General features: G+C 37.4%; 1 protein-coding gene and 2 non-coding genes across 3 annotated transcripts; 2 read left to right on the top strand and 1 right to left on the bottom strand.

The window, feature by feature from the left end:
* The first annotated feature begins 7933 nt into the window (after window positions 1-7933).
* LOC145600565 (uncharacterized) lies at window positions 7934-17338 on the top strand. Its single transcript, XM_081656447.1, has 4 exons — window positions 7934-8771; window positions 9144-9419; window positions 10497-10782; window positions 17329-17338. The coding sequence occupies exons 1-4, from the start codon at window positions 7934-7936 to the stop codon at window positions 17336-17338; spliced, it is 1410 nt and encodes a 469-aa protein (XP_081512573.1).
* Window positions 17339-44795: 27457 nt separating this feature from the next.
* LOC145603241 (small nucleolar RNA R71) lies at window positions 44796-44901 on the top strand. The gene has a single exon (XR_014104768.1). It is a non-coding gene; the product is annotated as a small nucleolar RNA R71 (small nucleolar RNA).
* Window positions 44902-63331: 18430 nt separating this feature from the next.
* Window positions 63332-63436, bottom strand: LOC145603237 (small nucleolar RNA R71). Its single transcript, XR_014104765.1, has one exon. It is a non-coding gene; the product is annotated as a small nucleolar RNA R71 (small nucleolar RNA).
* Between the last annotated feature and the right edge of the window lie 8653 nt (window positions 63437-72089).

Below are 72089 nucleotides of genomic sequence, written 5' to 3'. Positions count from 1 at the left end.
GATTCATGTCGAATATATGTATTTATAACTTCCTAACAAAATAAATCACAAAAACAAAGCAAGTTATAAGGTTTTAAGGTCTTGTAGAACCAAAATCAAGCAAATTCGGGCAAAATAGTAAGAAGCCTTTCCATTTTCTACATGCTCTTTCTAATGAACTTATAAATTCTTGAATCATATCAAATATATGTATTTATAATTTTCTAAGCATATAAATCACAAAAACAAAGCAAGTTATAAGGTTTTAAGGTGTTGTAGAACCAATATCAAGCAAATTCGGGCATAATGCACTAGTAGAAAAATTGAAATAGGCAACGCTCATTGGCCACCGGTTTTTGAAAACCGGTGGCTTAATAAATGGGCGGGATGAGGCAAAGGATTATTGCCACCGGTTCAACTTAACCCGTGGCAAAAATCACAAAGGCCACCAATTCTGAACCGGTGGCAATTACTGATTATATTTTAAAAAAAAAAAAACCGCGCCTTTCCCTTTTCTTCTCCTTCTCTTTCCTGTCTCTTTTTTTTTCCTGTTTCATTCGACCACCAGCCACGAAAATTCTCCCCTCATCAGTTCACGACCCTGCCAACCCTACCACTGCACCACAAACTCCACCACCGACGCCACAGCTACCGCTCCACCCTCCACCAGCTGCGCGCACCCCCTCCACCAGCAGCAGCAAGCAGCATCTCCGCACCTCCTAATTGCATTTTCTAGCAGCAGCATCTCTGCCTCCTAGCCGCCGCGCCGGTGAGCTCCCTCCACCACGGACCAACGTCCTTCTCTCTTCCCTTTCATCTCCACCTAGGGTTAGTTATAATTTATTTTGCATTTTGAATAATTTTTAGGCAAATTAAAATTAAGTTAGTTTTGAATATAATTAACCCTAATTTTTCTGAATTTTAGGTTGTTTTGTTAAGAATTTTGAACAATTTAGGTTGTTTTATTATTAGGTAGAGGTTAGGAAAAAAGTTATTTGAATTTTCATAAGTTTTAATGGGTAATTTTTATTAAATTAGAGATTATTAGTAACCTTGTTACTTAATTAGTTGAATTTTGGTAGTATGTTTTAATGTGTAATTATTAATTGGTATGTTTTAATGTGTAATTTTAGGTTGTTTAATAGTTCTTGAAAAAATTACTAACTTTTATGTTGTTTTATTTTGTTTATTTTTGTAGATTGATATGTAGTGAAGCACAAGTTTATTAGCTACTCAAGTGGGAAGTTCGTGACATTACTTCCATTGTACTTGCGATAGATATTGGTATGAACTATAAACTTTATGGAGCTATATTTCTTTCTATTTATCCATTTGATAAAAGTTTGTTCATGATATTGCAAGTTGTGTCTTGTTGAATGTTTGCATCATCATATGCCTAGATACCCGTTCAGGGGAAAGTCTTGAATAGTCCCCGGTTGGGACTATTCTTGAATGTTTACTCTCACTTAGGTGGTGAATGTATGTCTTTTTTTTCGATTTTAAGGAACATCTTGGCTTTCCATTTCCTCACCATGTTCTCTGGGTACATATGTGGGTAAGTAATTATCTACATCGTGTACTTGGAGAACTGGGGGGAAGTGCTGCCGGATTTTCCTTAAAATTGGAAAGTTGACATACATTCACTAGTGAGAGTAGACATTCAAGGATGGGTTAGGTTGGAGTGATAAGGACACTTTGGAAACATGCATTTTTTCACTATATGAATGGTTTATTCACGGTATGTACTTGAAGTTGATTTACGTAAAATATGTAGCAATTGTACATTATTCATAATATGTTGCTATATATGTTTAGAGACACTTTACTAAATGGAGAAGGATCGTGGTTAGATGTATGGTAGACGTGATATATTGGAATTTTGGAATGGGGTTCAAGAGGTTTTGCAAGACGACTTTATCTTATCAGCGCAAAATGGGTGCGGAAGACCTATACTGTCCTTGTGTTGATTGTAATTATGTGAAGGTGGTCAATAATGTTGAGATCATTAGAGATCATGTACTTTATCGTGGGTTTAGACTTAAATACCATGTGTGGATTTGGCATGGTAAAAGTGGAGAGTATAGTGGGGATCTTGATGGGAATGATGTGCATGACAGAAGCAATGAGATTCATGTTGGGTTAGAATGTGAGAATGATGAATATGTTTTTGAGGATGGTGAGGATGGAGCTGAGGATGATCCAGTAGATGAGGTCGAGGATGAAGACGTGGATGAGATGTTGCATAATGTCGAAGGTGATGTGTTTGAATTACTTTCGGAGGCTTCCAAAAAGCCTTTGTACCCTGGGTGCAAAAAATACTCCAAACTTTCTGCCGTGCTAACACTTTTTAACATTAAGTCGAAGCATGGGTGGACGGACGTCAGTTTTACTTCTTTGTTGACCGCATTAAGTGATATGTTGCCTGATGGGAATGAAATTCCTAAGTCTTACTATTATGCAAAGAAGCTGATGTGTCCATTTGGTTTGGAGTATAAGAAGATACATGCATATCCTAATGATTGTATTTTGTATTGTAATGAGTATGAACAATTGGAGGAGTGTCCACGATGCAAGCAGTCGCGCTACAAGCGCATGAGTTGCAATCCTGGTACGACGGGACCTCCTGCTAAGGTGTTGTGGTATCTTCCTAATATTCCAAGGTTTAAGCGTCTATTCTCAAGACCAAAAGACGCTAAAAACTTGAGGTGGCTTGCCGAGGGAAGAAAGAAAAACAGAATGCTGAAGCATCCGGCTGACTCCCCGCAATGGAAGAACATTGATTTGAAGTTTCCGGAGTTTGGTAATGAAGTCAGAAATTTAAGACTTGGGTTGTGCACAGACGGGATGAATCCATTTGGCACTCTTAGTACCCAACACAGCACTTGGCCTGTTCTTTTGGTGATCTACAATTTGGCTCCTTGGTTATGTATGAAACGGAAGTATATAATGCTTTCATTGCTAATAACAGGGCCTAGGCAACCTGGAAATGACATAGATGTTTACCTTGCGCCACTAATTGACGATTTGAGGAAGATGTGGGACAAAGGGGTTTCTTGTTTTGATGCTCATAAGAACGAGATGTTTACATTGCGTGCAGCCCTTATGTGGACCATGAATGACTTTCCTGCATATGGCAACCTGTGTGGGTACAAGGTTAAAGGGAAAAAAGCATGCCCCATTTGTATTGATGACACATCAAGCATATACCTTAAGAATTCTCACAAAGATGTGTACTTAAGGACTCGAAAGTTCCTTAGGCGTGATCACCCGTACCGTAGGCAGAAAAAGGCTTTCGATGGGAAAGTGGAAGAGGAGATTGCGCCTAGGCCATTGACGGGTGTTGAGGTTTATGCTCGACTTAAGGGTATACGAACGGTGTTTGGAAAATATGAAAAAGCTCCGGTCTCTACAGCTCTTTTTAAAAAAGAATCAATCTTGTGGAAGCTTCCGTACTGGAAAGAACATGATGTTAGGCAATGCCTTGATGTGATGCATATAGAGAAGAATGTGTGTGATGCTCTTGTGGGAACTCTTTTTAATATTTCAGGCAAAATAAAGGATGGAAAGGGTGTACGGTTAGATTTGCAAGAAATGGGGATTCGTCCGAAATTGTGGCCTCAGGACAAGGTTAGAAAGGGGAAGGATAGAAAGGGAAAGGAACCGGAACAAGAAAATGTAAATGTTTCGAAAAAAGGAAAGGGGAAGAGCAAGGGAAAGGGAAAGGCCGCGGATGCTTCAAAGAGTAGGGATGAGGGTCAAGGCAAGGTTGAGAAGAAGTATTTACCACCGGCTTGCTACACATTGTCAAGGGTAGAAAAGCGGATGTTTTGTGCATGTCTTTACGACATTAAGGTTCCCTCTGGGTTGTAATCCCCCAAATTTTAATTTAATTATAATTTAATTATATGTTACTCTTATAATTATATTTATGGTAATTTTATTAAATAAATTATTTTATGGAAGTTTTTAAAATAAAGTAGTGTTTTTTTTATATTTATTATTAATAATCCTAGCCTATTTAGGAATACCAATCCTAATTTAATTAGGAGATTAAAAAGCCCAAAATAAAAACCCTTATACCTCTCCTCCCTCAAAACTCACGTAAAAAAAAAAAACACACACTCTCCTACTTCCTACTGCTCTTCACGAAGAGAAGAAGAAAAAAAAAAAAAAAAAAAAAAAAAAAACCTTACCTGCTGCTACAGTGCTGCCGCCAGCAGCACCACCGGCCTGCCGCCACTGCCGCCACCGCCTGCCTGCTGCCGACCACCAGCAGCCCAGCCAACAGTTGCCTTCCTCCCTTCTCCTTCCCTTATTTCTCCTTCTCTTATTTTTGTTTTATTTAATTAAAGTTTTGATCTTTATTAAATTTTGTTTATGAATTCTTATTATTATGGTTTGATAGTATGTTTAGATTATAAAAGATTATAAATTTATGGGTTTTGTATGTTTAAATTATTATATTAATTTTCAGATTTGGTTATGTATGAATTTAGGGTATTAAAGTGTTGATTTTTCATGTTTAAAGGCTTATTAACGTACTAAACAAGTTACTTAATTATTCTATGTTCAAAGTATGTCAAAGTATGATTATTTTGGTTGTATATAAATTTTCAGATTTATTAAAGTTTCAATTTTTATGAACAAGTAGTGTTAATTTCATGTTTTTATGCTTCTAAACCTATAAAATATTTATTGTGGGTATTTTGTGATTGAAAAAGCTTTGAACTTTATATTCTAACCTTAAAAATAATTTTCAGATTTTATGTTTTTTATTTTGAAGCCTCTAATTGCATTGAATTGATATATTCTTGGGTTTTTAACACACTAATTTGCTATATAATGACTATTTCAAATAATTATGCTTATGGGATTATTTTATATGCTTAAACCAAATTTTCAGATTTATTTTACCACTTTAAAGTTGCTGTAATTTATTATTAAACACTATATTTTCATGATTTTAACACCTAAACTTGTAGTTGGGATGTTGTACTATTAGTTTTGGCTAATTGGATTAATTTAAGGACTTTATCTTAATGGTTTGAGAGGTTTTTAAATACTTTGGTATTGCTGTAATTTTAATTGCTTTGGTATTGATTTATTCCTTATTAATTGGTTTAGGAGAGGACTTTGTAGAAGGCGATTTCTAGTCTTTAAAGTGGCCAATCGAATTGTTTACTCAAGGTACGTACAAGTTACAAAACCTTGCTTTTAGATGCATGTTTAAGGATGGATCGAGAACTTAGTACCATGTCTAGGGATGACTGGGTTAAATTGTATGGTTATACATTGTGAATTTCATTTGATGTGCATTATTTATTATTGCAATTATTGGTTATGTACTAATTATGCAAGGTATGCTTAGAGGCAAAGGTATGTGATTAGTGAAATGATTCAATTATTACTCATTCATGATTTAATGAAATAGGATGAGTAAAGGAATGGTTCATGTCTTATAAGACAAGGTTAAGAGTTTGGGGTGCCTTATGCACTCAAGGTGTTTATACACCGAGGTAGTAAAGGAATGAATAATAAATGTTGCTTGCCACTAATAAATCAAGAATTGAAATTGAAAAGTTGTTTTACTTGATTGAATTGATATTGGATTGATTGAATTGTTATGCATGTGAGTCATCACCAAGTCTAAACCTGTAAATCACGTAAAGTGCAAGATGGATGAGCAATAAAACTCTGGATTGGTGCACTTCTGGAGTAATGACAATCAGGGGTTGGGGTACATGGGGTATTAGCCGTGTACTTTTCTCGAGGCCGTCTGATCTACGAGTCTCTTATTTCAAATACTTTTTTTTATAAAACTAGGAGTTAGGTGAGATCTCATACTAACTACGGTCACGGAGTCGCGCCCGTGGTCGTTGGATGTTTATTGATGTTTCCGAAAGGAGGCATGGGGTTTTTCTTTATTGATGTTCCAAATGGGACATGGGTTGGACAACCTTGTCTATTGCTAAATCCAATGAATAAATTGAAATGAGTTAGCTACTATTAGCTAGTGGAGTCTTAATAAATTAAATAATCGAGTCGTGTGTTGAGTTTGTGATCTAATTATGCGTATGATTGATTATTAGTAGCATGTTAAGTATTTCCTTATTTTACTTTGCAGCTTGTATGTACTCAGTTTTGCTGATTGCGTGCTTTTGTGTGTGTGTCCTTCTTGGTCATGGCCTTCGCCTTCAAATGACCCTGTGACGATCCAATTTTTACACTTGTAATATTGGGGAGCAGAATAACCACAGGTTCTCTCACATGCAGCATTCATCAGGGTTGTGGGATCTTGAGTAGAGAGTTGGTTGCTTATTTTCGCGTTTCTTGCAAGTTTGATTTTATTTAACTCGTTTTCACTTGACACCATTTCTTTTGGTTTAAGTTTGTTTTAACACTGAATTTTAATTACTTACTTATGCTTTTGGGTTTTGAATAAGGGCCTTAAAGGTTCCAACTTGTAATACTTTGCTTTGAGGTTTATTCAAACTGTTTTGGTTTTCCGCTGCTAACTTCTGTAATAGCCTTAACGTTTGAACACGTGGCGGTAGCACTCCAGTAATTCTCTTGGATTTGTTCAGGTTATTTACAGGTTTCTCACAGGTTCTTAAGAGAGAATTATTGGGGTGTTACAAAGTGGTATCTGGGAGCTTAGGTTTAGATTTAATTACCACTAAAAGCCAATTAGCTTAACATGTCTTAGGCGCCTAACTAATTAACATTGAGGATTTAAGTTCAAAGGCTAAAGTGATTTTTCGAAACTTGGTATGTTTGAAATGTTTTATCTAAAATGATTTTGAAGTTTATTTTGTCTACTTGGTGAGCTTTGGGTAGACTTAAGAAGGGAATGCATGCATATTCCATACATATCTTTACATTTTATTGTCATTTGGAGTGTCATTTTTCTTATTTATCTAACATTTAGTAATTAATGTCTTAATTGATGTTTTTGTGATGTGCTTGTGTTATGCTTTTGTATGTTGGTTGCGTTGGGATGACGTAGAGAGGAGATGAGTGATTCAGTAAGCACGTCTGGAAGCACGAATAATGCTACTAGGAACAACCCTATTGTTGTGTCTGAGGATGAGAATGATGCGCGAAGTGAAGATACCTTAGAGAGGTACGAAAGGATTATGACGCCAGATAATCCTGATGAGGAAGACTACCAATATATACATGAGTTTAAAACTGCGAAGAATAAGAAGCATAAGATTAACACTTATAACAGAATGTTCAAGGACTATACCCTTATTGACTTTCCAGATGAGGATGACCTTGAATGGCTACAACCACCACTGGAAGATCCAAATGCGGGAAAAAGAGCTACTAGAAATCCTAATCCGCTTCACAAGTACATAACTATTGAAGATTCAGATGATGAAAAGGATCCCGACTTTGATGTCAATAACTATGATGAAAAGAAGGATAGGAACAACAATGTGATACCTTGAGATATTTTTTTTTTAAGAGTATAGTTAGCATGAATAAGGCAACTTGCCATCAATAATAGTTATTAGAACTTCATTATAGTATGCTTTAGATGATTAATTTGAATAAGTAGCTAAAGCTATAGAGTTATTGTTCTTTGGGATTCATACTTTTATTTAAGTTATAATAAAGTCATTATTTTATATTAGAAGTTTCATTTTACTAATATTTGTGAGCCAAAGAAAGTTAAAGTTAGTGAAATAAAGATTTTAAGATATTTCCTTTGGTTATTATCAAGCTAGTAAGAGTGACGTGGTATGGGGATTATTTTTCTTAACTTTACTTGAATTTGGGTGTGAATTGTGTTTATATTTGTATGATTCTACTTGGGACAAAGGGGTGCAAAGCAAGGTGCCCTTTTGAACCAATATATGTGATATTTATTATGAGGATTCTGTGAGTATATGCGTATGGTATTTGAACTAGAGTATGATGTCCCTATATTTTCAGGCGTAAAACTACAATGGCCAATAACGCCGCCCTTGCTGAAGCCATCCGAATGTTGGCAGAGAATCTGAACCAAAACCGAGGGGATCAACTTGACCCCCAGGCAGAAATGTTCAAGAAGCTAGCACAAGTGAGACCCCCAGTGTTCAAGGGAGGTGCTGACCCCACCTTCTTAGAGAACTGGATACGTGAGTTTGACAAATTGTTTGTGGCACTGAACTTCCCTGATAATTTGAAGGTGGATCAAGCAGCCATGTATCTTAAGGATGAAGCTGACATTTGGTGGAGAGATAACTGTGAGCTAGTAAAAGCCAAACCTAACTTTGGGTGGGAGGTATTCAAAACCGCTTTGAGAGACAAATTCTACCCTCCTTTCCTAAAGAAACAAAAAGCCCAAGAGTTCATAAACCTGGAAATGGGGCAGATGACAATCTCTGAGTATTATAACAAGTTTATGGCACTTGCTAGGTTTGCCCCAGAAGTAGTACCCACTGAAGAGCTGAAGGCTCAGAGGTTTGAGCAAGGGTTAACTAACCAACTGCAAAAAGACCTAGCGGGGAAGGTATTTAAAACCCTAGACAAGGTATATGAAAGAGCTGCCCACATGTACCACCTAAATTCTAAGAGTGTGGGAGAGACTGCCAAGGCCGGGGAAAAGAGGAAGGACTTTGGGAGACCAGAGCACCAAAGTAGCTATAAGAGGCCTAGGAATGGGAACTCATTTGATAGAGGTGACCAAACTGCTAGCAACTCTTCTACTGTTAGCAATGGAGAGAGAACCTACCATTGTAAGAGGTGTAGGAGAAACCACCCTGGGAGAGATTGTGATGGGAATTTAGTGACTTGTCGGTTCTGTAACAAGAAGGGGCATAGGGAATATGAGTGTTACACCAAACAGAAACAACAGGGAAATGGTGGGAATGGTGGGAACACTCAACAGAGGCCTAACAACTTCAACAACCAGGGGAACAGGGGAAACGGTCAGAATGGGAAGTTTGGAAATGGTCAGAATGGGAAGTTCGGCAATGGAAGCAACAACAACAACAGATCTGGCAACAACAGCAACAACTCAGGCAACAACAACAATGGTTACCAGACAAGAAACAACACTCCCGGACGCTTGACTGTGATGAGCAAGGGAGAAGCTGAGAGGTCCTCAGATGTAGTTACTGGTACTTTTTCTATTCATTCTGCCTCTGTCAACACCTTGTTTGACTCTGGAGCAGCTTACTCTTTCATTTCTACTTCTGTTGTGCGCAAATTAAACTTAACTGAGTCCAGTCATGCTGATGTGTCGGTTAGTCTGCCTACTGGCAAACTTGTCCATTGTAATAGAATATTCAAAGGCTTGCCTTTGAAAATAGGAGAAGCTATCTTCCCTTCGAACCTTATTGAGTTTAATCTAGGGGATTTGGATGTAATTTTGGGGATGGATTGGCTGAGTTCATACAAGGCCAAGATAGACTGTGAGATGCAGAGGGTGCAGTTGAGAGATCCTTTGGGTAAGACGGTGTCATATAGACGTTTAGGGAAGCCTAAGGGTTTTGGGATAATTTCTGCTTTGAAGGTCAAGAAGCTAGTGAGTAAGGGATGTCCATTGTACTTTTGCTGTGTCCAAGATTTGAGTATGAGTGAGAGTAGGCGGATGGAGGATGTACCCATTGTGAATGAGTTTTTAGATGTTTTTCCAGAAGGGATTTCAGGAATGCCACCTAAGAGGGAACTTGAGTTTACCATTGATTTAGTCCCAGGAGCTGCACCTATCTCAAAAGCACCTTATAGGATGGCACCAGCTGAGATGAGTGAGCTAAAGGCTCAATTACAGGAGTTGTTAGACAAGGGGTTCATTAGGCCTAGTGCATCACCTTGGGGAGCACCTGTGTTATTTGTGAAAAAGAAGGATGGAAGCTTGAGGCTATGTATTGATTACAGAGAGCTGAATAATGTGACTGTGAAGAATAAGTACCCTTTACCTAGGATAGATGACTTGTTTGACCAGCTAAAGGGGGCAAGTGTGTTTTCGAAGATTGATTTGAGGTCGGGGTATCATCAGTTGAAGGTTGCAGATAAAGACATTCCCAAAACAGCCTTTAGAACTCGATATGGGCATTATGAGTTTACTGTCATGCCTTTTGGGTTAACCAATGCACCAGCCATATTCATGGACTTGATGAACCGAGTGTTTCATGAGTATTTGGATAAGTTTGTGGTTGTATTCATTGATGACATTTTGGTGTATTCGAAGAATGAGGAAGAACATGCTGAGCACTTGAGAACTACCCTTGAAACCCTTAGAAAGAACAAGTTGTATGCTAAGTTTTCTAAGTGTGATTTTTGGTTGGAGAAGGTTGCATTTTTGGGGCATTACATTTCGAAAGAGGGTGTATCTGTGGATCCTGCGAAGATTAAGGCAGTAAGTGAGTGGCCAACACCTAAGAATGTGACTGATGTTCGTAGTTTCTTGGGATTAGCTGGGTATTATAGAAGGTTTGTTAAGGATTTTTCGAAGATAGCTAGACCCATGACTACCCTTATGAAGAAGCAGAGTAAGTTTGAGTGGAATGAGAGTTGTGAGTCAGCTTTTCAAACCCTCAAAGAGCGATTGACTACTGCACCAGTGCTAGTATTACCTGATGGGAGAGAAGGATTCGAAGTGTATAGTGATGCTTCAAAGCATGGTTTGGGATGTGTATTACAGCAGAATGGAAAGGTGATCGCATATGCATCGAGACAACTGAAGAAACATGAGGTCAATTACCCTACCCATTACTTGGAGCTTGCAGCTGTTGTGTTTGCCTTGAAGATTTGGAGGCACTACCTTTATGGTGTTTCTTGCAAGATCTTCACAGACCATAAGAGCCTAAAGTACATCTTCACCCAAGATCACTTGAATATGCGGCAACGTAGATGGCTAGAGTACCTCACAGACTACCATGTCCACATTCAGTATCATGAGGGAAAGGCAAATGTAGTTGCTGATGCCCTTAGCAGAAAGTCGAGTCATAATGTCAATGCTTTAATTGTGGCTAATGAGTTGTGTGAAGATATGAGGAGACTGAACCTTGAGGTTATCAATCAAGGAGAGTTAGAGGGATTACTGAGTGCTTTAACCATCCAACCTACCATATTTGAGGAGATTAGGGAAAAGCAACTGGAGGATGAGTCGTTTCAGAAGATTAGGGATCGGGTGACTAGTGGTGCGGAGACTGAATTCAAGATTCATGAGGATGGGAGTCTGAGATATAAAGAGAGATGGTGTATACCACAGAAGTGCGAGGAGATTAAAAGAAAAATCATGGAGGAGTGCCATAATACACCTTATTCAGTTCACCCCGGGGGAGATAAGTTGTATAAGGACTTGAAAGAGTTCTATTGGTGGCCGAATATGAAGAGAGAGGTAGCTGAGTTTGTATCCAAGTGTCTGACGTGCCAGAAGGTGAAGATAGATCACAAGAGACCCATGGGAAAAGTACAACCCTTGGAGATACCGGAATGGAAGTGGGATTCTATATCCATGGACTTTGTGACAGGCCTACCCAAGACTCGTTCTGGGAATGACACGATTTGGGTGATTGTGGACAGACTTACTAAGTCAGCGATGTTCATTCCTATCAAAGAGACCTGGAAAAAGAAGCAGCTAGCAAGTGTCTATGTGAAGAATGTAGTTCGCTTGCATGGAGTTCCTAAGGACATAGTGTCAGATAGAGATTCGAGGTTTCTATCAAAGTTTTGGCAAAAAGTGCAGGAGAACCTTGGGACAACATTGAAGATGAGTACTGCTTTTCACCCTGCAACAGATGGTCAGACTGAGAGAACAAACCAAACTATGGAGGATATGTTACGAGCTTGTGCTTTAGATTTCCAAGGAAATTGGGAGGATCACCTACCTTTGATAGAATTCTCCTACAATAACAGTTACCATGCAAGCATCAAGATGGCACCTTTTGAAGCACTATATGGAAGGAAGTGCAGAAGTCCAGTTTGCTGGAATGACTACAGTGAACGGGTTACTTTGGGTACAGATTTCATTGAGGATATGGTGGGCAAGGTGAGACTAATCCAGTCGCGTATCAAGGCAGCACAAGATAGACAGAAAAATTATGCTGACTTAAAGAGAAGAGATGATGAGTTTAATGTTGGGGACAAGGTCTTTCTGAAAGTTTCTCCAACAAAAGGTGTGATGCGATTTGGCAAGAAAGGGAAACTTAGTGCTAAGTATGTGGGGCCATATGAAATCCTACAACGTGTGGGAAAGGTGGCTTACAGATTGGCTTTGCCAATGGAGTTTGAGAAAATGCATGATGTGTTCCACATTTCCCAGCTAAAGAAGTATGTGCCTAGTGAAACTCATGTTTTGCAACCAGAGACTATTCAATTAGATGAGTCTCTAACTTATGAAGAAAGACCAGTAAAGATACTAGATCACAAAGTGCGCAGTACTAGAAACAAAGATGTGAAGATAGTGAAGGTCCTTTGGTCTAATCAGGAATATGAAGAAGCCACTTGGGAGGCCGAGGAAGAAATGAAAAACAAGTATCCCGAGTTATTTGACGAGGTGAGTTACGAGGGCGTAACTCTTTTCTTTTGAGGGGGGAAGAATGCGATGTAATTTCGCGCTTTTACCTTAATTATACCATTTATTGCTTGATTTTGCACGTTTTTGCATGTTTTTGGTTATCATTATGCATTATTATTGCGTTTACATACAATAAAAGTTTGTACACTTAAGCCAAATATGAGTTCGTTGAGTACAAAGTCCGATTTGTTAAGCATGTTTGTTAAGAAGCAAGCAATTTACAGCAATACAAAACACAAAAGTTTGAGCTATTTTGAAAAATTATGGTTTTTGGGTTAAGTTTCGAGGGCGAAACTTCTTTTAAGAGGGGTAGATTGTAATCCCCCAAATTTTAATTTAATTATAATTTAATTATATGTTACTCTTATAATTATATTTATGGTAATTTTATTAAATAAATTATTTTATGGAAGTTTTTAAAATAAAGTAGTGTTTTTTTTATATTTATTATTAATAATCCTAGCCTATTTAGGAATACCAATCCTAATTTAATTAGGAGATTAAAAAGCCCAAAATAAAAACCCTTATACCTCTCCTCCCTCAAAACTCACGTAAAAAAAAAAAACACACTCTCCTACTTCCTACTGCTCTTCACGAAGAGAAGAAGAAAAAAAAAAAAAAAAAAAAAAAAAAAAACCTTACCTGCTGCTACAGTGCTGCCGCCAGCAGCACCACCGGCCTGCCGCCACTGCCGCCACCGCCTGCCTGCTGCCGACCACCAGCAGCCCAGCCAACAGTTGCCTTCCTCCCTTCTCCTTCCCTTATTTCTCCTTCTCTTATTTTTGTTTTATTTAATTAAAGTTTTGATCTTTATTAAATTTTGTTTATGAATTCTTATTATTATGGTTTGATAGTATGTTTAGATTATAAAAGATTATAAATTTATGGGTTTTGTATGTTTAAATTATTATATTAATTTTCAGATTTGGTTATGTATGAATTTAGGGTATTAAAGTGTTGATTTTTCATGTTTAAAGGCTTATTAACGTACTAAACAAGTTACTTAATTATTCTATGTTCAAAGTATGTCAAAGTATGATTATTTTGGTTGTATATAAATTTTCAGATTTATTAAAGTTTCAATTTTTATGAACAAGTAGTGTTAATTTCATGTTTTTATGCTTCTAAACCTATAAAATATTTATTGTGGGTATTTTGTGATTGAAAAAGCTTTGAACTTTATATTCTAACCTTAAAAATAATTTTCAGATTTTATGTTTTTTATTTTGAAGCCTCTAATTGCATTGAATTGATATATTCTTGGGTTTTTAACACACTAATTTGCTATATAATGACTATTTCAAATAATTATGCTTATGGGATTATTTTATATGCTTAAACCAAATTTTCAGATTTATTTTACCACTTTAAAGTTGCTGTAATTTATTATTAAACACTATATTTTCATGATTTTAACACCTAAACTTGTAGTTGGGATGTTGTACTATTAGTTTTGGCTAATTGGATTAATTTAAGGACTTTATCTTAATGGTTTGAGAGGTTTTTAAATACTTTGGTATTGCTGTAATTTTAATTGCTTTGGTATTGATTTATTCCTTATTAATTGGTTTAGGAGAGGACTTTGTAGAAGGCGATTTCTAGTCTTTAAAGTGGCCAATCGAATTGTTTACTCAAGGTACGTACAAGTTACAAAACCTTGCTTTTAGATGCATGTTTAAGGATGGATCGAGAACTTAGTACCATGTCTAGGGATGACTGGGTTAAATTGTATGGTTATACATTGTGAATTTCATTTGATGTGCATTATTTATTATTGCAATTATTGGTTATGTACTAATTATGCAAGGTATGCTTAGAGGCAAAGGTATGTGATTAGTGAAATGATTCAATTATTACTCATTCATGATTTAATGAAATAGGATGAGTAAAGGAATGGTTCATGTCTTATAAGACAAGGTTAAGAGTTTGGGGTGCCTTATGCACTCAAGGTGTTTATACACCGAGGTAGTAAAGGAATGAATAATAAATGTTGCTTGCCACTAATAAATCAAGAATTGAAATTGAAAAGTTGTTTTACTTGATTGAATTGATATTGGATTGATTGAATTGTTATGCATGTGAGTCATCACCAAGTCTAAACCTGTAAATCACGTAAAGTGCAAGATGGATGAGCAATAAAACTCTGGATTGGTGCACTTCTGGAGTAATGACAATCAGGGGTTGGGGTACATGGGGTATTAGCCGTGTACTTTTCTCGAGGCCGTCTGATCTACGAGTCTCTTATTTCAAATACTTTTTTTTATAAAACTAGGAGTTAGGTGAGATCTCATACTAACTACGGTCACGGAGTCGCGCCCGTGGTCGTTGGATGTTTATTGATGTTTCCGAAAGGAGGCATGGGGTTTTTCTTTATTGATGTTCCAAATGGGACATGGGTTGGACAACCTTGTCTATTGCTAAATCCAATGAATAAATTGAAATGAGTTAGCTACTATTAGCTAGTGGAGTCTTAATAAATTAAATAATCGAGTCGTGTGTTGAGTTTGTGATCTAATTATGCGTATGATTGATTATTAGTAGCATGTTAAGTATTTCCTTATTTTACTTTGCAGCTTGTATGTACTCAGTTTTGCTGATTGCGTGCTTTTGTGTGTGTGTCCTTCTTGGTCATGGCCTTCGCCTTCAAATGACCCTGTGACGATCCAATTTTTACACTTGTAATATTGGGGAGCAGAATAACCACAGGTTCTCTCACATGCAGCATTCATCAGGGTTGTGGGATCTTGAGTAGAGAGTTGGTTGCTTATTTTCGCGTTTCTTGCAAGTTTGATTTTATTTAACTCGTTTTCACTTGACACCATTTCTTTTGGTTTAAGTTTGTTTTAACACTGAATTTTAATTACTTACTTATGCTTTTGGGTTTTGAATAAGGGCCTTAAAGGTTCCAACTTGTAATACTTTGCTTTGAGGTTTATTCAAACTGTTTTGGTTTTCCGCTGCTAACTTCTGTAATAGCCTTAACGTTTGAACACGTGGCGGTAGCACTCCAGTAATTCTCTTGGATTTGTTCAGGTTATTTACAGGTTTCTCACAGGTTCTTAAGAGAGAATTATTGGGGTGTTACATGGGTACTCATCTAACATAAAAAGATTTGTATCCTTAAGTGGAGAAATGAAGCTGACAAGTATGAAATCCCATGATTGTCACATGTTGATGCAAGTATTTCTACCGATTGCAATTCGTGGTATTTTACCGAAGCACGTGAGGGAAGCTATTACAAGCCTATGTTCGTTTTTCAATACAGTATGCAGCAAAGTGCTTGATCCTTGTACACTTAATGCTTTGCAAACGGATGTGGTTGTGACTTTGTGCAAATTTGAGATGTATTTCCCACCCTCATTTTTTGACATAATGGTGCACCTCATTCTTCATTTGGTGCGTGAGATTAAGTTGTGCGGTCCAGTTTTCCTAAGGTGGTGCTATCCTTTTGAAAGACACATGGGCACATTGCAAGATAAAGTAAGGAATCCGGCTCATCCGGAAGGAAGCATGATTCAAGGGACCGTGAGTGAGGAGATTGGTAATTTTGTGGCCGACTATTTAGCCGTTGCTGAACCTATTGGTCTTCCTACTTCTCGACATGAAGAGAGACTGGATGGTCATGGCACAATTGGGTCGAAACGAATGTCACCTGATCGAGATCAGTTCTTACAAGCACACCTTTATGTGTTGCACCATGTTGCAGATGTTCACCCATATTTAGATGAACACATGGCTAGTTTGTGTGATGAATTTCCATCGAAAGGTGAAAGGGCACTAATGCAGTTGCATAATAAGAGGTTTGTGAGTTGGTTTAGTGAAAGAGTGATGAGTCGTTTGGATGATAGTGTCACCGATACAGTAAGGTGGCTTGCTTATGGTCCTAGGGACGATGTTCGCTCATTTGAGGGATATGACATCAATGGGTACACTTTTTGGACAGAGGGTCGGGATTTGAAATCTTCGTCGACCCAAAACAGTGGAGTAACGCTTGTGGCATCGTCAAGGGAGTTTTCAAGTGCAAAGGATAAATCACATGTCGATGCAAAATTGTCATACTACGGTCGAATTCAAGAAATATGGGAGCTTGATTATTGTAACTTCACGGTTGCACTTTTCAAGTGTATGTGGGTTGATAATATCAGGCGTAATGTCAATTATGATGACTTTACTCTTGTAGATCTTGGCCACTTGAATGATAGTGCGGAACCGTTCATCCTAGCATCTCAAGATAAGCAAGTGTTCTTTGTAACTGATCTAGTCGATTCAAAATGGACCATTGTGCTAGCTGGGAAAAGAAGAATCCTAGGCATTGGAGATGTTGAGGATGAGGAAGAATACGATGCGTTTGATGATTCAGCACCTTTCACTATTCCTAGACCTATTGCATCAAATGACATAGACGATTAAACAACTTATATGCGGTCAGACCACAACGAAGGAATGTTAGAATGAGGTACTACAACAGTTAATTTGATATTGTAAGAATTTAAAAGTATTATTTAATCATAAGTTAGGTTATTTTATTAATAGTTTTGGGAAAAATGAATGAAAGTGTTAACTTATATTAGTTGCTAAATTTTTACAAGTTCTTTTTAAGGAATGAAGTATATCTCAAAATATGTTAAATATGATAGAATTTAATACTTGAAGTGTCAACGGTACTAGAAAATAACAAGTTACGTAATTTATAGAGTCAATTTGATGAAAATAGAATAAAAACGATCTATATGTGAACTTACTTGCCTATTTTATATACTAACATGTAGTATGACCTATATGTCAACATTTTTATCTTTTATGGACCTAATATCGTTTTATGTTTGTAATGACAGGTTTTTATAACTCATGGAGGACGATCATGACCCACTAGTAGAGGATTTGGAGGATGATGACGATGGCTTTGATGGTGAGGATGAGGACAAGGACGAGCCATATGATGTCAACAAGGAGACTGATTTGGGTGAGCCAGAAGTTCAGGAACAAGATTCTTTTGAGCTCAGGCTTGAAGAATTTGAATTGTCAGCTGAACGTGCGCCTCCTATTGATTCTACAATTGTTGAGGTCGTTGGTGAGAACACTACTCCTCAAACTGATAGCCAAAGACAGGAGCAATTGAACACAGGTGGTGGAGGGGGGGGGGGGGTTAAAGGCTCATGCTAAGAGAAAGGGTAGGGGTCCGACAACAAGTTTTAAGAAGCAAAACGGTCCTATGGTCCTAGAGTATGACAAAAGAGGACGACCTACTGGCAAATGGCTTTGGAATTATGCAAACCAAGTTGGCATGGGTGCTCGCAAAATCCCCATTACACTTGGTTGGCGGCAAGTACCTCCAGGCTTGATTCAAACATTTAGGGATGATACCAGGGCAAGTGTTTTGTTTAAATTCACATTTACACAATTACAAATACTTTCACTTAATAGTTGTTAGTGAATTTAAAATAATAATTGCTTGTATTTGTGATTGCAGAAGCTGTTTAATATTCCAAATGATCCCGAGAAGAGAGGGGTGTTTGATTCTTTAATAGCAGAGAGATTCAGAGGCTTCAAGACCTATTTGACCAATGGATGGATCTATAAGAAGAAGAAACACAAGAAGAAAGCTTCCAAGGGGAAGGGTGGTGAAGGTGGAAATGAGGAAGTTGTTGAGGAACAAGAACCACCGTGGAAAATATGGCCAAGCGTGACGGAGGACGAGTGGAAAGAATTTGTTATTCAAAAAAGTCGACCCAAATCAATTGTAAGAACTAGTAAATCTAATGAGAATTGTATAATATATTGACTCTTTTTGCAATAATGATGCTAACATTTGTATTTATGTAGGAACTTCGAGAGCAAAACATGGCAAATGCATTGCAGAAGGAGTACCTCCATCGTACGGGGGCCAAGACATTTGGTGAATTGAGGCCTACTTGGTTGAAGGAGGGTATATACCCTACTTTGCAGCCTGGGTCATCCAAAGAACCCTCCGACTCCACGATCACTACGTTGGTTGGTCGTGCTGGCGATTTTATTTGTTCTCTACATTCCTTTGATAAGGAAACCGGAAAATGGGTCATCAAGGAACCGGAAAAAAAAGTGGCTGATAAACTTGTAAGCTATTTGAAACTTTTGCATAACTTTACCATATAAAAACATTATATGTATTCATGTTGACATTTTTTCTTATGCTACAGCTTGAGTACACTACAGAATTTGTTGAAGGCAAGCTGGTCCCGACTATAGAGAAAGACCCGTTCACCTTGGCTTTGGGAAAGCCCTACCATCCAGGCCGGGTAGTAGGTATGGGAGGGACGTTGCTAGGATGGGAAAAAGTGATGGGTTCAGAATACGCAAAATTGGGAAGATCTCGGGCAAGTGTTAACTCACCGGAGGACTTGGATGCCAAGGTGGCATCCATCAAGGAACAAGTACGCAATGAGGTAGTAGGTGAGTTCAATGCTTGGGCGAAGCAAATGAACTTACCCTTGCCGTTCCCCTCGACTACACCGGTCGACTCAAGTAGCCACCCAAAAGGACAAGGAGAAGATGATAAAGATGGAGAAGATGAGATACATGAGGTAGTTTTCAATCTATTAGTTTTGGCATAGTGAGTTATGTGAGATCTAATGTGACATTTTTGAATAACTATTGCAGGTTGTTACTCCCACACATGCGGACTCGAGGGAGCTTGATAATCCAACACCCCATGAATTTCGAGATTTAGAGGTGAATTTAGGATAATCTATTACTTTTAACATAGTGACTTTCGTTACATGATCAATTGTGTAGGAAAAGACCATTTTTTTTTATAAAATCTCCTTTTACAAGTGAATTTCGTTAATGATGTAGGTAGAAACCGAGTGTACACTTCTAGCCCCGGGGTTATCAAATAGTGAAGAGTTGCAGTTGGTGGCGCATGGTAGTGCACAAGCGACGACCGGTACAGTCCATTTCCAATCGCTTAGGCCACAACATTACGCGGTCGGGATCAATTCTTACGTTGCTGGGTTCGAAAACATCCCACTACCGGTGCCTATAGTGGATGATGGGATTACTCTTCTTTGGCAAGCAAAAGGTAGCTATGTGCAATGGCCTCGGCATATGGTGCATTTTTCTATTTTTTTTTTTAAAAAAAAGAACGTTCTCCCTGGGCTGCAGCAGCCTCGGCAGTTGCTGCCTGGGCCGCAGCAGCCACGGCAGGTGCTGCCTGGGCCGCTGCAGCCACGGCAGGTGCTGCCTGGGTGGCCTGCTGCAGCCTCGGCAGGTTCTGCCTGGGCCACTAGTGCAGCCTCGGCAGCTGCTGCGTACGTATAGCTTAACCCCCGGCCTAGAATTTTTGATCCTCAATTTACTTTGTTTGATTAGATTTCGAAAAAAAGCCAAACTTCAAAGAGAAGGAAGGTTGAGAAGCCCAAAAGCGTTGATTAACCTACAAAGAAGATGAGTGAACAAGGGTCGAAGAGTGAACAAGTGTCGAAAAAGAATTCTTCGAAAGGTTCAGCCATGCAACCTACCCCACTTGTTGGAGACAATGTCCTTCAATCGCTCACTAAGGATTTAACTTTTCTACTTAATCGTGTTAGTCATTTGCCTAGTGACGATCCCATTGAATTTCCACTACCAAAGGCAATGTTCCACTATGATGAGGATGCAAGTGCATGGTTAAACAAACAAGATGTGAAGGAATTTTTAAGAGGTTCAAGCCTTAACATTTCTCTCATTCAAATATTCATGAGGTACGGGCACATGCCACTAAAATTAAATATGTTAATTCATATTAGTGTTGTTTATCCTTGATATGTTAATCAATTTTTCATTGTCCATGCACGCAGAGCACTACGGGAGCACTTAAGTGACACTAATTCCCCTGGTAAAGTTGGGTGGTTATGCCCCGAACAGACATCCGAGACTAGAATCTTACACAAATCCCCTGAGGTGATGTACTATGTTAATCATAGTATTAGGGAATCAATGTGTGCGGGAGACGAGTTCATATTCGCCTCATGTTATCAGGAGTACGTTTAACCATGTGTAATTCAATTCTTTCTACATTTGAAATATATTTTGTACCCTAATTATTGATTTGTTTGTGTATTGTGAATTAATGTCGGTTTCATTGGTTCCTCATGGTGATTTGTCCTGCTAATAACACAATCTTTCACCTTGATTCAGCTTGATCAACAAAGAAGTACCTCGTGGCCTCTGTACTAAAAAAGTAAATATAGCTACCTAGTGGTGATTATCTTAAGCTAACTCATATAGTAGTCAAACTAATCAAATTTGAATTTACTTTCCTATAGTATTATGAACAAAATACATGGTCGTGCTCCAGAGGGTCCTACATGGAAATCACCTACGGTAATACCACATCATATTGCGATTATCTTAATAAACATTGCTAAAACAATTGTGGATTTTATATGATGTTTGATTCATTTGATTTGTTCCTATGCTAGTGCCCACAACAAGATAATGGAGTTGATTGTGGATTATACGTGATGAGATTCATGCTTGACATAGCGACTCATTGTACCAACACCATACATCTTGATGAGGTACGACCTTAAACCTAGTAAAATATGCTTTTTTATGTAATTTCAAGGCTTAGCCATCAAAATCTAAGAATAATTGACATGTTACGAGAAAGAACTAGATCATTAGTTAACAAATGTAGAAAATGGGCAAGGTAGAAGTCATTCAGGCCTTATTTAGGCCATTTAGGATGAAAATGTGTCCTTAAACTTAGTAAGTTGCTCTTTTTATGTGATTTCAAAGCTTAGACACCTAAAACTAAGTATAATTGACATGTTATGAGAAACAACTAGCTCATTAGTTAAAAATTGTAGAAAATGGGCAAGGTAGAAGTCATTTAGGCCTTATTTAGGCCATTTAGTATGAAAATGCGTCCGAAAACTTTGTAAGTTGCTTTTTTATGTGATTTCAAATCTTAGACACCTAAAACTAAGTATAAATGACATGTTATGAGAAAAAACTAGCTCATTAGTTAAAAAATGTAGAAAATGGGCAAGGTAGAAGTCATTTAGGCCTTATTTAGGCCATTTAGTACCAAAATGCGTCCTAAAACTTAGTAAGTTGCTCTTTTTATGAGATTTCAAAGCTTAGCAACCTAAAACTAAGTATAATTGACATGTTATGAGAAAGAACTAGCTCATTAGTTAAAAATTGTAGAAAATGGGCAAGGTAGAAGTCATTTAGGCCTTATTTAGGCCATTTAGTATGAAAATGCGTCCGAAAACTTTGTAAGTTGCTTTTTTATGTGATTTCAAATCTTAGACACCTAAAACTAAGTATAAATGACATGTTATGAGAAAAAACTAGCTCATTAGTTAAAAAATGTAGAAAATGGGCAAGGTAGAAGTCATTTAGGCCTTATTTAGGCCATTTAGTACCAAAATGCGTCCTAAAACTTAGTAAGTTGCTCTTTTTATGAGATTTCAAAGCTTAGCAACCTAAAACTAAGTATAATTGACATGTTATGAGAAAGAACTAGCTCATTAGTTAAAAAAATGTAGAAAATGGGAAAGGTAGAAGTCATTTAGGCCTTATTTAGGCCATTTTGTACCAAAATGCGTCCTAAAACTTTGTAAGTTGCTTTTTATGTGATTTCAAAGCTTAGTCACCTAAAACTAAGTATAGTTGACATGTTATGAGAAATAACTAGCTCATTAGTTAAAAAATGTAGAAAATGGGCAAGGTAGAAGTCATTTAGGCCTTATTTAGGCCTTTTAGGATGAAAATGCGTCCTTAAACTTAGTAAGTTGCTTTTTTATGTGATTCCAAAGCTTAGACACCTAAAACTAAGTATAATTGACATGTTATGAGAAACAACTAGCTCATTAGTTAAAAATTGTAGAAAATGGGCAAGGTAGAAGTCATTTAGGCCTTATTTAGGCCATTTAGTATGAAAATGCGTCCGAAAACTTTGTAAGTTGCTTTTTTATGTGATTTCAAATCTTAGACACCTAAAACTAAGTATAAATGACATGTTATGAGAAAAAACTAGCTCATTAGTTAAAAAATGTAGAAAATGGGCAAGGTAGAAGTCATTTAGGCCTTATTTAGGCCATTTAGTACCAAAATGCGTCCTAAAACTTAGTAAGTTGCTCTTTTTATGAGATTTCAAAGCTTAGCAACCTAAAACTAAGTATAATTGACATGTTATGAGAAAGAACTAGCTCATTAGTTAAAAAAATGAAGAAAATGGGAAAGGTAGAAGTCATTTAGGCCTTATTTAGGCCATTTTGTACCAAAATGCGTCCTAAAACTTTGTAAGTTGCTTTTTATGTGATTTCAAAGCTTAGTCACCTAAAACTAAGTATAGTTGACATGTTATGAGAAATAACTAGCTCATTAGTTAAAAAATGTAGAAAATGGGCAAGGTAGAAGTCATTTAGGCCTTATTTAGGCCTTTTAGGATGAAAATGCGTCCTTAAACTTAGTAAGTTGCTTTTTTATGTGATTCCAAGGCTTAGCCACCTAAAATTAAATATAATTGACATGTTATAAGAAAGAACTAGCTCATTAGTTAAACAATGTAGAAAATGGGCAAGGTAGAAGTCATTTAGGCCTTATTTAGGCCATTTAGTACCAAAATGCGTCCTAAAACTTAGAAAGTTGCTGTTTTTATGTGATGTCAAAGCTTAGCCACTTAAAACTAAGTATGATTGACATGTATGACAAAGAACTAGCTTATTAGTTAAAAAATGTAGAAAATGGGCCAGGTAGAAGTCATTTAGGCCTTTTTTAGGCCATTTAGGATGATAATGTGTCCTTAAACATTGTAAGTTGCTTTTTTATGTGATTTCAAAGCTTAGCCACCTAAAACTAAGTATAATTGACATGATATGAGAAATAACTAGCTCATTAGTTAAAAAATGTAGAAACTGGGTAAGGTAGAAGTCATTTGGGCCCTATTTAGGCCATTTAGGATGAAAATGCGTCCTTAAACTTAGTAAGTTGCTCTTTTTATGTGATTTCAAGGCTTGGCCACCTAAATCTAAGTATAATTGACATGTTATGAAAAAGAACTAGCTCATTAGTTAAAAAATGTAGAAAATGGGCAAGGTAGAAGTCATTTAGGCCTTATTTAGGCCATTTAGGATGAAAATACGTCCTTAAACTTAGTAAGTTGCTTTTTTATGTGATTTCAAGGCTTAGCCACCTAAAAATATGTATAATTGATATGTTATGAGAAAGAACTAACTCATAAGTTAAAAAATGTAGAAAATGGGCAAGGTAGAAGTCATTTAGGTCTTATTTAGGCCATTTAGTACCAAAATGCGTCCTAAAACTCAGTAAGTTGCTCTTTTTATGTGATTTCAAAGCTTAGAAACCTAAAACTAAGTATAATTGACATGTTATGAGAAAGAACTAGCTCATTAGTTAAAAAATGTAGAAAATGGGCAAGGTAGAAGTCATTTAGGCCTTATTTAGGCCATTTAGTACCAAAATGCGTCCTAAAACTTAGTAAGTTGCTCTTTTTATGTGATTTCAAAGCTTATCCACCTAAAACTAAGTATAATTTACATGTTATGAGAAATAACTAGCTCATTAGTTAAAAAATGTAGAAAATGGGGAAGGTAGAAGTCATTTAGGCCTTAATTAGGCCATTTTGTACCAAAATGCGTCCTAAAACTTAGTAAGTTGCTCTTTTTATGTGATTTCAAAGCTTAGTCACCTAAATCTAAGTATAATTGACATGTTATGAGAAATAACTAGCTCATGAGTTAAAAAATGTAGAAAATGGGCAAGGTAGAAGTCATTTAGGCCTTATTTAGGCCATTTAGTACCAAAATGCGTCCTTAAACTTAGTAAGTTGCTTTTTTATGTGATTTCAAGGCTTAGCCACCTAAAACTAAATATAATTGACATGTTATGAGAAAGAACTAGCTAATTAGTTAAAAAATGTAGAAAATGGGCACGGTAGAAGTCATTTAGGCCTTATTTAGGCCATTTAGTACCAAAATGCGTCCTAAAAGTTAGTAAGTTGCTTTTTTTATGTGATTTCAAAGATTAGCCACCTAAAACTAAGTAAAATTGACATGTTATGAGAAATAACTAGTTCATTAGTTCACAAATGTAGAAAATGGGCTAGGTAGAAGTCATTTAGGCCATTTTGTACCAAAATGCGTCATAAAACTTAGTTAGTTGTTCTTTTTATGTGATTTCAAAGCTTAGACACCTAAAACTATGTATAATTGACATTTTATGAGAAAGAACTAGCTTATTAGTTCAATAATGTAGAAAATGGGAAAGTAGAAGTCATTTAGGCCTTATTTAGGCCATTTAGGATGAAAATGGGTCCTTAAACTTAGTTAGTTGCTCTTTTTAGTTGATTTCAAGGCTTAGCCACCTAAAAGTAAGTATAATTGACATGTTATGAGAAATAACTAGCTCATTAGTTAAAAAATGTAGAAAATGGGCAAAGTAGAAAACATGTTATGAAAAATGCGTCCTAAAGCTTAGTAAGTTGCTCTTTTTATGTGATTTAATTTTTTGCATATTTATTTAGACATTCTTAACTTAACTAATTTATTCTAACATACTGTATATATATTCCAAGTTTTGCAAGGTGCAAAAGGGAGATCCGTTAACAAGCAAGGACCTTAATGAAGTACGAGACATGTTGGCATCTTTCATCACTTTCCATTTGTAAATGTTACATCATTTTGAATTTAAAATTTGTTGATTAAACTTTAGACTACTTTATTTATTGTTTGTATAGTTAGTATGGTGCAAATTTGTACTTATGTATATGATACTTTATTTATTGTATTGCATTTGGTTTTTAATTATTAATGTCAAAATATATATTTATAAATCTTGTTATATATAATTATATTACAGCAGAAATTATCGCAGGAATAATTGCAGGAATTATAGCAGGAATTGCAGGAATTATTACAGGGAAAAAAAAATATACATATATATTTCCCTGTAATTGCCTGCCATCCCTCCAAAAAAAAAAAGCGCGCAGAGTAATTGCCACCGGTTAACTGGTGGCCAAAATAATTAATGCCACAGGTTAACCGGTGGCAATTAGCTGTTTTCCCACCGGTTTTGAACCGGTGGCCTTTCTTCTAGGATTTGCCACCCCCCAAATGACCATCGGTTCAAAACCGGTGGCATAGGGGGGTTTTTAACCGGTGGCCAACTTGTTTTTTCGCCTAGTGATGGGAAAAAGCGTACCCATTTTTAACATGTTCTTTCTATTGAACTTGAAAAGGCTTGATTCATGTCAAATATAAGTATTTATAACTGCCTAACAAAAGAAATCACAAAAACAAAGCAAGTTATAAGGTTTTAAGGTCTTGTAGAACCAAAATCAAGCAAACTCGGGCAAAATAGTAAGAAATATTACCATTTTCTACATGCTCTTTCTAATGAACTAAAAAAAACTTGAATAATGTTAAATATATGTATTTATAATTCCTAATCTTAGAAATAACAAAAACAAAGCAAGTTATAAGGTTTTAAGGACTGGTAGAACTGAAATCAAGCAAATTCGAGCAAAATAGGAAGATGCACCCATTTTTTACATGCTCTTTCTAATGAACTTGAAAAGGCTTGATTCATGTCAAATATATGTATTTATAACTTTCTAACAAAATAAATCACAAACACAAAGGATGTTATAAGGTTTTAAGGTCTTGTAGAACCAAAATCAACAAAATTCGGCCCAAATGGTAAAAAGCGTTCCTATTTTGTACATGCTCTTTCTAATGAATGAACTTATAAAGGATTTAATCATGTCAAATATATGTATTAGTAACTGCCTAAGCATAGAAATCACTAATACAAAGCAAGTTATAAGGTTTTAAGGTCTAGTAGAACCGAAATCAAGCAAATTCGGGCAAAATGGGAAGAAGCCTTCCCATTTTCTACATGCTCTTTCTAATGAACTTGAAAAGGCTTGATTCATGTCAAATATATGTATTTATAACTTCCTAAGAAAAGAAATCACAAAAACAAAGCATGTTATCAGGTTTTAAGGTCTTGTAGAACCAAAATCAAGCAAATTCGGCCCAAATGGGAAGAAGCGTTCCCATTTTCTACATACTCTTTCTAATGAACTTATAAAGGCTTGAATCATGTCAAATATATGTATTTGTAACTACATAAGCATAGATTTCACTAAGACAAAGCAAGTTATAAGGTTTTAAGGTCTGGTAGAACCGAAATCAAGCAAATTCGGGCAAAATGAGAAGAAGCGTTCCCATTTTCTACATGCTCTTTCTAATGAACTTGAAAAGGCTTGATTCATGTCGAATATATGTATTTATAACTTCCTAAAAAAATAAATCACAAAAATAAAGCATGTCATAAGGTTTTAAGGTCTTGTAGAGCCAAAATCAAGCAAATTCGTCCAACATGGGAAGAAGCATTCCCATTTTCTACATGCTCTTTCTAATGAACTTGAAAAGGCTTGAGTCATGTCAAATATATGTATTCATAACTGCCTCACAAAAGAAATCACAAAAACAAAGCAATTCATAAGGTTTTATGGTCTTGTAGAACCAAAATCAAGCAAATTCGGGCAAAATAGTCAGAAGCGTTCCCATTTTCTACATGCTCTTTCTAATGAACTTATAAAATAATATATGTTATTTTATCGCCTTCGTTTTATTGCTAAAAGTGATTGAACGATTATTAATTCCTTCTAATATTTCATTTGTATAGAACAAGATGACTTGTTTTCGTTTTATTTATTACAACATATTATGTAAATTACTTCAATGACTCTTAATAAATTAGCAACAATTTATAACACAACTTATTTCTAATGGCAACAAATTAAAATGTGATGTCATTTTTGCAACAAATAGTAAAACAAGTGTCCCCAATAGCAACAACTAGAAATTTTGTTGCCAAACGTTTTGTAAAATGGCATTGCTAAATGACAAAACATAAAAAATCTATTGTCATCTAGCAAAAATAATGAGACGGCTAATTTCTAAGAGGAACAATTCAAAAATTTGTTGCCTCAATTTGTTTCTAAATCGCTACAAATAACAAAATTAGTTGTCAGAATTTGTTGATATATGGAAACAAGACAAAATTTGATAAAATCTAGCAACAACTAGTAAGACAACATGTTTTCAATAGCAACAAAAAAGAGATATAATGAATTAAATGAAAGTCAAATGCATTTAACAAAGGTAATTGGATCAAATGAAAGTCAAACACATTCATACAAAGCTTTTTGAATCAAATGAAAGTCAAATGCATTCAACATAGCTTTTTGACTCAAATGAAAGTCAAACACATTCAAACAAAGCTTTTTGAATCAAATAAAAGTCAAATGCATTCAACAAAGCTTTTTGACTCAAATGAAAGTCAAACACATTCAAACAAAGCTTTTTGAATCAAATGAAAGTCAAATGCATTCAACAAAGCTAATTGAGTCAAATGAAAGTAAAACACATTCAAATAAAGCTTTTTGAATTAAATGAAAATGAAATGTAATTAACAAAGCTAATTGAGTCAAATGAAAGCCAAACACATTCATACAAAGCTAATTGAGTCAAATGAAAGTCAAATGCATTCTACAAAGCAAATTGAGTCAAATGAAAGTCAAACACATTCAAAAAAAGCTTTTGAATCAAATGAAAGTCAAATGCATTCAACAAAGCTAATTGTGTCAAATGAAAGTCAAACACATTTAAACAATGCTTTTTAACTCAAATGAAAGTCAAATGCATTCAACAAAGACAATTGACGCAAATGAAAATCAAACACATTCATACAAAGCTTTTTGAATCAAATGAATGTCAAACACATTTAAACAAATCTTTTTGAATCAAATGAATGTTAAATTCATTCAACACAGCTAATTGAGTCAAATGAAAGTCAAACACATTCAACAATGCTTTTTTAAAAAAATGAAAGTCAAACACATTGAAACAAAGATTTTTGAATCAAATGAAAGTTAAATTCATTCAACAAAGCTAATTGAGTCAAATGAAAGTCTAACACATTCAAACAACGCTTTTTGAATCAAATCAAAGTCAAATGCATTCATCATAGTTAATTGAGTAAAATCAAAGTCATACACATTCAAACAATGCTTTTTTAATCAAATGAAAGTCAAATTCATTCAACAAAGCTAGTTGAGTAAAATGAAAGTTAAACTCATTCAACAAAGATTTTTGAACCAAATGAAAGTCAAACACATTCAAACAAAGCTTTTAAAATCAAGTGAAAGTCAAATGCATTCAACGAAGATAATTGAGTCAAATGAAAGACAAACACATTCATACAAAGCTTTTTGAATCAAATGAAAGTAAAATGCATTCAACAAAGCTAATTGAGTCAAATGAAAGTAAAACATATTCAAACAAAGCTTTTTGAATTAAATGAAACTGAAATGTAATTAACAAAGCTAATTGAGTCAAATGAAAGTCAAACACATTTATACAAAGCTAATTGAGTCAAATGAAAGTCAAACACATTCAAACAAAGCTTTTTGAATCAAATAACAGTCAAATGCAATCAACAAAGCTAATTGAGTCAAATGAAAGTCAAACACATTCAAACAATGCTTTTTGAATCAAATGAATGGCAAATGCATTCAACAAAGATAATTTACTCAAATGAAAATCAAACACATTCATACAAAGCTTTTTGAATCAAATGAATGTCAAACACATTCAAACAAAGCTTTTTAAATCAAATGAATGTTAAATTCATTCAACAAAGGTAATTGAGTCAAATGAAAGTCAAACTCATTCAACAATGCTTGTTTAATAAAATGAAAGTCAAACACAGTAAACCAAAGCTTTTTGAATCAAATGAAAGTTAAATTCATTCAACAAAGCTAATTGAGTCAAATGATAGTCTAACACATTCAAACAAAGCTTTTTGAATCAAATGAAAGTCAAATGCATTCAACAAAACTAATTGAGTTAATTGAAAGTCAAACACATTCAAATAAAGCTTTTCGCATCAAATGAAAGTACAATGCATTCAACAAAGCTTATTGAGTCTAATGAAAGTCAAACACATTCAAACAAAGATTTTCGAATTAAATGAAAGTCAAATGCATTCAACAACGCTAATTGAGTCAAATGAAAGTCAAACACATTCAAACAAAGCTTTTTGAATCAAATGAAAATCAAATGCATTCAATAAAGATGATTGGGTCAAATGAAAGTCAAACACATTCATACAAAGATTTTAGAATAAAATGAAAGTCAAACGCATTCACCAAAGATAAATGAGTCAAATGAAAGTCAAACACATTTAAACAAAGCTTTTTGAATCAAATGAAAGTCAAATGCATTCAACAAAGCTAATTGTATCAAAGGAAAGTCAAACACATGCAAACAAAGCTTTTATAATAAAATGAAAGTCAAAAGGTTTTAACAAAGATAATTGAGTTAAATGAAAGTCTAACACATTCAAACAAAGCTTTTTGAATCAAATGAAAGTCAAATGCATTCAACAAAGCTTTTTGACTCAAATGAAAGTCAAACATATTCAAACAAAGCGTTTTGAATCAAATGAATGTCAAACACATTAAAAAAAAATCTTTTAGAATAAAATGAAAGTCAAATGCATTCAACAAAGATAATTGAGTCAAATGAAAGTCAAACACATTCAAACAAATCTTAATGAATCAAATGAAAGTTAAATGCAATTAACAAAGATAATTGATTCAAATGAAAGTCAAACACATTCATACAAAGCTTTATGAATCAAATGAAAGTCAAATGCATTGAACAAAGATAATTGAGTCAACTGAAAGTCAAAAACATTCAAACAAAGCTTTTTGATTCAAATGAAAGTCAAATGCATTCAACAAAGCTAATTGATTCAAATGAAAGTTTAACACATTCAAACAAAGCTTTTTGAATTAAATGAAAGTGAAATGCAATTAACAAAGCTAATTGAGTCAAATGAAAGTGAAACATATTCATACAAAGCTAATTGAGTCATATGAAAGTCAAATGCATTCTACAAAGCTAATAGAGTCAAATGAAAGTCAAACACATTCAAACAAAGCTTTTTAAATCAAATGATAGTAAAATGCATTCAACAAAGGTAATTGAGTCAAATGAAAGTCAAACACATTCAAACAAAGCTTTTTGAATCTAATGAATGTAAATTGCATTCGACAATGCTAATTGAGTCAAATGAAAGTTATACACATTCAAACAATGCTTTTTGATTCAAATGAAAGTCAAATGCATTCAACAAAGATAATTGTGTCAAATTAAAGTCATACACATTCATACAAAGCTTTTTGAATCAAATGAATGTCAAACACATTCAAACAAAGCTTTTTGAACCAAATGAAATTCAAATGCATTCAACAAAGCTAATTGAGTCAAATGAAAGTCAAATGCATTCAACAAAGCTAATTGTGTCAAATGAAAGTCAAACACATTCAGACAAAGCTTTTTGTAACAAACGAAAGTCAAATGCATTCCACAAAGCTAGTTGAGTTAAACGAAAGTCAAACACATTCAAACAAAGCTTTTTGAATTAAATGAAAGTCAAATGCATTCAACAAAGTGATAGGAGACGAAACGGTAGGTCGTTTGGCTACTTTCCCAACCCAATCAAACAATATTTATTAACTCAACAAACCCCTATATGAGTATAGTAGTAAGTCGAGGTCGAACCCAAGGGAATGGTAATTGAAAGTCTATCGCCTAACGCCAAGCTATTCCTAAGTAGAGAGCGGGGTTGTAAGGCTAAACTAGGACTAAACACAACTAATAACTTGTAAACCAAAAATAACAAATACTAGGGCTAGGATCCACATGCATCAACAATGAAAATTAATCAATTTGGGAGGTCAATCAATTAAGTCAAAAAATGTGAGGGAAAATCGAAATTGCAACCAAAAGAGCATATCATGCTATTCTCCTAGAGGTCTAACTAGCGCCAACTACGATAAACTCTAACTAGGAAACGTCACAAGATACCTCAATCGTGTAAATGCAAGCCACAAATCAATGGTCCGTATCAATGTGAACTTACAATGCAATCTAGTGTGAATAACAAGGGTGATCAAGCCTAATCAAGCACACACATTGATGTGTGTCATAAATGGCACACATTTGACGAGCATTTAGGTCCTTTCCATTCTCTTTTCATAGCTTTCATGCTTAATAAGTGCTTAGTTTTATGCTTTGTTGCTTAGTTTTACCTTTCTTCTCTTATTTTGTAGCTTTTATGCTTTTCGTTGGTTTTCTAGCCTTTTCTTCTTTATTTGCTCTATTTTCGTGGTTGTAGGTATTGGACGAGGTTCGGGTCTTGATTTTGGTGATCCACTATGGTGGAAGAAGCTTTAGGATCAAGTTCATGGAGTTTAGGAAGCTCAAGATCCAAAGAAGTGGAAGTTCCAAGTCTTGGCTCTTCTCTTGTGCTCCCTTCAAAGAAAGTGTGTGCCCTCAATATTAAGCCTTAGCTACTGCCTACCTTGTCCTCCATCACCATCATAAATCATGTGTGCACCCCTTGAGCTTGAAAAGTTGAAGATTCGAAGAAACCCAGCTGAGTGCGGCCGCACGCGCAGAAGGTGCGGACGCACACGAAGGATGTGCGGCCGCACACCATGGTGGTGCGGGCGCACATCATGGTGGTGCGGGCGCACATCATGGTGGTGCGGGCGCACATCCTCTGTTGTGTGGCCGCACCAACGTGGGTCTTTTCCGATCGGATTTCGACGATTTTCTCTCTCTTCTTATACCTATTTGAACCCAATTTTTGTAAGAAGTTTCATAATAGAATTAGATCATATTCTTAGCTTAGTTGAGAGCTTCTCTCTCTAGATTTTAGGGGTTAGTTTTAGGAGTAGATTTTAGAGAGAGAAAGTGAAGAATTTCAATGGTGATTGAGAGATTGAAGATCCAATGGTGACAATTGTATTGGAGATCTACTCTATTATCAATGAGCATTTCTAAACTCTATCTCATTTATTGTTTTGTTTAGTATTCATGTTTAGATTGTTTGATTTTGATTAGATTTTGATGATTTGATGATTGATGTTAGATTAGAGTAATTGTTGATTCTTTGATTGTTGATTGTTGATTTCTTTAGTTGTTGATTGAATTGATAATGTTGCTAGAGTAGTTGTTTGGTTAGGGATTTGGTGAAGCTTATATTATGTAATGGATTGATGTAGATTGGGGATTTTGATGGAGTTGATGATGTGATTAAATTGGTTAATTGATTATGTGCATGTGTGTGTTTGATTTAGGCTTGATCACCCTAGTTATTCACACTAGATTGCATTGTAAGTTCACATTGATACGGACCATTGATTTGTGGCTTGCATTTACACGATTGAGGTGTCTTGTGATGTTTCCTAGCTAGAGTTCATCGTAGTTGACGCTAGTTAGACCTCTAGGAGAATAGCTTGATATGCTCTTTTGGTTGCATAATTAATCTTCCCTCACATTGCTTGACTTAGTCAACTTCCTAAACCAATTTGCTTTGTTCATTGCTAATATAAGTGAATCCTAATCCCTAGCATTTTATTTGTTTGATTTCTTTGTCTTAGTAGTTGTTAGTGTCCTCTTTTACCCTTTGTCTTCGACCTAGCTTAGGCACATAATTGAAAGCACTTAGACATTACCGTTCCTTTGGGTTCGACCCTTGACTTACCTCTATACTTGTATTTAGGTTTGTTGAGTGTTTATAAATTTTGTTTGGCTTAGGAGGATTAGTCAACGACCTAATTTTCCCACGTCACACATGCACAAAATCAATCAACCAATTTAATCATATCATCAACTCAATCAATTTCCCCAAATCAATCTCAATTCATTGCTAATACATACTTCTCCTTTACCCTAGAAATCAAACTACTCACAATCCATAAAGAACATCAAGATCAAAGCTAAACTAATCAACAAATCCATATTCATCAATTGAAATCAACAAATTTAAACCAAATAAATCAAACTATTAACAAACTAAATCAATCAACAATACTAATGAAATTAAACATAAAATTGCATTAAAGAGTAAAGAATTCTTACAAACTTCATAGAAATCAAATCAATTGTGGCAATCTTCAAACATCAATCATCAAACCCAAATTTTCTATCTCTAAAAATCTAAGAACAAGTGTTTTTCTCTCTCTAAAATCTAATCTAATCTAATTCTAGCTAATGAAGATCTAAATCTCTCTCTAAAAATAGAAGGAAATAACTATATATATAAAGGAGAAGTTGGTTATGACGTCCAAAAATAGACCCACGCTAGTGCGGTCGCACGTAGGAGAGAAAGAGGGGCACACGGGCACATACCCATGTGGGTGCGGCCGCAGGCGCCTGATGTGCGGCCGCACGCGCCACCTGTGCGGCCGCACATCCCCTGTGTGCGCCCGCACCTATGTGGGTAAGCTCCCCTCCTTTCTTCATCCTAGCTCATCCGGTGCACACACCTTTGGTGATGGTGATGGTGATGGGGAACGAAGTAGGCAGCAAGTTTTTAACAATTTTGGTGGGCACAAGGCAAAAATGGTGTCCACACCACTTGTGTGCACCGGTCTTGAAGCTTGCTCTTCGAGTCCCTCTTGACTTGAAGCTTAATGCACTAGCACAAGGCATCAAAAGCAATGATAACCATTGAGGGAAAGCTCGGGAATCCTTGGACAATCGATCATAACCTACAAACATAAGAAAAGAAGCAAATAATAGAGAAAAACAACAAATAAACGAGAAAATGCACAAAATAAAGAAACTAACTACGAAAAGCACAAAATGAAGAAATAAAGAACAAAACTAAAGAAAACTAAAGAAAAGAGTTATAAAATGAAATGAAATTCATCCCAAAAGAGATCAAATGAGTGCCATAAATGTCACTCATCAAATTCCCCCAAGCTAAACTTTTGCTTGTCCTCGAGCAAAACAAAGCAAGAAAGATTAAGGATGAAAAATTTATTGAAAATGAAAAAGAAAGACTCAAGATAAGAATGTACACTAAGACTCACTGTCGTAGGAATCACGGTTGCTTTTAGCTACAACAAGCCCTTTAAACCCAAAAGTCGCCTATGAGGACGAGTGAGGTCTTGTAAGTGTATCCTAAGAGTTTGACCCATAACTCTCCACCAAGAATCAATGAGGCAAAACCATGAAAAGAAAAGAAAAGAAAATGAAAACAAAACCTTTGCGAAATGGACTTACATGGAGACTATGATGCAAATGAATGAAAGTCTTTCTCAAGTAATTCAGGTATGCACTTTTCAAGATATCTAAGGTTGATTGAAACATAGGGTATGCTAGGCATAGGAACTAGACATCACAATCCACGTTTATCCCAAACAATCTTACCGCGTTCTCCCCACTAGTCTCAGATCTCCCCTTAGTGAGCGTCCCAATGATTCCTCGAAGGAACCGGAAAAAGAGATTTATTTAGGCTACTCGACAATCTTGACTATGCATCCCCTTTCTTTAGGCAATGACCCATGATTCCCTCCCCCGAATAGTGACTCAACTATCTAGGTCGAAAGGTCTTTCCCCAAGGTTGTAACGTAAGGCATAAAGGGAGAAGGTAGGCTAAAATTTGAAATTTGGTGGTTTTCCTAATAGTGAAGCAAAGAAGGCCCCTTTCTTAGAATCACAATCAAGTAATCACCAATCCAAACAAAAATGCGTACACCCCCAAGCTTATTCAAAGCTATAAATCACAAACATATACACAAAAAAGCGTATGCGCTTCTCCCCCAAGCCAAAATAGAGCATTGTCCTCAATGCTTAGAATGAGAAAAGAATGCATCAAAAATATTTTTGAATTTTTCACTTTTTTCAATTTTTTCTTCACTTGCACTCATAGAAACCAAAACTCCAACTCATCCACCACAAACTCCATCATAAATGATCAATTTGCTTCACAAAAACCAAATAAAAAGAAAATGAAACAAAAGGTCAAAGAACTAAAGATGTGGCTTGAAAAGAAGGTATAAGGCTCAAAAGGTTGCAAGAAGGCAAATGTAAACCCAAAAACAAAGAGAATAACAAAATATCCTAAAAACGAAAAATACCACCTTGAAAAATGTGCCTTTGTCCTCCCTAGATAGTTCGGTCTCGGGTTTAAGAATCATACATCAAGCTTTATAGATTAGGTTTGCATAGTCAAGGATCCACGCCGCTCATACAAAGTAGGTTGAAGGCTTGAAAAATAATGAACCTCACATGGATGTAGCAAAAACTCACTAATGGTGTCAAATTGACTAAAGGGAGCAACTACCAAGCATGCCACAAACAAGTAGAATTCGGCTTCATGATCCTCCTAGTTCAAACCAACTACCCTAGAATACACCTATCCTAGAGTCAACCAAACATATTCTCAAACCATGCATACCTTTATTACCTAGGAAGAAAATCATGCAAAAGACAAAGTCCAATGTATAAAGTCCAATTCAAAAGAAATTAAAATGAAAAATATGCCTCAAAATCATACCACAAATAAGAAAAGAAAAATAAAAGAAAAGAAAGGTAAAAGAAAAGAATAGGAAAAGAAAAGGAAACATAGAAAAAGGAGAATAGAAGAAAAATGATGAATTGGACTAGAAAGCAAGTTAAACACATAAAAATCCCAATCGACAAACAAGTGATCGAATGACATCATCGCCATCGATCCCAAACACATTACGTGTTAACAAGCATTCATCCTCAAACCATTCAACTTCTCCTAAACTAATCCTAGTCTATGCAACCAAAGAAAAATAAAGAGAAAAATTAGAAAGGTCTCACCGGGCTTTCCATGCTTAGCAAAAATAAATGAGGGCGAAAAGGAACCACCTTCGTTGCAATCCAAGACCAAAAACACTGTCGAGAGACCAAGTGAGAAAAAGAAAAATAAAAGAAGCTATATACAAAGAAAATGGTTAGTATCTTCCAAACAAAATCAGCCGAAAATCCGGCAGCATAACGACAGCGCATCAAAAATATATATCAGTGGACAGAGAAATATCAAAAAATCAGACAGGAAACATCATCATCAAAACCAGCAGAATAACGGTAGAGCAATAAGAGGAAATCAGAGCAAAGCATCATCAGGAAACCAACAGAACTATCATCAGAGAAACAGCTGTGCAGATAGAGGACATGGGGACTGAAAAGCAACAATGCCAAATGAACCACTAGCAAGGGGAAGGACATGCAAAACACAACCAACCTAAAATAACTCCCCCAAGCTAGAAATGAGCCACCCCTCCCCCAAGATAAACCTTACACTAGGGCAAGCAAAAGACACAATCATAAAACAAGCATAAGGGGGGGGGGGGGTAGTCAACATGGCTCACTCGGCACTGTGGTAGGGGGTAGAGGTAGAACTCCCCCCACCAATGTCATAGACGACACTGCGAACTAAATCCTTCCCCTTGGCCCTACCCATCCTCCTAAGGGCATCAGCAGAAAGAAATGGGACCAATCATCAAAAATGGGTGGGCCCGAACGACCCTATCTCCCCTCAGTCTCAGGGGAAGGGAAAGGAGCAGGGTTAGTAGGATCATACGCCCAATCATACCCTCCCAGTCTCCTATAGTCATAGTCCCCTCTAGAGGTCCCACGGATGGCATTATGTGCCACATGGGGACCCTCCCAATAAGGATAACAAACACGGGGTCCAACAGCCTTATCAAAAGGCTCCGATTGAGGGATAGGTCCCTCTTGGACCGGGAGGTAGGGGTATTTCAAATAAGGCTCAATTTCCCCCCTTGAAACATGAAAATCATAAACCCTCCTAGCATGAAAGTCAAAACTACCCTCCATACAACCATTCCCCATAGAAGAAGAAGAAGACAAAGCAAAAGTAAGGACATTAATCTTTGCATGCAAACTAGACAAATCATGCATGGAAGAAGAAATAGGAGAAGGAGGAGGACTAGGGTTACCTCCCTTTGATGAAGATGCCTTAGACTTGGGAGGAGCACTCCCCTTAGGAGGTAAGGAGACCCGACGGAGGGAACTAGGAATATCCCTTTTGCATGGCTTCCAAGGGTAGACTGACTCCAAGTCTCTCACCATTGAACCTTCATGGGGAATGAGACACCAATCCGTGGTGCGAGATACCTTCCAAATAAATAAATCCTCCATGAGAGTCCGCTCAATGAATTTTTCGTTGATTAAGGCAAAGGTGCTCAAAAGATATGAGGGAGTCTTCTCTCTTATGTCTTGAATTGGTTGAAGCTTTTCAAGCATGCTACCATACTTTTTCTCAAGAGACAAAACAATGATGGTAATCATTCCTCCAATTTGAATGCTACCGGAGAGAAAAAACCCATCTCGGATATCAATGAAACGATCGAGCAAATGCCTTGCAAAATCAATAACTTCAATCTCTTCATCCTTTGGTTGATCCGCTAACCAAAGCTAACTAGGCTCTTCTTGAGACATCGCTCCAAGAGATTCCTTGGAGAAGAAAGCATATGTTAGAATTCGGCTAAAGTAGGGCATTGCTCCGTGAATGATTTAAGCGGACTTTGAATTTTGAGCTTGGTAGGAATCTTCAAAAGATATACTATCCCACCAATCATTCTCATCATACTTGTGGTCCGTGTGAAGAGTCTCATAAGCCGGATATATCAATGGAAGACATTCAATTGGCTCTGGAAAATGAAACATCTCGTTGAGATAAGAAAGAGGGATAGAATGATCTTCGTTGAAAACTTGAAAGAATAGTGTAGGAGGCTCATCACCATCGTCACCACCACCATGAACATCTAGCGAGGAAAGGAACTCATATGTAAATCGAGGGAAAGTTGGAGCATTTAGATCAATGAAGTTTTCAAGGCCCAAGTTCCTTGCTAGCATCCTTACGTTTTTGTCAATCCCCAAAAGTGTAGTAGTCTCTTGATCATAGAATCTAGTAGAGTAAAGTTTCCTTGATGATAGACTTGCAAATCTATCCCAATGCTTCTTAGTTCTAAACCTTATACCATAAGTTTCCTTAATAGAAGAAGACAGCTCAAGTATATCCCGAGGGTTGGAAGGTTTGGCACGCTTCGTTCGATGAGGAGCAACCATCTACAAACAACAAACAAAAAAAAGGGCTTCAAAAATAGCAAATAATGTGCCAAAAACCAATCATGATAATGGGGACAAACAAAGTTCACAATAATCAAAGAAGTAAGCAAATATTCAACTCAATTGAACAACGCATAATCAAACCACAATAATTGTCACAAATGTTGTCCCATAACACAATTAGTTGAAGCAACATTACATCTTATGACTAGCAAACCCTTGTCAACATGAACACTATCACACACCAACAATAAACCCACAAACTAATCTATACACAAATCCAACAAAATTAATGCCAAAATATTCAATTTGCTCAAGTAAAACCATCATCATAACAAAAATCAACACCATCAACATCATCATCTTCATAATCATCAAGTATTGAAGCAAGTAGTAGCAATCATGGAAATGTAAGTAAAGGTGGTACCAATCAAAATCAAAATCTCATGAATCATAAAAATTGAAAATTTATCACATAATTCATGCAATTACACCTTCAATTGATAAGAAAACACAAGAAAATAACAAGAAAAATACTACTACTTACAAACATCTCCAACAACATACTACCAAGCTTCAATTGAAAAATACCCAAAATTTTCAAATTAAGGAGAGAGAAAATTACCTTGAATGTGTTAGAGTGAGGATTTGAGCAACAAAGACTTGAAGATTATGGACTTTGATGAAGAAACAATGAGAAATATATAATGAAGATGAAGGAGGAACTAGAGCTATACCAAATAGATCTAGAGGGGGAAAATAGAATGAAGTAGGAGAGAGGAGGAGAGAGAATCGGGCTTAAGGGGGGAAAATAAGAGGGTACCACGACCAGGCATGTGCGGCCGCACATACACTGTGTGCGGGCGCACCCACGAGGGTCTTTCCTTCCCCTTTTCCTTCCTCCCTCACCAAGGTGCGCCCACCTATATGATGGTGATGAGGAACCATATAGGCAGTAGCAAACCTTCATATTGGTGGGTATAAAGCATTAAAATCAAGAATTTAATCATAAGTACCCACCAAGCTCCATACTTACACAATTTTCCAACTCAAGAAATGGGACAATTTTACCTCAAAAATGGCATCAAAGTTTTTGGAAATCAACTCAAACAAACCTACAACACAAAACAAAACAAGATTAAGAGACAAAAACATCATCAAATCACAAAGAAAAATCAAAAGAAAAGGAGAAAAAGTTAGAAAACTCGGGTTGCCTCCCGATAAGCGCTTATTTAGAGTCTTAAGCTTGACATTCTCCACCGCTTTCAAGGTGGATCATAGAGAGTCATGTCATGAATGACTCCAACAAAGACTCCATCATAGTAACGCTTGAGCCTATGTCTGTTGACCTTAAAAGTCCTTATAATATCCAAAGGCGAAATTTCAATAGAACCATTTGGGAATACCTCTTGCACAACAAAAGGACCGGTTCAACGAGACATCAACTTTCCAGGAAAAAGCCTCATCTTTGAATTGTAGAGAAGCATCTTATCCCCCGGAATGAACTCTTTCTTCTCAATTAGCTTATCATGCACCTCCTTGGTTCTAGCGTTGTACAAGCTAGCACAATCATAGGCATCCAAACGAAGCTCTTCCAATTCATGCAAATCCAACCAACGTTGTTCACCCGCACTAGCCAAATCAAAATTAATCATCTTGATTGCCCAATGAGTGCGGTGCTCAAGCTCCACCGGAAGATGGCAAGACTTCCCATAAACCAAGCGATAAGGAGTGGTACCTATAGGAGTTTTGAAAGCCGTTCTATATGCCCACAAAGGATCATTAATCTTGTTTGCCCAATCTTTCCTACTACTTGCAACTGTCTTCTCAAGAATCAACTTAATTTGACGATTAGATACCTCAACTTGCCCATTGGTTTGAGGATGATAAGGAAGACCAAATCTTTGGTTCACTCCATTCTTCTTCAACATTTTCCGGAAAGCATAGTGCACAAAATGACATCCATTGTCACTTATAACCGCCTTGGGAATGCCAAACCTTTGGAATATAATCTTCTTGAACAACTTCATCACCACCTTATGGTCATTAGTTGGAAAAGCAATGGCTTCAACACACTTTGACACATAGTCAACGGCAACAAGAATGTATTGATTCCCAAAAGAAGATGGAAAAGGACCCATGAAATCTATACCCCAAACATAAAAAATTTCCAACTCAAGAATTGGTTGTTGGGGCATCTCATTCCTTTTTGAAATATTCCCGATCCTTTGGCATTGATCACAAATCTTGACAAATTCCCAAGCATTCTTGAAGAGGTTTGGCCACCATAACCCACACTGAAGCACCTTAGAGGCCGTTCTTGAAACACCCATATGACCACTATAGGATCCGAGTGGCACATCTTCAAAACATTTGGTATTTCCTCATTTGGCACACACCAGCGCAACAATCCATCTACACCTCTTTTATACAAGATCGGCTCATCCCACACATAGTGCCTAGCTTCTCTCTTGAGCTTCCTCCTTTGATTGTTGGAAAAAGGAGGGAACTCCCCACAAGCAAGAAAATTCACCAAATCGGCAAACCAAGGGAACTCCTTCACATTAATAACATACAATGAATCATCCAACATCCGATCCTCAATAGGGGATCCATCATCTTGAACTTGAAAATCCTCAAGCCTAGATAAATGATCCGCAACCACATTTTCCGCACCTTTCTTATCCCGGATCTCAAGATCAAAAGATTGAAGCTCAAGAACCCAACAAATCAACCTTGGTTTGGATTCCTTCTTCCCAAAGAGATACTTCAAAGCCGCATGATCGGTGAAAACTATAGTCTTAGACCCCAACAAATAACAACGAAACTTCTCAAAAGAATGAACAATTGCCCAGAATTCCTTTTCCGTTGTTGTATAATTCCTTTGAGCACCATTAAGGGTCTTCAACATATAATAGATGACATGAAGCTTCTTATCAATTCTTTGACCCAACACACCTCCTATGGCCGTATCACTTGCATCACACATAAGCTCAAAAGGCAAATCCTATCTAGGGGCTTGGACAATAGGAGTGAAAGTCAAAGCTTTCTTCAACTTATTAAAAGCTTCCAAACAAGCATCATCAAAGACAAAATCAACATCTTTTTGGAGAAGACCATTTAAAGGCTTAAAAATGAGAGAAAAGTCTTTGATAAACCTTCTATAAAACCCGGCATGGCCCAAAAATGATCTCACTCCCTTCACATTAACCGGAGGTGGCAATTTCTCTATCATCTCAATCTTGGCTTTGTCAACTTCTATGCCCTTGTGAGAAATCTTGTGTCCAACCACAATCCCTTCTTCCACCATGAAGTGGCATTTTTCCCAATTAAGCACCAAGTTGACCTTTTCACATCTCTGAAGACACTTTTCAAGATTTTTGAGGCAATCCTCAAATGAAACTCCTCCCACGAAAAAGTCATCCATGAAAACCGCCATTTCCTCTTCAAGCATGTCCCCAAAAATGCTCATCATACACCTTTGAAAGGTCGCCGGAGCATTACACAATCCAAAGGGCATTCTTCTATATGCAAAAGTACCATAGGGGCATGTGAAGGTTGTCTTTTCTTGATCCTCGGGATGAATAGGAATTTGAAAGAATCCTGAATTTCCATCAAGGAAGCAATAGAATTTGTGCTTTGTCAACCTTTCAAGCATTTGGTCAATAAAAGGGAGAGGGAAGTGATCCTTTTTGGTTGAAGTGTTAAGACGTCTATAGTCTATACACATCCTCCATCCGGTAACCGTCCTAGTTGGAATGAGTTCACCTTTTTCATTCTTAATTACGGTCATACCCCCCTTCTTAGGAACGACATGCACGGGGGAGACCCACCTTGAGCTTGAGATGGGGAATATGATTCCCGCATCCAAAAGCTTGGTGATCTCTTTCTTTACTACTTCTCCCATTTGGGGATGTAGTTTCCTTTGTCGTTCAATAGAAGGTAGGGTGCCCTCCTCAAGTGTTATGTGGTGTGTACACAAGGCGGGGCTTATGCCTTAAAGATCATCAATTGTGTACCCCAAAGCACCTTGGTGCTTTCTCAAGACACCACATAACGCTTGAGCTTAGCTCTCACTCAAGGATGCATTAATAATAACGGGATAAGTAGAATTAGGGCCTAAGAATTCGTACCTAAGGTGTGATGGTAGAGGTTTAAGCTCTACCATGGGAACACCTTTACCTTCTTTGGTTGAGGACACATGCAAAGCATCTTGACTTGATATCCCCATACAAATTTGATTATCACTCCCTTTATTGCCTCCATCAAGCAAATCTTCATACAATTGCACTTCCTTGCTTGGGATACCTATCTTTTCCTTATTCAACAAAACACACTCAAGAGGATCATTAGATGTGAGCAAGTGCTTATGCATGGATTTCACAATGTTATCAAGAACTTCTACTCTCATGCAATTCTCCAAAGAAGAAGAGGGATATTTCATGCCTTCATTTAAATCAAATTCAACTACCTCCTCTCCAATCTTAAGAGAAATCTTAGCACTTTTAACATCTATCATTGCCCCCGATGTAGCAAGGAATGGTCTACCTAAGATGATAGGTATAGTAGCATCTTCATCCATATCCAACACTACAAAATCAACCGGAATAACAAATTTCCCAACCCTCAAAGGAACATATTCTACCTTCCCCTTTGGAATCTTAATCGACCTATCAGCTAATTGCAAGGTAATCATGGAAGGTAAAAGTTCTCCTAGACCTAATCTTTGATAAACCGAATATGGCATGAGGCTAACACTAGCTCCTAAGTCACATAGGGCATTATTAATTTGAGTCTTATTAATGGCACAAGGGATGGAAAAGCTTCCGGGATCCTTCAACTTAGGAGGCATCTTATTCATGATAATTACACTACAATGTTCGGGTAGGCTAATTGTTTCCATCATGTCACACGTCCTTTTTCCACTCAAAATCTCCTTGAGGAACCTAGCATAGTTTGACATTTGTTTTACAACATCGGTGAAAGGAAGAGTTAGATGAAGTTGCTTAAGCATCTCTACAAATTTCCCAAATTGCTCATCCAATTTGTGTCTATTATACCTTTGGGGATAGGGAAGCTTGGGTTTGAAAAGCTCTTTCTCTTTCTCTATCACCTTCTCTACTTGTCCCTCATCAACATTTTCACTCAAAGGACACTCATCTCCTTCAATTTCAATGGAATTCTTACTAGTGCTTTCTCTAGTAACACTCTTCTTAGGCACACCACCCTCAAGGACCCTACCACTTCTAGTAACAATAGCATCCATAGGGTTCTTAGAATCTAGGCTAGGTGGAGTCAAAGAAGAGGAGTTTGCATATTCCTAGTCACAGGAATCTTTATCACCTAAATCTTTATTATAAGACAACATGTGATTGAACTTCTCATCATTCAAAGCCATGTAAGTTTCTAGCATCTTGGCTTGTTTCTCAATAACTCCTTCCAAAAACTCCCTAGAAGAAAATGATTGATCATAGGAATCATCACTTAAACTTTGAGCATTTGGAACTAAACCAATTGGGGAACCTCTTTGAAAATTTGCTTGGAAATATCCCTTACTTTGATTATTCCAATTACCCCTAGTTTGATTTTGGCCCCTTTGTTGACCATGGTTGCCATAACCTTGATTATGATCCCCATGTCCATGGCCATGACCATGACCATGACCATTACAACCATGGTTATTGTAGCTACCATGAATTCCTTGGAATCCATGATTTCTACAACCTCCATTTTGGTTATAATTATCATGGTTCACATGATTATGATAATTCCTATTTCCAACATTTCTTTGAACATCAATTCTAGGTTCACATTCATGAACATTAACATAATTCACATGCTCAATTTCAATTCCATCACGTTCATCACAAGGAACATTGGGGCACATAGAAGCATCATGATCATTCATTCCACATAATTCACAAGGCCAACATTCTCTAACCATGCAACAAGAAGAAGGATTAGAGTTAGGGTAAGAAAATGTACCTCTCCCCTTAATTTGGGAGGGAAGAATCGGAGCTTGCGAAGGTGGTTTCTCAAGCTTTGCCTTAAGTGACACAACTTCTTTCCCTAAATCCGCAATCAAAGTAGTCAAATCATTAATGGCACTAAGTTGTTCGATCGAGCAACCTTTGCTTGTTGGCTCTTTCTCCACTTCTTGCCAATTCATGTAATGTCGTACCCCTTCATCTATTGCATCCACCACTTCTTCTTCCATTTTGTTCAGTATTGGGCCTCCGGCTCCGGCATCCAAACTTGCTCTTCCATGAGAACTCAACCCACCATAGAAGATTTGTATGATTTGATAGGTAGGAATCCCATGGTGTGGACACTCTCTTTGATACTCCTTATATCTCTCCCATGCTTCATAGAGACTCTCACTAGGCCCTTGCTTGAAATTTTGGATCAAAGTTCTTGATTCCGCCATCTTCTTTTGTGGGAAAAAACGAAATAAGAAAGCCTTTGTAACCTCATCCCATGTTCTTAAGGACCTTGGTTTGACCTCCTTGTCCAACCACTCTAGAGCTCTTCCAATGAGAGAGAAGGGAAACAACTTGAGTCTTATGTACTCTTGAGAACCTCCGGTTACCACAATAGTATTGCAATATTTCTCAAAATCTTTGAGATGATTGAGAGGATTCTCACTCTTTATCCCTCCAAATTGCTTCCTCTCAACCAAAGTAATCATGGCCGGTTTGATTTCAAAGTCATGATCCGGAACCATCAATGGAACAATTCCACTCTCATACTTATAAGCTCCCGGAGTGCCTAATTCCTTCAATGTAATCCTTTGAGCTTCTCCCATGTTCACTTGCACACACAATTCTCAAAAAAAAAATTATTAGTAGCACGGCTACAAATGTAGCCTAAAAGAAAATCTTTTTGTATTTTTAAAATAGGATGGAATAGACTCAACAACAATACACAATCAAGACACCATTCCCCGGCAACGGCGCCATTTTGATAGGAGACGAAACGGTAGGTCGTTTGGCTTTCTTCCCCACCCAATCAAACAATATTTATAAACTCAACAAACCCCTATATGAGCATAGTAGTAAGTCGAGGTCGAACCCAAGGGAATGGTTATTGAAAGTGTATCGCCGAACGCTAAGCTATTCCGAAGTAAAGAGCGGGGTTGTAAGGCTAAACTAGAACTAAACACAACTAATAACTTGTAAACAAAAAATAACAAATACTAGGGCTAGGATCCACATGCATCAACAATGAAAATTAATCAATTAGGGAGGTCAATCAATTAAGTCAAGCAATGTGAGGGTAAACCGAAATTGCAACCAAAAGAGCATATCATACTATTCTCCTAGAGGTCTAACTAGCGCCAACTACGATAAACTCTAACTAGGAAACGTCACAAGATACCTCAATCGTGTAAATGCAAGCCACAAATCAATGGTCCGTATCAATGTGAACTTACAATGCAATCTAGTGTGAATAACAAGGGTGATCAAGCCTAATCAAGTACACACATGCACAAAATCAATCAACCAATTTAATCACATCAACTCAATCAATTTCCACAAATCAATCTCAATTGATTGCTAATACATGCTTCACCTTTACCCTAGCAATCAAACTACTCACAATCCATATAGAACATCAAGATCAAAGCTAAACTAATCAACAAATCCATATTCATCAATTGAAATCAACAAATTTAAACCAAATCAATCAAACTATTAACAAACTAAATCAATCAACAATACTAATGAAATCAAACATAAAATTGCATTAAAGAGTAAAGAATTCTTACAAACTTGATAGAAATCAAATCAATTGTAGCAATCTTCAATCATCAATCATCAAACCCAAATTTTCTCTCTCTAAAAATCTAAGAACAAGTGTTTTTCTCTCTCTAAAATCTAATCTAATCTAATTCTAGCTAATAAAGATCTAATTCTCTCTCTAAAAATAGAAGGAAATAACTATATATACAAAGGAGAAGTTGGTTATGACGTCCAAAAATAGACCCACGCCGGTGTGGTCACACGTAGGAGAGAGAGAGGGGCGCACGGGCACATATCCATGTGGGTGCGCCTACACGCGCCTGATGTGCGGCCGCATGCGCCACCTGTGCGGCCGCACATCCCTTGTGTGCGCCCGCACCTATGTGGGTAAGCTCTCCTCCTTTCTTCGTCCTAGCTCATCCGGTGCACACACCTTTGGTGATGGGGAACGAAGTAGGCAGCAAGTTTTTGACAAATTTGGTGGGCACAAAGCAAAAATGGTGTCCACACCACTTGTGTGCACCGGTCTTGAAGCTTGCTCTTCGAGTCCCTCTTGACTTGAAGCTTAATGCACTAGCACAAGGCATCAAAAGCAATGATAACCGTTGAGGGGAAGCTCGGGAATCCTTGGGAAATCGATCATAACCTACGAACATAAGAAAAGCAGTAAATAATAGAGAAAAACAACATATAAACGAGAAAATGCACAAAATAAAGAAACTAACTACGAAAAGCACAAAATGAAGAAATAAAGAACAAAACTAAAGAAAACTAAAGAAAAGAACTATAAAATGAAATGAAATTCATCCAAAAAGAGATCAAATGAGTGCCATAAATGTCACTCATCAGAAAGTTTATTGAGTCAAATGAAAGTCAAACACATTCAAGCAAAGCTTTTTGAATCAATTGAAAGTTAAATACATTCAACAAAGATAATTGAGTCAAATGAAAGTCAAACACATTCATACAAAGCTTTTTGAATCAAATGAATATCAAATACATTCAAACAAAGCTTTTTAAATCAAATGAAAGTCAAATGCATTCAACAAAGATAATAGAGTCAAAGGAAAGTCAAACACATTCATACAAAGCTTTTTGAATCAAAAGAAAGTCCAATGCATTCAACAAAGATATTTGAGTCAAAAGCATTGTTTGAATGTGTTTGACTTTCATTTAACTCAATTAGCTTTGTTAATTTCATTTCACTTTCATTTAATTCAAAAGCATTGTTTGAATGTGTTTGACTTTCATTTGACTCAATCAGATTTGTTGAATGCATTTTACTTTCATTTGATTCAAAAAGCTTTGTTTGAATGTGTTTGATTCTCATTTGACTTAATTAGCTTTGTTGATTGCATTTTACTTTCATTTAATTCAAAAAGCTTTATTTGAATGTGTTTGACTTTCATTTGACTCAATTAGCTTTGTTGAATGCATTTGACTTTCATTTGTTTCAAAAAGCTTTGTTTTAATGTGTTTGACTTTCATTTGACTCAATTGGCTTTGTTGAATGCATTTGACTTCTATTTGATTCAAAAAGCTTTGTATGAATGTGTTTGACTTTCATTTGACTCAATTATCTTTATTGAATGCATTTGACTTTCATTTGATTCAAAAAGGTTTTTTTGAATGTGCTTGACTTTCATTTGACTCAATTATCTTTGTTGAATGCATTTGACTTTCATTTGATTCAAAAAGCTTTGTTTGAATGTGTTTGACTTTTATTTGACTCCATTAACTTTGTTGAATGCGTTTGACTTTCATTTGATTCAAAAAGCTTTGTTTGAATGTGATTGACTTTCATTTTACTCAATTAAATTTGTAGAATGTGTTTGACTTTCATTTGACTCAATTAACTTTGTATGAATGTGTTTGACTTTAATTTGAATCAAAAAGCATTGTTTGACTGTGTTTGACTTTCATTTGACTGAATTAGCTTTGTTGAATGCAATTGACTTTCATTTGATTCCAAAAGCTTTGTTTGAATGTGTTAGACTTTCATTTGACTCAATTAGCTTTAATTTGTAGAATGCATTTGACTTTCATTTGACTCAATTAGCTTTGTATGAATGTGTTTGGCTTTCATTTGACTCAATTACCTTTGTTAATTACATTTCACTTTCATTTAATTCAAAAAGCTTTATTTGAATGTGTTTTACTTTCATTTGACTCAATTAGCTTTGTTGAATGCATTTTACTTTCATTATATTTAAAAAGCTTTGTTTGAATGTGTTTGACTTTCATTTGACTCAATTAGCTTTGTTAAATGCATTAGACATTCATTTTATTCAAAAAGCTTTATTTGAATGTATTTGACTTTCGTTTGACTCAATTATCTTTGTTGAATGCATTTGACTTTCATTTGATTCAAAAAGCTTTGTTTGAATGTGTTTGACTTTCATTTGACTCCATTAGCTTTGTTGAATGCATTTGACATTCATTTGATTCAAAAAGCTTTATTTGATTCCATTAGCTTTGTTGAATGCATTTTACTTTCATTTGATTCAAAAAGCTTTGTTTGAATGTGTTTGACTCTCATTTGACTTAATTAGCTTTGTTGATTGCATTTTACTTTCATTTAATTCAAAAAGCTTTATTTGAATGTGTTTGACTTTCATTTAACTCAATTAGCTTTGTTGAATGCATTTGACTTTCATTTGATTCAAATAGCTTTGTTTGAATGTGTTTGACTTTCATTTGAGTCAAAAAGCTTTGTTGAATGCATTTGACTTTCATTTGATTCAAAAATCTTTGTTTGAATGTGTTTGACTTTCATTTGACTCAGTTATCTTTGTTGAATGCATTTGACTTTCATTTGTTTCAAAAAGCTTTGTTTTAATGTGTTTGACTTTCATTTGACTCAATTAGCTTTGTTGAATGCATTTGACTTTTATTTAATTTAAAAAGCTTTGTATGAATGTGTTTGACTTTCATTTGACTCAATTATCTTTATTGAATGCATTTGACTTTCATTTGATTCAAAAAGGTTTTTTTGAATGTGTTTGACTTTCATTTGACTCAATTATCTTTGTTGAATGCATTTGACTTTCATTTGATTCAAAAAGCTTTGTTTGAATGTGTTTGACTTTCATTTGACTCCATTAACTTTGTTGAATGTGTTTGACATTCATTTGATTCAAAAAGCTTTATTTGAATGTGTTTGCTTTTCATTTTACTCAGTTAGCTTTGTAGAATGTGTTTGACTTACATTTGACTCAATTAGTTGTACATGAATGTGTTTGACTTTTATTTGACTCAATTAGCTTTGTTGAATGCATTTGACTTTCATTTGATTCAAAAAGCTTTGTTTGAATGTGTTTGACTTTCATTTGACTCAATTATCTTTGTTGAATGCATTTGACTTTCATTTGATTCAAAAATTTTTTATGAATGTGTTTGACTTTCATTTGACTCAATTATCTTTATTGAATGCATTTGACTTTCATTTGATTCAAAATGCTTTGTTTGAATGTGTTTGACTTTCATTTGAGTCAAAAAGCTTTGTTGAATGCATTTCACTTTCATTTGATATTAAAAGGTTTGTTTGACTATGTTTTACTGTCATTTGACTCAATTATCTTTGTTGAATGCATTTGAATTTCATTGGATTCAAAAAGCTTTGTTTGTATGTGTTTGACTTTCATTTGACTCAATTATCTTTGCTTGAATGTGTTTGACTTTCATTTGACTCAATTATCTTTGTTGAATGCATTTGACTTTCATTTCATTCAAAAAGCTTTGTATGAATGTGTTTGACTTTCGTTTGACTCAATTACTTTATTGAATGCATTTGACTTTCATTTGATTCAAAATGATTTGTTTAATTGTGTTTGACTTTCATTTGAGTCAAAAAGCTTTGTTGAATGTATTTGACTTTCGTTTGACACAATTATCTTTGTTGAATGCATTTGACTTTCATTTGATTCAAAAAGCTTTGTTTCAATGTGTTTGACTTTCATTTGACTCAATTAGCTTTGTTAAATGCATTTGACTTTCATTTGATTCAAAACGCTTTGTTTGAATGTGTTTAACTTTCATTTGACTCAATTAGCTTTGTTGAATGCATTTGACTTTCATTTGATTCAAAAGCTTTGTTTGAATGTGTTTGACTTTTATTTGACTCAATTAGCTTTGTAAAATGCATTTGACTTTCATTTGACTGAATTAGCTGTGTATGAATGTGTTTGACTTGCATTTAAGTCAATTATCTTTGTTAATTGCATTTCACTTTCATTTAATTCAAAAAGCTTTGATTGAATGTGTTTGACTTTCATTTGACTTAATTAGCTTTGTTGAATACATTTGACTTTCATTTGATTCAAAAAGTTTTGTTTGAATGTGTTTGACTTTCATTTGACTCAATTATATTTGTTAAATGCATTTGACTTTCATTTGATTTAAAATGCTTTCTTTGAATGTGTTCGACTTTCATTTGATTCAATTAGCTTTGTTGAATGCATTTGACTTTCATTTAATACAAAACGCTTTGTTTGAATGCATATAACTTTTATTTGACTCAATTAGCTTTGTTGAATTCATTTGACTTTCATTTGATTCAAAACGCTTTATTTGAATGTATTTGACTTTCATTTGACTCAATTAGCTTTGTTTGAATGTGTTTGACTTTTATTTGAGTTAAAAAGCTTTGTTGAATGCATTTAACTCTCATTTGACTCAAAAAGCTTTGTTTGTATGTGTTTGACTTTCATTTGACACAATTATCTTTGTTGAATGCATTTGATTTTTATTTGGTTCAAAAAGCTTTGTTTGAATGTGTTTGACATTCTTTTGATTCAAAAAGCTTTGTATGAATGTGTTTGACTTTCATTTAACTCAATTATCTTTGTTGAATGCATTTGACTTTCATTTGATTCTTAAAGCATTGTTTGAATGTGCTTGACTTTCATTTGACTCAATTAGCTTTGTTGAATGCATTTTACTTTCATTTGATTCAAAAAGCTTTGTTTGAATGTGTTTGACTTTCATTTAACTCAATTACCTTTGTTGAATGCTTTTTACTGTCATTTGATTCAAAAATCTTTGTTTGAATGTGTTTGACTTTCATTTGACTCTATTAGCTTTATAGAATGCATTTGACTTTCATTTAACTCAATAAGCTTTGTACAATGCATTTGACTTTCATTTGACTCAATTAGCATTGTATGAATGTGTTTGACTTTCATTTGAGTCAATTATCTTTGTTAATTGCATTTCACTTTCATTTAATTCAAAAAGCTTTGTTTGAATGTGTTTGACTTTCATTTGACTCAAAAAGCTTTATTGAATGCATTTGACTTTCATTTGACTCAAAAGCTTTGTTAAATGCATTTGACTTTCATTTGACTCAAAAAGCTTTGTTTGAATGTAATTGACTTTCTTTTAACTCAATTATCTTTGTTGAATGCATTTGACTATCATTTGGTTCAAAAAGTTTTGTTAAAATATGTTTGACATTCTTTTGATTCAAAAAGATTTGTATAAATGTGTTTGACTTTAATTTGACTCAATTATCTTTGTTGAATGCATTTGACTTTAATTGATTCAAAAAGCATTGTTTGAATGTGTTTGACTTTCATTTGACTCAATTATCTTTGTTGAATGCATTTGACTTTAATTGATTCAAAAAGCATTGTTTGAATGTGTTTGACTTTCATTTGACTCAATTAGCTTTGTTGAATACATTTTACTTTCATTTGATTCAAAAAGAATTGTTCGAATGTGTTTGACTTTCATTTGACTCAATTAGCTTTGTTTAATGGATTTGACTTTCATTTGATTCAAAAAGAATTGTTTGAATGTGTTTTACTTTCATTTGACTCAATTATCTTTGTTCAATGCATTTGACTTTCATTTCATTCAAAAAGCTTTGTATGAATGTGTTTGACTTTCATTTAACTCAATTATCTTTATTGAATACATTTGACTTTCATTTGATTCAAAATGATTTGTTTGATTGTGTTTGACTTTCATTTGAGTCAAAAAGCTTTGTATTGTTGTAGGGAATATTTCAAGCATTATGATCCTAAACTTGAACCCCACTGTGATTATACACTAAAGTACGGTGGCGTTCCAAAGGGAAAGAAAATAGAGCAAAAGAGTCGCCAACAAGTTTTAAGAACTTGTAAACCCAAAAGACAATCCAAAAGGACCATCAACTCCATAAGGTCTTGAACCAAACAGGGTTCGGGGATAAGGGTAGGAATCCAATGTACAAAATAAAGGACCCGCTCTATAAAATAGGCCTCTACTTTGTTCTGCTCGTATTCATGTGCCCGCTTTTCGAATAACATACAAACATTATATTAAACCTATCCTGTTTATCTATGTTGGTTGAAATTAATGCACAAATAAGACTATTATTGGCGATCACTTGAGTTAAAATCATATTAGCCTAAACCAAATTATCAATTATCTTATTAAGCGTGATTTCAAGTACAAATTCCCTTTAACAAGCATAAAAGGTGTGATCAAGCAATAACAAAAATTTATCAAGCAACATAAACATCATAAATATAATAATAATCATGTTAAGGCATAATAAAGCTTGAATATGATAGTAAGATCCTAGGCATGATACTAACAAGAATAATTACAAATCCTAGCATGTCACTAAGCAATAAAGATCAAAGCTTTAGACCTACAATGGTACTAACATGCTAACATGATATTAGAAATAAGTAAAGGCACCCTAAACATGATACTAGAAAGCAATAAATAACATCCTAACATGATACTAGGAATTAAATACATCCTAACATGATACTAGGAATCATAAAACAATAATAAGCATGCTTTCTACATTGTGAAAGAAATAGGGAGTAAGCTAATCTACTTACTTTGAAGCCTCGTACCTCTTTCTAATAACAAAATACACGAGTTAGTAAACTTCAATGATAATAATAAAGAATAACTAAAGAATTAAATTAGAATCAAATTAAATAAATTTTTGACTAGTTTTGGACCAAACCCTCAGAAAATATCAAACCTTGCACGTCTAGGGCGAAGGCAACTTCGAACTTGGCTAAGTGATTCTAAATCTTGTGAATGCGGAATATTGTGTTTGATAAAAAGTTGATTTAGAAAGAGAGAGAGAGAGAAATTAAGAATTAAGTAATTCTTGATGAGAGTTGATGATTGAAAATAGAGATTCAAAACCCTATTTATAGGAAAATAGTCCGGAAAAATACAGAATTTGATAAGGAATAAAAACTACACGCTGTCGCCAGGAATCGACTCTGTCGCGAGGCGACAGGGTCTGTCGCGTTAGCGCGTTTTTTTCACGCGGAATCCGATCTTTAATCAACTTGATCTACGGAATTCGTACAGAAGATAAAATACGTATTTTTAAGATAGTAATAATAATAATAAAATAATGTTTTATTCCAAATTTTTAAAATAAATAATTATTAAATCTAATAATATTAGAATTAAAAAGAACCTTCTAGAAACTTCTAGAGAATTATAATTAATCCAATTAATTTTAGGAATAATAATTAACATTGGGCCCTCCTCTAGATCATTGGGCCGTATGTAAATAATTAACCGGGCCCAGTTTAGTATTTTGGCCATAACTTCCTCAATATTCATCGGAATTGGGCTTATAATATATCGTCGGAAAGGTCTTTTCGAGCCCCATCCAACTACACTATTATTGGACCTTAATTATGGACCAAACTTAAACTGGTTTGGCTATTTTAAAATAAATAGAGTTATTTTCAAAAACAGAGAGAATAGAATTTTAAAACTAAACCGCAACACTTAACTTTCAACCACTTTCACCTCATTCGATTATGGTTCGACGCGAAAGGCATTCATCACTGGGTTTGGATTTGGGGAGACACAAATGGGTGTCTACAGAAGCCCCCACTTTGACTGAGTTTGGAGAAACTAATGTTTCGAAAACAAAAGTCAAAGTATCGATAGGGACGGAGAATGATTCAAAACGTTCTGCGATTCCAAATTATTCTTATAACGCCGATACCTGCAAACTAATCATTAGTTAAAACAGATAAAAGAGTTACGAAACGCGTATCTTGCACCGTCGAGCACACGTCTCTGAACTTAACCATTTTGCTGTTGCTTGTGATAACCTCCACAGTATCTCGTGAACGCCATCATTGAAGATAACCATATGTCGTCGCCTTCAATATTCTTGGTGACAATCCTCCACAGTATTTCGGGAACATCGTCGAAAATAACTGTATGTCGTCATCTTCAGAGTTGTGGTCGTACATCGCCACGGCAGTGCATCGCCGCTGTAGACAATCTCTTCTTTACCTTGAGGGACCGTCGAAGGTGACCTTGCTTCGCCATCTTCAAATTTTGTTACACTACCTCGCCACGGTCGTATTTCGCTACTAGACAACTCCTCTCTATGTTGGGATATTGCCAAAGAATCATTCTGCATATTGACCCTTATTGTTATTTTTGTTGTTGTTTGTTCCAATGCTTCGGTGCTTTTGTCTTTTTAAACCATTATTTCGGTGCTCCTATTGAACCATTATTTCGGTGCCTTGTTATGAGCCAATACTTAGGCGCTTTAAGCTAAGTGAGACGATCTTTCATCAAGTCGATCACTTAATGCAACTGCAATCAAGCTGATTAAATCATGTCAATTTTGCTTAAAGGGGCTAACTGGCGTACCAAGGAACCCAAATTGCCAAAATAGGCCCACAAAGTCATTATGCGGGGCCCAGCACCTTGTCGCCGCTCCAGCGCCGGCCAAAGACACCTGTCGCGATCATTTGCTCCTGTCGCCTCGCGACAATTCTGTCGTTTGGCGACAGAATCGGGGTTTTAAACCCGTCTTCTTCTTCTTTCTCATTTCGCTGCTCTGCTTCTTCTCATATTTTCGCGAAACTTCAATTTACTCGTTCTTGCTCATTTCTCAACCAAATTCGCTCAAACTTGTTGCAAGTCAAAGCTTTTCTCATCTATTTTCCTGATCTATGTAAGTTTTGGTCAAACTCTACTCGGTTTTTGATGAATTATGCGTTCTTGCTCGCGAATTTTTCGAAAATTCGAAAGTGTTTTTTGCTTAATTCGCTTTGTTTGTTGAATTTTATGCCTTGAATTTGTTTAATTAAGCTTGTTTATTAACTTGGGAGTATCTTGAGACTTGTTTGACTCAATTTGATGAAGAAACAAACGATTCACCATTGTTGGACCTCTTGAGGTCTTGAAGAACAATGTGGGTCGTTCTTTGCATTTTTACTGCTTTTGCTTGTGCAATTTGTCACAATATTCATCATATGTTTGCAAGAAATTGTTTGTTTACTTGAAAAATGCTTACATGCTTAGTTGAATTTTTGCTCTGTTTTAGTACTACGTACTCTGTTTTGCGAACATAGTATCATGCGGCCTATGCGAACCTTAGATATTGTAGAGCCTTAAAATTGATTACTTTTATATACTTTAGCATGGCTAGACGACGTGGTTCTGGTTCTCGGTCGAGAGACACGCGTCGAGAGGACGAGCCCACCAGTGAGGGCGAGGACGTGCCTTCTACTTCCAGGCTGGGTCTCATGCCAGATTGGGACGAGCGCACCCTGTTCCATGCGCCGGTTCACCATCTGTCGGAGCGAGTCCGACGAGGTCTTGCGAGCGGGAGGACCCGTAGCCACGGCTCGGGTAACTCCACCATCATTTCTCTGTACGACAACTTCATCAGTCGTGATGAGGGTCTTCGTCGTCTTTGGGAGTCATGTGGGTTGACTCCTCTTCTTCAGGCCACCCGGGCCATGTTTTCATACGATGGGGGTAACCTCGTCGTTCGTGCTTTGGTGGAGTTCTTTTGGGACACCACCAACACCTTTCACTTTCCCTGGGGTGAGATGACAGTCACTCCAGCTGACTTCAGCCTCATTACGGGGTTAGAGTTCCAGTCTACTCCACTTTCATTCGACGCCGGTGTTACTGTCTATTCGCCAGAGGTTCAGGAGTTGTTGGGGTCGATTGTCGTTCGGGCCCAGGCTGAGGCTCAGTCGGGACAGTTGAGTTCCCGATGTATTCGTCGCTGCACATTGGCTGTAGCTTTTGAGGATGATGCCACCACCCGAGAGCAGCGGGTGCGCATCTTTGTGCTGATTCTGCTGTCAGGGACGTTTTCCCCTGATCGAGGTAGTAGAGTACTTCTTTACTACCTGTCCGCCGTTCGCGACCTTCACTTGGTCGGGGCATATGACTGGGCCAGCATGGCCTACGCGGACTTTCTACTGGGCTTGCGGCGTTCTTGTCCTCACAAGGCCTTGTCGTGAGAGGTAGCCCTTTCCAGCTTTTGGAGGGTCGTAGAGGTATATCTCTTTTCCTTTTTAACTCTAGATTAGAAGCATAATCTTTACTGACTTTTGCCTTTTCATATAGATCTGGTTCTACGAGTACTTCCCTTCTCTTGCGCCTGCGAGGCCTTCTCCTCGCGTGCTCCCCATTGCTGCTAGTTGAGGAGGCCGCAGAGGTCCACCGCACGTGCTACGCCTTCAAGACATGATCCTCTCGGTAGGTTTCTATAACTTATACTTTTCTTTCATCACCTTTTGGTATTAGTGTCTTATTTAGTGATTTTTGTAGGAGCCTAGCCCGGTCTATCGACCTTGGGCTACTTTTCCTATTCCTGTGCTGGCGGCGCAGTACACTGCTGAGCATCGTTACTTTCTGGGGACGTACGACGCGGTGGTCTACCTAAGGGAGAGGGTAGCCATCCAGCATTCCTCAGATGTTTTTGTGGTTCCTGCTCCTCCACCTCGGCATATGTTCCACGATGCCTTGCAGCGGGATCGTGCCAGTGGATCTACTCGGGGTACTCCGTGGAGGTCCTACGTTCTCCTCGAGCAGAGTTATGAGGAGGACCTTCTACCGTTGCTAGCGCCGGCTCCTGTCCTTTCAGAGGAGGCAGCGGTATGTTTTTATTCATTTGATTTGTCTTTCTTTAGGTAGCCCCCAAGTACTTTTCTAACCTTTTATTGTTACCAGGCCGGTCCTAGGGAGTTCATTCCCCCGAGGATGTCCATACGTTACCAGGGCATATATGGGCCGATCGAGGAGCTCATTCCACTAGCTCCAGAGGGGGAGCAGTTTGTGGAGCGTTCTATTCCTCGTCACCAGACTCGAGTAAGTAACTTCTCATATCTTATCTTTATATTTGCTTCGTAATTTGTACTGACTTGGTTACTTTGGCAGTTTTCTCGCGAGGTGGTGACAGCTATGGCTAGGTGCATAGACGCCTTTCGCAGCCAGCTTGTGAGGTTGCGGAATCGTGCAACCTGTCGTAGCAACGATGCTGAGGAGGTATCATTTCTTGTATTTAGCATCTTTGTCTTGTTTTTTCATTTGCATTTGCTAACTTTGATTTACTTTTGCAGGGGCAGCCTATTCCTTCTCCACGCACTCGGTCGAGACCCGAGCCTAGGAGAGAGACTACTAGGTCCGACTCGAGGCGTCATCGGACTACTTCCGGTGGTCGGGGTGGTCGTTCTGAGGCCGCCGCTGTAGAGGATTCGGCGTCATCTCCTGAGGATGCTCCGACTGGGCCGACCATTCGAGGTGGGATGGGTGGTGGGACGTACGAGTTTGGCTCATCGTCGCAGCAGCCTTTGCAGCCCCAGCCTCTTTATGTCGGGTACCAGGGTGAAGTTAGCTGGCCTGGCCCTGAGTTGCAGTTTGCGCTGCCTGGTGGTTCAGGGGACGGTGATGGACATACTCCACGGAGTAGGACTTTCTTTGATACATTTGGTGTCCCTCACGATTTGCGACCTCCGGCACCGTAGTTGTACCTGTATTTTATTTATTTTGACTTTTGTAGGAATTTGTCTATTTTATTTACATGACTTATGTATTAAACACTCTGTATATATATGCACTTATTATTTATTAAACACTTTATCTCTTATTTTTATTTATTAATTTTTATTGTGCATGTGAGTGCGTGAGAAAGTGTAATTTTTGCGCAAAATTTTCCGTCATTATTAATATTAGTGGAGGGTACTTACTCTCTCCCCCAAAAAAGAAAAATGAAAAAATGAAGGAACAAAAGTATAGTTACTAAAAATAAGCCTAAAATTAATTAAGCTTAATAAAATATAATAATAATAATGATAATAATAATAATAATGAAAATAATAATAAGAATGAAAATAATAAGGGTAAGAAAAAGGTGTATGGATAAGAAAGGGGAAAATAATAAGGATAAGTCAAGTCAAAGTCGAATTCGGGCAAGTAAAACACGGTTTGCAACGCGTAATAGCTGTCGCTGCTACGAAAACGCTGGCGCCACGTAATTAAACCTGTCGCCACGCGACAGACTTGTCGCTTGGCGACAGACTCACTTTTCCTATTTCTCACAGGAGTTGAATTCTGCCGTGAAAAAAGCTTATAAATAGCCCCCGAATCCTTCGTTTTCTGCATAATTTAACCAGTTTATTTATTAATTAATTAACTAGTAATCATGCCTTTAGCTAAAAGAACTTTTTGTGGATACATGAATGAGTGGTGTCATCTTTTAACTTCTAAAGAGAAAAAAGAATTGGATACTTTCCGTATGGGGGGTATGTATGGTGTAAAGGGGGTGAGTCTTGACATGGACTTTATTTATTCTGCTATGGACTATTGGGATATTAATACTCATTGTTTTAGATTTTTCCATGATGAAATATGCCTTTTACCGGAAGAATTTGGAGCCATTATAGGCTACTATTCCACAGATCTTGCGGTAATGCCTAGAGTAAGTGAATATTATTATAGGGATTTCGAATGTTTCTTTGATCTAAGGGGTATGGATTTAAAAAATCTAGTGCATGGCAATGTGGTTGATTTGACAGAATTTGCACGTTATTATTATGACAAACCTAACCCTTGATTTCATGTCTATAAAAGAAGAGCTTTTCTCTTTTGTATGTTTAGCCAACTTCTTTTAATTAGTGGTAAAGATAATGAAGGTCAAGCAATAATTATATCTGTTATAGAACAAGTTGAATCCGGGAGGAACCCAATGCCACTAATTGTTGGAGAGACCATGTTGTGGTTAGATGCATTGAGAAAGAATCCAAAAGCACCTTTTCGAGGTTCTCCAATTTTATTACAGGTATAAAATAATACTATTCTTAATTACAAGAAATTAAAAATATCTTTACACTGTAATACTAATTAAATGTGTGTTTTAAAGATATGGCTCATGGAGAGGTTAAAATTTATTAATCCTCCTGATGATATACACAAATACACTCCCAATTGCATAGTCCGGCGAAAGAAACAATTCTTGAAGATAGGTCGCCGTGAGTGGAGCAAAGTGTTTGCTGCTGGTGATTTTACCATAAACTTGGTCATCCCTTGGTGGAGGATTGAGAAGATGGTTGGTTGTAATAGCCAAGCATACTGTCGTCTCCCGAGCTTATCAAAATTGACTTTTTATTTCCCTTGTAGACTTAAGAGACAATATGGTCTTGCACAAACCATCCCTACAGGAGATCTCCGCCGTCCTTATGAATTTCCTGTGTCACAAGAAGTTGAGCGCTTTGACAAATATTGGAGTGGTAGGCCCTTATGGGAGGTGATTATCCACAGGGTTCCACCTTGCTTGTCAAACAATGTGAAATAATTGCTTGATGGAAAATTTCAGAAATCCCAAGTCAAGGTTGAGAAGACCGATGTGAAGAATCGTCTAGGTGACAAAAAGGTCCCTGCTAAGGAACGCCTAGGGGAAAGGAGCGAATTCAAAATTCCTATTATGCCAAGAAAGAAAAGCTCTAAGAAAGACAAAGGAAAAAGGAAAGTTGACTCTACAGAAAAGAAAGCTTGGGTGGAGAAGAAACACGGGGTCTTAGCGGAAGGGAAAACTATCTATACTAAAATAGAGTGTAGATCTTCTAATGGATGTCTCCTAGCAAAGGTTATGGATGAAGAGGAAGAGAATGCGGACAAAAATTGGAAAAGAATTAAGAAAGAGAAAAAGGATTAGAGCATTGCTTTTCCTTTGATTTATTAGACAAAGTTAATTTGTTTTAGTTAATTTTTTCAGCTTTTATTTCATCAATAATGTAATTTCTTTATTAATTAATAAAATTTCAGCCTTTATTTAAATTAACTTTACAATTAAAGCAATGAAAACAATTAAAATATTTAGTTTTTGGAGAATTTATTCGAGTACGGAAGTCGAAAAAATTTCTAGAATACACAAAATTTGCCCAGACACTCGCAGAAACCTGGCGCTGCTTTCCGAATTATTGTCGCTGTCAAATTGGCTCTGTCGCCTGGCGACAGAGTCACTCTTCTGGCGCCAGTCTTGAAATTTTGTAGACACGTATTTTATTATTCTGGGATACAGAATTTTGAAAAATTAAAGTGGCCGCACCCTGTCGGGGTTGCCTACGTATCCTTTGTTTAAGGAATCAGGCCAAACGTAGCTCTCTTGAGTGTTTTACTAAAGTAATTATGGGTAGTATTTCTTAAGTTGGTCAAGATTTTTCATATTTGAAAATTCATTACCATCCATGTCAGTTAACTTAGCCGCGCCCCTGACAGGATTGTTTGGACAATGTATGGCCCGGACCAATTAAGCCTAAATTTACCTCTTGGATCCAAAACATTTTTCCTTAATGCTTTTAATACCAAGTCCCCAACCTTGATATTTCTAGTCTTGACCTTCTTATTGAAATGTCTAGCCATGCGGGTTTGATAGCATTGGGTATGATGTAGAGCCTCTAGTCGTTTTTCATCAAGTAGAATTAACTCTTCATACCGTGCTATAGTCCATTCTGATGAGTGGCATTTATGCCACGGTTTAGTGCTTCTTTTACGGGGTTTTTCCTCCCACTTGTAGCTTGTTTGCCCCTTTTTCCTTCCCTTTTTGTTCTCCTTTTCTTTGTTTGCCTTTCTCGTGTTTTCTTTCTTTCGTTCCCTCTTTCTTGTCTTTTCTAGCTTTTTCTTTTGTTTTGTAGGACTTTGGCCCTTCCGGATGAACCATTGAAAGCTTGGCTAGACTTGGATGAGGATAATGTTGATCAAAGATGGAAGATTGGCAGAGTAGGGGAGCCGCGGGCGCGGAGCTTGGAGCCGCGGGCGCGGGGACCTGAGCAGGGCAGTATCCCAAACATTCATTAGATGCCGCGCCGTGCCTCAGGAGAGGGCTCTCCTCCCTGACCCGCGGGCGCGGCACCAGAAGCCGCGGGCGCGGCTGTTCGAGCACGATTTTCCTCTGATGCTGTGTCACGGCCTCTCCTCAGAAGAAGATGCCATCTCCTTGGAGCCGCGGGCGTGGGTCTTCATGCCGCAGGCGTGGGTGTCTGGGTTTAGCGACTCCGTAACCCACGATATAGAGGGCGCGGCTACAAGCTAGAAGGCTCTCCAAGGCTTATTATTTCCGTCTTTTATGATTCATATATATAGCCTCCTATTCAAGTTTGTATTATCAACTATCATTACTTAGAAACATTTTTAACCCTAATCTTAGAGAGAGAAAGTGTAGTCTTACTCATGTTTTCTTCATGTATGCAACTTTGTTCAAGTTTCATTTCAATCAATCAAGCAACCTTGCAAGTTTTAATCTTTCTACCTTTGCCTACTTAGTAATCTCTAATCCTTTCTCTTAGCTTAGTTTATTTGCACTCTAGTTGTTTATTTCTATCTATTTTGTGGATTGATATCTTTTGGTATTTTCATTGTTTTTTATCATGTTTGCTTCCATGTCTATTTTGTTTTCATTTAGTTTTATCATCATGTTTAATCTCCCTTCTCTAGGCTAATTTCTTAGCTAGGGGAAGGGGGTGGAAAATATGTGTTGAATGTTGGAAGAATGATGATGGTTGGATTGAATACATGCCTTAAATTGATGAAAGATTTGATTTTTAATGTCTTGAGATTATTGTTGCACTTTATTGGATTGCCTTCTAGTTTAAATGCATGAAAATGATTTGAACTAGATCAAGATCACCTCTTTTTTTATGATTGCATGAAAATGAGTTGTTAAAATAGAGTTTATTGATTTGTGCCTCTTTATTCTCTTGATTTTGCTAGTGTCTAATAGGATGCATGAGTATGATTCTATTAGCATAGGGCTTTTTCATTGATTTGCCTAGACCATTGCATGAGAATGAATTGTTTAGGTAGGATCTTGTGTTCTTTGGCATGTTCTTCACGATAACTATCATTATTCACCTCTTTCTAATCATGTTTGACACCCTCGTACCCCAAGCTTCGTGCTCTCTTGATTTTTAATCTTCTTTTTATTTGCTTGTTTGAAGTCTTAGTACTTTTTATCCAAAAACCAACAAAATTATCCTTTCCTTAACTCTTGCTTAGTGAATTTGATATTTAGCTTGCATGCTTCCCTTGTGTTCGACCCTATACTTACCCCTATATTTGTATTAGGGTAGTTTAGGCTACAAGTAGTTAATTTGATTTGGGTTGGTAGTCCCAACGACCTACTAAACCCCGACCAAATTTTGGCGCCGTTGTCGGGGAGGCGGCTTGTTTGGTGTCTAATTTGCTTTTGTTAGAGTAATTTTAATTGCTTTCTTTTTGTTTTGTTTTGTTCTATCATACTTGTCATTGCTAATTGTTTGCTTAGCTTTGGTGAATGCTTAGAAGATCTCAAGGACCACCTACCCATCAAATTGACCAAGAAATCAACCGAACTTTGAGACAAATCCGTAGGCTTTTTGAAGAAGAAGGGAGAGGACTTGGTGCTATAATTGATAGTGGGAGTGATTCTTACTCTTCTAGTTCGCAAAGTGAATCAATGGCAGGACAAGAAGATGATGTTTTGTTTCATGAGTTTGGTAATCCGAAGGATTATGAGCTCACGGGAGGGATTTTGTTACCCGTCACGGAGACTAACTTCACAATTCATCCCCAATATACAAGAATGGTTCAATCGGAGCAATTTTCGGGTTCTACAAGTGAAGATCCCATAGAGCACCTTGATAGATTCCTTGAGCTATGTGCCATGATTCAAACCAACCAAGTTTCTCAAGAGTACATCCGGATGCATTTATTTCGACAATCTCTTTCGGGTAGAGCAAAGAAGTGGTTGAAGCAAGTGAAGCCTAACTCACTCACATCTTGGAGGGAGGTAGTTAAGGCATTCTTGAAGAGGTTCATTTCCGAGGAGAAGACCGCCGAGATGAGAAGGAAGATTGCATCATTTGAACAAGAAGCGGATGAGAATCTTAATGAAGCTTGGGAGAGGTTCAAAGAGTTAGTACAAGCATATCCTCACCATGAATACAATCAAAGTTTGCTCATGAGGTTTTTCTACGATGGTTTGGAGCCCATTTCTAAAGCCAACTTGGATGCGGGGGCGGGTGGACAACTAATCAAGATCCCTCAAAATCAAGTGGAAGCAACAATCGAGGAGGTAGCAAAGAACTACTCTTGGGGAGGTAGAAGAAGGAGTGCACCAAACAAAAGTGGGATGTATGAATTGGAGAACACAAGGGCTTTCAAAGTTGAACACAAGTGTTAATGCAGGCTCAAGTGGGGGAGCAAGCTCTTCTCAAGTCAACTCTTTCTCATGTCAAAATTGTGGAGGAACGAACCATGATACATCTTATTGTGGAGGTTTGAGCCCCGAGCATGTGGCGGCATACAACACAAGACAAGACGGTTTTAGAGGAGGTGGTGGTGGAGTAGCTTGGAGACAACCACCACCCGGGTTTGCATCTCAACCTCAACAATGGGGCCAACAAGCTCAACCTTCTTACAATTCCAACCCCCAATACCAAAATCCACCTCCATCTCAAAACCAAAACCCAAGAGGAAGCTACCCTAGGAACAACCAATACAACAACCAAAACCAATACAACAATCAAACCCAAGGGCCCCAAAGAAATCAAGAACAAACACCTCAAGCGGAGCCAACACCCACACAACTCCTTCAAGCTATGCATTCACAAATGCAAACTTTTGGGCAACAAATACAAGAAATAAGGGCACACAACAAAATGGTTGATTCAAAACTAGCTCAATTGGCCGAGAGGGCTCCTTTCAATTCACCATCAACTTTACCCGGACAACCACAACTTAACCCTTCTCTTAACCAAAAACCCGATACATGCAAGGCAATCACTTTGAGGTCAGGAATTTCTTATGATGGTCCAAATGAGGGGGATAGTGAGGGAAAGAAGGGAGGAGAAGAGAGTGTGAGTGAAGATAGGAGAGGTGAGGAAGAAGAAGGTGATGAGGTCCAAGGAAGTTCGGAGAAGAAGAAGCTCAACAACGAGAAGACAACTTCAATTCCTAGTGAGACTAGGAACCTTGATGGACCGGTTCCTTTTCCAAGTAGGCTTGCGGAGAGGAAGTTGAATGACAAGTTTGCAAAATTTCTAAGTGTGATGAAGAACTTGCACATCAATCTCCCTTTTCTTGAAGTAGTGACACAAATGCCATCTTACTCCAAATTTCTCAAGGACATCCTCACCAACAAAAGGAAGCTCAATGATGAGCTTATCACCCTTCCACACCAAGTGAGTGCTCTTGTTCAACATAAAATGCCCAAGAAGGAGAAAGATCCGGGGAGTTTCACTTTGCCGGTGAAAATTGGAAACATGGAAGCTAGGGGTGCATTGGCCGATCTTGGAGCAAGTGTTAGTCTAATCCCCTTATCCATTGCTCAAAAACTCAATATTGAGATGATCCCTACAAGGAAGACTATTCAACTAGCCGACCGCTCGGTGAAGTTACCTTGTGGAGAACTTGAGGATGTTCCAATTCAAGTGCGACACATCTATGTGCCTTGTGACTTTGTAGTGATGGACATGGAGGAAGATGTGGATACACCTTTGATCTTAGGTCGGGAAGCTCTTAAGACTTTGGGGGCGGTCATCAATTGAAAAACAACACCATCACATGTGAAGTGGCCGATGAGAAGATAGTTTTTGAGTTCTCCAAGTTGCTAAAGACCCCTATGGTTGAAAAGTGCTACCGTGTTGATGTTGTGAATGAGGAGTTGGACCGTTTGGGAAGGGTTATGATGAAGCCTCAAGATCCAATCGTGGAAGCTCTAACATGCAATGGAGGAATCCTCAAAGGAGGAAGTTGATGAACAAGGCAAAATTGAGCTTGAATCAATGGAGGAGAAATCGGAAGAGAGTTCCAAGCCTCCTCCCAAGGTAGAACTCAAACCCCTCCCCCCTTCTTTGAAATATTCTTATCTTGATGAGGAGGAAAAATACCCTATTATTGTCAATGCTACCCTTGATGAACTTAATTTGAAAAAATTGCTTGATGTATTGAGAAAATACAAGGATGTGATAGGGTATAGCATTGATGATATCAAGGGAATTAGTCCTTCTCTTTGCATGCATCGTATTCATCTTGAGGATGATCATTCCACCTCCATTGAACCTCAAAGGAGGTTGAACCCCAACCTCCAAGAGGTTGTCAAGAAAGAAATTTTGAAACTACGTGAGGCGGGCATCATCTATGCTATCTCCGATAGCAAGTGGGTGAGCCCGGTTCATGTGGTTCCCAAAAAGGGTGGAATGACCATTGTCAAGAATGAAAAGGGAGAGGAAATTTCCACCCGGACGTTGATCGGGTGGAGAATGTGTATTGATTATAGGAGATTGAACAAAAACACCAAGAAAGATCATTTTCCTCTCCCTTTCATGGACCAAATGCTTGAAAGGCTTTCTCACCACGCTTTCTTTTGTTTCTTGGATGGATATTCCGGATTTTTCCAAATCCCTATCCATCCAAGCGATCAAGAGAAAACTACTTTCACATGTCCATATGGGACATTTGCATACCGAAGAATGCCATTCGGATTATGCAATGCTCCCTCTACTTTTAAACGATGCATGACTTCTATTTTCTCCGAAATGCTTGAGAAAGAAATTGAGGTTTTATAGATGATTTTAGTGTTGGTGGCTCGTCTTTTGACACATGTCTTTTTAACCTTGAAAGAGTTCTGCAAAGGTGTCAAGAGACGAGTTTGGTGTTGAATTGGGAAAAATGCCATTTAATGGTCGAGGAGGGAATTGTCCTCGGTCATAAAGTTTCAAAAAATGGCATTGAGGTTGATCCGGCCAAAGTTTCGGTCATTGAGAGATTGCCCCCTCCTAATTCCGTCACGGGAGTACGTGCTTTTCTTGGGCATGCCGATTTCTACAGGAGGTTTATAAAAGATTTCTCCTCAATCGCCAAACCTTTGACCGAATTACACAAGAAAGATGTTGTTTTTAGCTTTGATGAGGCTTGCCTTGAGGCATTTCGTAAGCTCAAGGAGGCTCTCATCTCTTCTCCTGTTGTGCAAGCTCCGGATTGGAGCTTGCCTTTTGAGCTAATGTGCAATGCGAGTGATTTTGCAGTAGGTGCCGTCCTTGGTCAAAAGAAGGAAGGAAGATCATGTGTCATCTACTATGCAAGTAGAACTCTTGATGAAGCTCAAAAGAACTATACAACAACGGAGAAGGAGATGCTAGCCGTGGTCTTTGCTTTTGATAAGTTCCGGTCTTATCTCATACGTTCCAAAGTCATTGTGTACACGGACCACATTGCGGTCCGATATCTCATGACTATAAAGGAAGCGAAGCCTCGTTTGATCCGGTGGGTTCTCTCTCTTCAAGATTTTCACATGGAAATGAGAGATAAAAAGGGAGCGGAGAATTATGTAGCGGATCATTTGTCAAGGCTTCCATTTGCAAACAAGGAGGCTGTTCCGATCAATGATGAGATAGGGATCGACGCTCTAATGGCTATGGTAGCGTCTTCTACACCTTGGTATGACAATATTGCCAACTACCTTGCTTGTGGAGTAGTGCCTCCGGAATTCTATTCTCAACAAAGGAAAAAGTTCTTCAAAGAAGTATAAAGATATTTTTGGAATGATCCCTACCTTTTTAAGCAATGTGGTGACGATCTATTTAGGAAATGTGTCCCCGACCATGAAATTGAGGGGGTCCTTGAGCATTGTCACACACTACCATATGGGGGACATGGTGGTGTTGACAAGACGGTAGCAAAAATTTCACAATCTCTACTTTGGTGGCCTTCTATGCACAAGGATACTCACAAATTCATCATGCAATGTGACCGATGCCAAAGAAGTGGTGGGATCACTAAGAGGGACGAGATGCCTCAACAAGGTATTCTAGAGGTGGAGCCTTTCGATGTGTGGGGAGTGGATTTTATGGGTCCGTTCGTTTCTTCATGTGGGAACCTTTACATCTTGGTAGTGGTTGACTATGTGACGAAGTGGATAGAAGCTATACCATCTCCTACCAATGACCACAAAGTTGTTCTCAAGCAAGAAGATAATTTTTCCTAGGTTTGGGGTACCAAGGGTTCTAATCAGTGACGGAGGGTCTCATTTCGCCAAAAAGCAACTGGAAGCTCTCCTCAAGAAATATGGTGTTCATCACAAGGTTGGGTTACCTTACCATCCTCAAACGCAAGGGCAAGTGGAAGTGTCAAATCGAGAAATCAAGAATGTCCTCGAGAGGATGGTAAACAAATCAAGGAAAGATTGGTCCCTAAAGCTTGACGATACTCTTTGGGCTCTTCGAACGGCATACAAGACTCCCATTGGTACGACCCCCTATAGGTTAGTGTATGGGAAGGCTTGCCACTTACCGGTCGAGCTATAATACAAAGCTTGGTGGGCCATCAAAGAGCTAAACATGGATTTGTCGTTGGCGGGTGAAAAGAGGTTGTTGAAGCTCAATGAGCTCGAGGAGCTTAGAGATGATGCCTATGAAAACTCAAGAGTCTACAAGGAGAAGACAAAAAAGTGGCACGTCCAACATATCCGGAACAAGAGCTTCAAAGTTGGGGACAAAGTCTTACTCTTCAACTCAAGGCTTCGTTTGTTCCCGGGCAAGCTCAAATCCAACTGGTCGGGGCCTTTCGTTGTATCAAAGACCACTCCTTATGGTTCTTTTGAGTTGGATGCCGACGGGAACAAATTCATGGTGAACGGCTCTCGTTTGAAGCACTATTTTTGTAAGGAAGAAGTCGGTGTGATTGAGTGTCTAAGGCTTGACCCTTTGGGTCCTAAGCCTCTCATTTGGAGGAATTTGCATCATGTCAAGCTAATGACCTTATTAAGAAGCGCTCTCGGGAGGCAACCCAGCTTTTTAACCCTTTTCTTTTCTATCTTCCTTATTTTTAGGTAGTTCCGTTGTTTCATGGTTTGTCTTATGGCTTTCTTTTGTTATTTGTAGGTACTTGCCTCATGGTGCATGTTTGGTTGGGTTTTGGGGATCTTATGGTGATGTTTATAGAGCTCACTTTAAGTTAAAAGAGAAATAAGAAGGCAAGAAAGATTCGAAGGCCCGCGGGCACGGGTTTTAAAGGAGAGGGCGCGGGTGGCCGAAGCAAAAACTAAGCCAACTTTCAGTAGATGCCCAGTCGCGCCCGTGGAAAAGGCGCGGCTCGATAACTGCGGGCGCGGCACAAGAAACTGCGGGCGCGGCCCTGCGGGTTCTACAGCTCTCCCGTGCGATAATTAGCAGCCCCGTGACTCATTTTTCCTCACTTTCGGCTTCTTCCTCTACATTTCTGACTCTCTTTCTAAAAACCCCCGAAACCCCAACCCTAACTACTTCAAATCCATCAATTTCACTCATAAAACTCACAATTTTCTTACTTAAATCATCTAATTCATGATCTATTTCCACTTTCCATCATCAAAAATCCAAAAAAATTAATTTTTCCACCATTGTTACTCCTTGAAGCATTTTGGGAGGTCTTGTTCTTGAAAGCTAGTTGGAGGAGATTCTTGGCTTCATTGTTGGTATAATTCTCTCCTTTCTAGTTTTTATTGAACTATTATACAATTTTGGATGAATTTCATGATCAATTTTTGAGTTTTTGATTTGGAAATTATTATGTATGGTTTGGTGATTTTTGTTGTTAGTATTGTTCTAACTTTTGGTTGATTGGTTTTGTGAGTTGTTTGTTGGAATTATTTGTTGTGTTCTTGGTTAATTTGTGTTGTCTTGTGAAGTATTTTGTTTGTGGTGGTTGCTTGGTGATATTTGTGGTGGTTGTGTGGTGTTTCTTGTGGTTGTTGGTTCATTTGGAGTAAGATTTTGGTGTAGTGCTCCTTGAGAAGGAAGAGTAAAAAAAATGGAGGTTGGTAGTAGTTCAAAGAAGAGGAAGAGTGGTAAGGAACCTAGAGGATCATCCTCTCAAGCACAACAAAATGTGGAACCCCCACCACCTTTGCCTCCTCTAAAATTCTCCAACCGACAACACAGAGCTAACTATGATGTCCTCCAATCCCGAAAACTCCTTCCCACCAAACACTACGACCAAACCATAACCACCAAGCTTAGTGTTGACGAGCAATGTTGGTTCCTCTTTAACAACCTAGGACTAACCGACTTTGTCACCAAAACATACAACACCTACCGAGAACCTACCCTTGAGTTTCTTGCCTCCTTTGAGAAACAGACCTCGGGGAACAACAATATCTCCGTCTCTTTCCAACTCTTCAACAAAAAAGAGACGATGTCCCTCCACAAGTTCAATGAATACCTTGACCTCAACCCCAATGCCGACATCCTCCTACCCGAATATGCCCATCTCCCGGACTACAACCCCCGCCGATGGTGGAAGCATATCTCCCGGCACAACAACTTTGATGCCAAGTATTCTTTGGCAAGTGAAATCATGCATCCAGCCTTGAGATTGCTACACCACATACTTGGGTATATGGTCTTCAACAAGCAAGACTTGGGGAAGATAACTTTGGAGGAGATTAGGATACTTTGGCTTGCAACAATGCCGGATTTGGGGCATAGAGTCAACTTGGGGTTCATCTTCACTCAATGTATTGAAGCCATTGTCTCGGGTGCCAAGAGTGGAGGGATCCATTGTGGAGCTATGGTGACTAGGTTGGCCATAAAGTGTGGCCATGAGGATAAATTGAGGTCATGCACCATAGTGGGAAAAGGGGATGGAAGTGACATTTTGCTTGATGAGAAGCAATTGAAGATAATGCAATTCATCCGGGGCATAAAGGGAGTTGAGGGAGTGTGGAGCCTCCTTGTTTCTCGCCAACATCATTGCTTCCTACCGAGACCGGAGTACACCTTTCATACAAGAGAGGGAGCACAACACCCTTGGTGGGTGAGGAAGGATTCGGGGGTGCTCCCTAACAATGTGCATGTCGATTTAGAGGAGGTGTTCGAGGAGGATGATGTAATTATGATGGAAGGAGAAGAAGAGGATGAAGTGGCGGAGAAACAACAACAACAACATGTCCAACAACAACAACAACAAGGAAGAAGAAGAAGGCAACAACAACTACAACAACCCGATTTTCAACAAGATATGGCGGCCATGAGGGCGCAAATGGAAAACATGCAACTTTGCATGCAAGGTATGTATGCCTCTTACCAAAACAATGCTTATCAAACTAACGCCTTATACAATTTGAGTGTGCGTAGGGGGGAGGTCGAACCTCCTGTTAACTATCCATACACACCGCCCCAACAAGGGCCCGTGGCGTCATGGAACGGTGACAACCTCCCTACGTACCCTTTCTGGCAGGGTGTTGAGAACCCCGATGTGCCTAGGCGTAACTTCCCTGACGAGTCCGGTCACTATGACTACCGTGTCTCGGGTGGGAGTGATTATAGAGGTGACCCCGCTTACCACTATGTTCACCCCGAGCACCCCGCACCATTGGTGCAACCTGAGCCCTTCGATCAGTTGACCCAGCCCCAGCTTGACCTTTTCCGTGGTAACTATGGGTTCCCTCCCGGTTATACCGGTGGTTGGGACCCTCATGGGCCACCACCCACCCCACCTAGGGATGATTGTGTCGGCCCTAGTGGCCACTAGTCCCCCCCTTGTATGCATGTTTCCCCACCCCTTTTGGTCCCTCCCTTATTCTCTTCATTTGCATGTGAAGCATCGAGGACGATGCTCGTATTTAGTGTGGGGGGTATTTGAATCAAAAGGGAGTATTTTCGAGTTAGTGTGGGGGAAGGCATTAAGGACTCGTGGGAAGGTTTGAAAAGCTTTTGTTGGGAAGTCTTGTTTTAAAGCGTCGGGTTGTAGTTGGTTGTTGTGTGGTATTTCCTATGATGATGATGAGTTAATGATGATGATGCTTTTGATGATGATTTCGATAGTTAGTTTGTCCATGGGCCAAGTTTTTAGTGTTCTTTTGTTTTTCTTCCCCGTTCTACTAACTCTTTTTCTTTGTTTAGTGTTTGCTTTTGTTTTCTCTTCTCTCTCTTATGTAGCCTTGAAGACCGATGGAAGCAACTCTTGGAGCTTTGGAGCTTTGGTAAATGGTTTGGTTGCTCTATTTTTCTTTAAGAGACATTTGGGTGAGATCTTTCCTTTCCCCTTTTTCCTTTTTCTTTGAGTGCTTAATTTAGGTTTAGTCTAGGAAGAGTTGAATGGTTCGAGGTTGTTTGATTTGGTTCTAAGGAACCTGGGATCGTTGATGTTGTATTCAACGATCATTGTATGTCGATTGGGATTTATATGATTTACATGCCTCTTTTATGAACCTATTTGATCTCTTCCTTTTTCTTTGTGTGTTGTTTTCTTCTTTCTTTTGTGTGACATTCATGATCATGACAAGTGAAAAAAAATGTCGGTGAGAATTCGCTCGTTCATTTGGACATGTGGACCTATATGCTTTCGTGATGACATGTTTTTGATTGCTTACCTTCCTAGTTGAAGAGGGTCCTCACGGTTTGAGAGTGCTTAGGGTTGAACTAGACACATTTTAAGCTAAGGTAGCCCGGTTTAGAACTCTTGAGGACGTTTGAACCCCTAGTTCACGGGAAAGTGGTAAGATGGTGTTGCTCTCTGTAGTGAATAGGATTCCCTTGGTTGGTATTTTCTTATTTCCATATCCGTGTGAGCGTCAATTGTTCAAGCCTCCATCACTTTTGTTGAGCGGCATATTGG

The sequence above is a fragment of the Chenopodium album genome, chromosome 21, assembly GCF_948465745.1.
Source record: "Chenopodium album chromosome 21, dcCheAlbu1.1, whole genome shotgun sequence".
Classification (NCBI taxonomy): Eukaryota; Viridiplantae; Streptophyta; class Magnoliopsida; order Caryophyllales; family Amaranthaceae; genus Chenopodium; species Chenopodium album.
This window is presented reverse-complemented; position numbering and strand designations above follow the sequence as displayed.

Excerpts from the sequence above, each read along its gene's own strand:
- LOC145600565 (XM_081656447.1), top strand. The coding sequence starts at position 7,934 with ATGGCCAATAACGCCGCCCTTGCTGAAGCCATCCGAATGTTGGCAGAG. Across the intron at positions 8,772-9,143 it reads TTTAGTGACTTGTCGGTTCT|CTTACTCTTTCATTTCTACT; the intron begins GTAACAAGAAGG and ends ACTCTGGAGCAG. Across the intron at positions 9,420-10,496 it reads GCAGTTGAGAGATCCTTTGG|CTTTTCAAACCCTCAAAGAG; the intron begins GTAAGACGGTGT and ends GTTGTGAGTCAG.